The 67,079-nt window shown below is 38.6% G+C and overlaps 4 protein-coding genes across 4 annotated transcripts; 2 read left to right on the top strand and 2 right to left on the bottom strand.

Moving 5' to 3' along the window:
- Positions 1 to 6,633: 6,633 nt before the first annotated feature.
- LOC149819817 (F-box protein MAX2 homolog A-like) lies at positions 6,634 to 9,188 on the top strand. Its single transcript, XM_089982705.1, has one exon. It carries the CDS (start codon positions 6,752 to 6,754, stop codon positions 9,083 to 9,085), a length of 2,334 nt encoding a protein of 777 aa, XP_089838831.1. The 5' UTR covers positions 6,634 to 6,751; the 3' UTR covers positions 9,086 to 9,188.
- Positions 9,189 to 25,399: 16,211 nt separating this feature from the next.
- On the bottom strand, positions 25,400 to 27,205 carry LOC149819816 (peptide-N4-(N-acetyl-beta-glucosaminyl)asparagine amidase A-like). The gene has a single exon (XM_089983501.1). The coding sequence runs from the start codon at positions 27,203 to 27,205 to the stop codon at positions 25,400 to 25,402; it is 1,806 nt and encodes a 601-aa protein (XP_089839627.1).
- An 11,003-nt stretch (positions 27,206 to 38,208) lies between these two features.
- On the bottom strand, positions 38,209 to 39,603 carry LOC149819815 (uncharacterized). The gene is made up of 2 exons (XM_089982066.1): positions 39,372 to 39,603; positions 38,209 to 38,507 (listed from the first exon to the last, which is right to left on the bottom strand). The coding sequence occupies exons 1-2, from the start codon at positions 39,591 to 39,593 to the stop codon at positions 38,421 to 38,423; spliced, it is 309 nt and encodes a 102-aa protein (XP_089838192.1). The 5' UTR covers positions 39,594 to 39,603; the 3' UTR covers positions 38,209 to 38,420.
- Positions 39,604 to 51,067: 11,464 nt separating this feature from the next.
- On the top strand, positions 51,068 to 54,735 carry LOC149819814 (uncharacterized). The gene is made up of 5 exons (XM_089981696.1): positions 51,068 to 51,204; positions 51,484 to 52,681; positions 53,116 to 54,189; positions 54,267 to 54,378; positions 54,464 to 54,735. Exons 2-4 carry the CDS (start codon positions 51,569 to 51,571, stop codon positions 54,303 to 54,305), a joined length of 2,226 nt encoding a protein of 741 aa, XP_089837822.1. The 5' UTR covers positions 51,068 to 51,204; positions 51,484 to 51,568; the 3' UTR covers positions 54,306 to 54,378; positions 54,464 to 54,735.
- The last annotated feature ends 12,344 nt before the right edge of the window (positions 54,736 to 67,079 follow it).

Raw genomic sequence — 67,079 nt, 5'->3', positions numbered from 1 at the left:
AAAGTGTTTTTTTTGTTGAAGTTTAGGAGATCATGATTCTAGTTAGCATAATATGACGTATTTATTGTAGGTACTTGTTTGAGCATTGATGTTATAACATAACTAAATTGAATTGCTTGTGCGAAACAATATTTTTATGAAACATGCCATGTATGATATAAACGAATCATGCATGAGAGTATGTGTGATAGAATCATGTTATGATAGGATTATGCATGTACTATTATGCATGGACTGATACATCCATGCTCTTATGGATGTATCATGATTTAAGTGAATTATATGTGAATGTTATTAATATATATATTCTCTGTGTGAGATACATTGTGCATGAAGTGCTTGCTTTGCATATTGTTTCATGTAGTGAAACATGTATATAAGACTTTCATCATGTGTGTGCATAACTTAAACTACGTAGAAGTTATGCATGTTGAGGTTTAGTTGCTTCATATTATGGAATGTGCATGTTCACGTACGCATGCATGAAATTGCAAGTTTTATTTACACATGTTTTGATGTTTAATTTATGAAATATAATGTTACCTGTTGGCGATATCATGCATGTGATGATATGATTGAAATGCCACGATATAAGATGTAACATATGATAGGCTATATGATGTGATGTATGTTGATTAATGCATGAAGTGAGATATGCGTAGATCTTTTTTAGATCAATTGAATGTTCAAGCCCAAATAGAGGCTCATGACCTTCTATTCGGTCGATTGTATTGATATGTGTTGGTGCTCTGAAGTGGTAGCCTAAAATCTTGTGATTACCAATTGATTATACACATGCTTGTGCCAATGTTGGTGGCTATCAACCCTAAGAGTGATTAAGTGTATCGATACATGTATTCACTAGATAAGGTACCAGTTGAAGAACTGTTTTCAAATTTTTTTTTGTGAGGGTGTGCACGACCAGATCAAGTGATTCAACTAGAGAAATAAGTCTTTGTGAGGAAGTGCATTGAACAAGTAGTCTGCGAAGACGATATACCCTTATGAGGAAATGCATTGTCTAAGACCAAACAGGCCATCCGTCTAGGGTGGTAACTCTTTGTGAGGTTGTACAATTTTTAGACTAGATGATTCTGCGTGGATCTTGAGAATATTTATTATGATTAAATAAAGTATTATGATGAACTGTGATGATCTTTTGAGTTGATTGAGACCGCCAATTATGAATCTATAGATTTGACTTTTCTGTTGTAGCATGATTATATGCTAAATTCATATATAAGATTCAGACCCTTATCGATTTTAGATCTTGATATGAGGTTATGATTGAGATGCTTATGTTAGCGTATAGGTGAATAATACATTACACCTATAAATGACTAAGTTGACTTATTAGATTAGTGATGGATCATACCTACATAGTTTTATTGCAAATGATTGCATTATGATTGTATGATTTGAATATATTACACTTATGTATCAAGATTGATGTGTATCATGAATATCTAGCTGATTTACTTAGAAAGTATGTGCATGTGTTTTACGCTATAATGATCAAATATGATTTGACCTATTATTTATATGAATTATGAATGCATATGAAAATGATGCAATGACCTGAACATCTTTTATATATATATATATATATATGATGACTTGTATATCCTAGATGCATATGAATTATACTAAATAATGTGAGTTAAGGTTGAATAAAATATTAAGTAATGAAATCACTTGATGATTGATGAATAATACATCATATCTTTACCTTTGAATGCTTAATATACTTTCTTCAAGTTTAAGATTGGTTACCCTACCAGGCTTTATTGAAATTGAACTCATTTTATGGGGGACAAGTAATGCAGGTAAAGTATGATGAGTAGCTGAAGTGAAAGACTGATCGAGCTACATCCTCAGGAGTCTACTCTTACATTACGATTTTGGTAAACATGATCTTTTTGTTTTAAGTACTTGATCATATAGAAATTGAACTATCATTTTTATACTCTTGTTTAAAATAGAATTAAAACTCTTCATATTTCAGTCTTATATTGTAAGTGGTTTGAAATGTATATATCTTGTATGTCTTCTTTTGATTTTTATCTCTAGTGTGACCTCACCTAAAGTCTTAACCGTTTGATAAAATTGTTTTTGCATTATAAGATTTGATTTACTTATATTTATAAAAAAAATGGTATCAAAATTTCAATATTAAAAAAATAATTAAAGTTAAAATTTTGGAGGCGTTACATTTTTTTGACAAAAAAAAAACATATTTTTATGAGCTATAAAAAATTGGTACCTTTATAGTCATTATTTATTTGCTATTCAAACTTTGAAAAAGTTGATTTATAAAAAATTGCCCTTGCAAAAATGGTTGGATTATTGAATGTCAATTTTGCTTTATCAATATGATTTATCAAGAGAGGTAAATATATCTAGTAATTTGACAAAATCACTTGTATATCTAAAATTTTGATTCTAGAATTTTTAAGACATTTTTGCCCACCTTCACAACTCTTGTGAATGTCTCCAAAACGTGCAAACCACAGTAAAGAAAAATGACATAGGCAAAAGGATATTTGCACTATGAGTTGCGAATGTAGTAGTATATTTGTGAATGGCGTATTGCATGTGCCATTTTTTTTATAAAGACATTTGCAAATGTTTGAGAACATTCACAAATGTGAGAGTATTTAGTTGGGCTTTAAAACGCAGCTAAAGTCTCATGTGGAGATTCACCAATTATTTTTTTAATTGGTTTTAGTGGTACTTTAAATGCACCAGTAAAGGTCGAATGTCCTGACATTCTCACACAAATATCTTCACACATTTGAGAATGCCCTCCATAATAAAAAAATACAAAACAAATAAACAACATAGAGAAGTGGGTCCTTACTCCAGGTTGAGGACACGAGCCTTATGTGCCCAACCATGATAAAGCAACAGCAGCCTCCATGCACCAGCAGGATTATATATATATATATATATATATATATATATATATATAGAGAGAGAGAGAGAGAGAGAGAGAGAGAGAGAGAGAGAGAGCCAATGGAGTACGACTCAGATCGAGATTGGACTAAATAGCAATTTGGGTGTGTCCTATCCAGATCCATTTCACTTCTTTTTACATAAGAATAGGGTTGTCAATGGGTTGGATCTTGTTCTGAACCAGGATCTGAGTTTGAGGTGTGGGTATCGGGTTTAAACCTGGGTCCGATCAGATCCAACATAAGAAAAACTATACCCAGGTCCTATGATTAGTCCTGGTCGGACCCATATTGGAATCCCACTGAAGCATCATATGATACATGCTGGCCGAGCACACCTCATTGAGAAGCCCAATTAATTTCATATTCCTAGCTTAGCTATCACCTTCATTTTTCATCCAACTTAGTCTAGGACCATTAATTGTCCAACGTGGCATCATAATTCTAATAATTGTTGGTCGTTCTCATTTCAAGTGTGTATTGAACAGGACAAGCTAGCGAAGACTTTGCTTGAGATTGTTGTCCCTCATGTTCCTCCCAACCTCATCACAACGACAACTAATTTGAGCTCATGGGTGACAAATCGAGACAAGCTGTTCTAATAATAGGAAAACATTTCATGTTTTGCATTATGAGTTTTTGTAGGTTTTTCTCCTCTCTTTTTTAATTTTTATGACGAGGAACTTTCACCGAGAACTGGATCACTTAATGGGTTCGCCCTCCTGCAAGGTAAATTCTGGGTAGAGTTACCGGCACCCAAGCCCTTACAGGACCCACCAGTTAAAGGCACCTGTACACTCACTCAGTGGGAGTAGAATCTGGGACAAAGGGGTCAGCACCTTCTCCCCAGTCCCACTGAATATGTTTCCCTCCTTATTTAAACCATGCCAATGTGCACAGGGTGAGAATCCAGAAAAAGAAGCCACCAATCCAGTGCCGCCACATGTATCAACTATGTCAATGTACAAGGTGCGAGCTTAGCAATACAGGCATCTAAAATCAAGCCACCAATTGAATGTCACCACACGTATATAGTCTGGTGGTAAATTAGAGTCCTGATGACCGATTCCAGATACCATTTTACAATTAGAGCAATAAATATGATTTGTAAACAGTGGTGTTTGTGTATATGCATGTCCCAGCACTTCAATGGATGGCTTAGTTTTAAAAGAGCCACTAGAATATGTTAATTGGAAATATGTGAACCACAGTATGAACTAGGTATTTTTGACTCTCTTTTTTTTCTCTTTTTTCGAGAACCCTACTCTGCAGTTGTGTTTGTGCTGTCTATTTGCTGAGAATCAACTGTTGGAATGTATATTCTCAATGGGAAAAATACTATTTTTGAATGCTCAAATACTTGTAAAATCTAAGCGATCAATTTTCAAGTCTTAAGATCCTGCTTATCTCGAACCATCCAATAGCGGCTACCCTTAAGACTTGTAAATTGTGAAATCCTAACCAACTTAAGATGTTGGAGTTAGTTGAAAGTCCTCCAATACATTATGAATATAACCTCTCCTCTCCCTGCTTGGGACGTGTAGAGAGAAAGATGTTCTTCGTGGATCTTTTGCATTATGTGATTCATGAAATAAGTTTTGGTGTAGGTGTTGCTGAAGAATCAATCTGTTTAAATCCTTACATACACGACATCCCTACTATAAAATTTAAGAAAAAACTAGTTTTAAAAATGTAATATCATGATCGTGAAATGATTTTCCATTCACAAATAAGCATAGTCAGGTCTATGTCATGGTTTTAGCTCCATAAACATGTCATGGGAACTGAGTTTTAAGCTCGCGACAACGCCCGTAAGTACAAAAGGCAAAGCCAGCGTGGCTAGGTCTCTGATCCCAGGGGTGTTTTCTCCGTGTAAATATAAAAAGAACATATGCAGTTTCAGTCTTGTTGATACAACCAATAAGATTGCAAGTATTATGAATGAAAGGAAAGCAGCACTCACTCAGTAACTGCCTTTCTCCATCTTTGGCTTGCTGTGTCCGTCACTTTGTTTTGCCTCCATGAAAGATGGGCCATCCATTGTTTTTTTTTTACATTTTCATTTATTTAGATAATAATTTGCATTGCCTTTCTTATTCTCATTTTTTTTCTATTTTTTAGGCAGGGAAAAATTTGGTCCCAGTTGGACACTGAGTTTAAACCCAGTTGACAGTAATAATAACCCCTGTACGACGGACCCCTGCCCCCAAGGTACATCCGCTTGCTTCAGACAAGGCAAAGAGCCCTCCTGCAAGTGGGTTTCGAACTTTGGCCCTCCCCGTGACAGGTGATGACTTTTGGACCCCACAGGTCAGGACGACATAGCCTACTGTCAGCTTGCCGTGAGCTAACAAGCATTTTCAGGTTATTTTCAGCAAATCTGACCCTGCAGATGTGTTAGACATGATCAATTTGCTAAGAAATGATACCTTCATGTTTTTTTATAAAAAATATTATTTTTAAGCTTTGAATATTCATGAAATTCTTATACCATGGATTTTTAAAACTTATAGAAACCTACATGCGTGTCAGAATCAAATGATCTAAGAGTCTTTTTTTTTATAAAATCAGGCATGTAGAACACATTCACAGTCAGATTTAATAAAAAAAATAGAAAAAAAAATCAAAAACCTAATAGGCTATATATATATAGATATATAGATATATATATATATAGAGAGAGAGAGACGTGGGGGAGGGTCAAATAGACCCTGGTTTAATTTAAGTAATTAAGACAGCATGACCTATGCTTAATCTAAATTTAGAGCTCAAATTAATCTATTCATGGACAGTTGGACACTAATGTATTATCAAGTGATTGTACCTAGTGAAATGAGTAGATTCATGCATCCAATAAGATATAGGTGAGACATTAAAGAAGCCACAAAGCAGCCCAAAGGACAAAGAGAGGGGGACTAAAATAAAAGAAGGGGGAGGAGGAAAAGTAACAGAGCATTTCTAGCAAATGGATGATGATCACATGGTACTCGCGTCGCGACATCACTTGGGTGGGGCCCCTTCCTGATCTTCGTCCTCATCCACAACCGATTGCCGCCTCCTTCACCCCACCACGCTAGAAAACAAAAACGCCAAAGAAAGGAAATTTTATTGGCACTGTATCAAACTAGACACCAATTTCTGCAAGTAACAAAAGCACCCTTGCTAAAAATGACCAGCTTCTCCTCCCAAAGCTTAAAAAGTGAAAATCGCCACTAGACACAACAGAACAGACCAAACCCAACTTAATAGCAATTACTAGATTTCCATGCATCAAAGCCCACAGACCAACTTAACTTTAGATAGATAGAGGCCAAGTCAGCAGAGTGGAGTAGATAACAGGACCTTGAGTTAACAGACTAAGATGCTCGATCTCATATCGGCGTTCCCATGGACCCATTGAGCCACCAAGAATTAATAGACTCGGCCAGGTTGGTGCATGTTCTGCTGGCCAACTATTCCGCCTAAAAACAATCTGAAAATTGAAAACAAAGCATAGAGAAACAACCTGAACCCAAACCTATTATAGTACTTTTCTCCAGGTTTTCCAATACCCTTTACCCTGTTGTTAAGATGAGGGTCCAATTGAGTGTGGTCCCTCACAATTCCCCCTCTTCTAGAACAGACTCGTGTATCCAAGTCTCTCGTCTCATGATCTCAAATTCAATCTCCCTGGTGAAATCCCAAACCACCACCACCACCACCACCATGGTGTACCGGTAGCACGCCACCAGGATCCACCACGGCCACCCTCTTCATAACCACCAGTGGTGCTATGCCTCTGGAGATTACCACCACTGATGCGGCCATATCTTCAGGATCCACCACCACTCTCTGTGCAGTCGAATCCTAAACCACCTCCCACCACAATCACCATCTTCACCGCCACCATTTTGCAGAATCCACCACCGCCTCCATTCCTACCATCAGATTCTAAACCTTCACTGACCACCACGACCAGCACCAAGCGTGTAAGCATGCCTTCAGAACCGAGCACCACCTCTTCGTCCTCCGGCATCCACCTCCACGACCTCCCGGACGCGATCCTCTCCATCATCTTCTCCCTCGTGACGGACACCCGCAGCCGCAACTCCATGTCGCTAGTCTGCCGGAAATGGGCGGTGGCGGAGCGGTCCTCCCGCACAACCCTCTCCCTCCGCGCCAACGTCCGCGACCTCTTCTACCACCCTTCCTCCTTCCGCTCCGTCACCCACCTCGACCTCTCCCTCTGCTCCCCCTGGGGCCACCCTCTCCTCCCCCTCTCCCAAGAAGCCGACCTCCTCGCCCGCCTCCTCGCCCAGCACTTCCCCAACCTCGTCTCCCTCACACTCTACGCCCGGGACCCCACCACTCTCCAGATCCTCGCCCGTCACTTCCCTTCCCTCCTCTCCGTCAAGCTCGTTCGCTTCCACCAACGCACCCCTTCCCCTCTCGGCTCCGACCTCGAACCCCTCTTCGTCAATTGCCCCTCCCTCGCCTCCCTGGACCTCTCCCATTTCTACTGCTGGACGGAGGACATCCCCCCGGCCCTCCTCGACCACCCCGCTTCCGCATCGGCGCTTACCCACCTGAACCTCCTAACCCTCTCCACCGATGGCTTCAAATCCCAGGAGCTCCAGGCCATCTCCGCCGCCTGCCCCAACCTCCTCGATCTCCTCGCCTCCTGCCTCTTCGACCCCCGCTACATCGACTTCGTCGGCGACGACGCCCTGCTCGCCGTCGTCACCAATTGCCCCAAGCTCCGCTGCCTCCACCTCGCCGACGCGTCCTCCCTCTCCTCCCCGCGATCCGACCCCGACTCCGACGGGTTCTCGCAGGAGGACGCTCGGATCGGCGTCCGGACGCTCGAGGAGGTGTTCGCTTCCCTGCCTGCTCTTGAGGACCTCACTCTGGACGTCTGCCACAACGTCAGGGGAGCGGGCGGGGCGCTGGAGGTGCTTGCTTCCAAGTGCCGGCGTCTCCGGACGCTGAAGCTTGGGCAGTTTCACGGCATTTGCAGGGGTGATGGGCCTCGCCCAGACGGGCTTGCAGTGTGCAGCAGTTTGGAGTCGCTCTGCATCAAGAACTCCGGTGATCTCACCGATTCTGGATTGCTCTTCATTGCCCATGGCTGCCCTCGCCTCTGGAAGCTCGATATCCAGGGCTGTCGAGGCGTCTCCGAGAGCGGGATCAAGTGGGCGGCTTATTGCCTCCGCAGGACTCTGGTTGATGTAAGGATATCGTGCTGCAAGCAGCTTGACGCAGCTACCTCGCTGCGAGCATTGGCGCCAGTACGGGATAGGCTACAACACCTGCACATTGATTGTGTCTGGGGTGTGACCGAATCTGGGGAGGTCGCGGGGAAGAAGAACGGCCTCGATTTCGATCTGAATTTCTGCTCGGAGGCAAATGAAAGCCATCGGTATAACAATGGAGGATTCGAGTATCACAATGATGGCTCCCTCAGCCACGAGGCCGATAGCCCCTGGAAGAAAAAGCGGAAGTACTGTTCCGATGGCGAGAGCAGCAACAGAGCAGGCAGATGGTGCAAGACATGGCCTCGGCTGCGTTCGTTGTCGCTGTGGATAGCAGTTGGAGAGCTCCTAAACCCGCTCGCTGAGGCAGGCCTGGAATGCTGCCCAGCACTAGAAGAGATAAGGATCAAGGTTGAGGGCGACTGCAGACTCTGCCCGAAGCTCACCAAGCCAGCTTTCGGATTGAATTCGCTGGCCCGGTACCCTCGCCTCTCGAAGATGAACCTAGACTGCGGAGATGTGATTGGCTATGCGCTAAGCGCACCGGTCGGGCAAATGGATCTTAGCCTGTGGGAGAGGTTTTACCTGAATGGGATTGGAGAACCGAAGCTGGATGAGTTGGATTACTGGCCTCCCCAAGATAGAGAAATGAACAGCAGGAGCCTAACCCTTCCGGCCGCCGGCCTGCTGTCGGAATGCTTCACACTGAGGAAGCTCTTCATACACGGAACGGCTAATGAACATTTCATGAAAATGCTGCTGAGGATCCCAAATCTCCGGGATGTGCAGCTCAGGGAGGATTACTACCCTGCACCAGAGAATGATATGAGCACTGAGATGAGAGTGGACTCATGCAGGCGGTTTGAAGATGAGTTGAACCAGCGTCTAATCCCTGACTGAGCAATGCAGATTTGGTAGAAATAACAGAGGTGTCTCCTCTCTAAAAAAAAAAAGAGGTTTGAAGTGCTCATGTTCCCACTTCCCTAGAGCCTGTAGTAGCAAATTTAAGATAGCAATGGGTTTTTTGTCCCTGCAGAGATGGATTGACAAAAGGGTTGAGAATCCAAAATAAAGTCATGGTGAGTCAAACCACTTGTCATCACAGTAGATGTCAAGTGAGAGTATAGTGATACATGTAGTTGAGGCATCCTAACAGATCGAGAGAATTGAACCTTGCTCATGCATGACCTGATCAATTTTATCAGGCACTCGTTATGCATTTTCGTATAGCAACATGAAAAATTCAAAAGTTTTGCCTTACATCTCTATTTGTTCATGGACGGGCCAAAGGAGGCTCACTTTGGTGTCCCTTCTAATCAAGAATTGGGGGGGCCTCACAGTCACTTGGCAATATAATAACACTGCTGAGGGTCCTGGATCTTTGAAACCTGCAGCTCAGAGAAGAACCCTACGCTACACCAGAGAATAGTACGAGCACAGAGATAAGATCGGCCTCCAGACGGATCAAAGATGAGTTAAACCAGCGTCTGGTCCCCGAAAGAGTAACGGAGATCTAGAAGACACAAACAGAGGTGATTTTCTGCGTGATGGTCCGAAACCTGATAGGAAAACGGCAACACGAGGAGACTTCCATTATGAGGCAATTGTAAACGTTTCAAGGTTTTTCTTTTTCCCTCAGAGAAATAAGTCTGGGTAATTCGTCAAGCTTATGTGGGATTATCAGCTGAATTTTTGTAGCTTGATTAGTTGATTGTAATTGCTTACAACTGGATTGCAGGGCATGGAAAATTCTGCTTTTCGTTATTTATTTTAGAAATATTAATGTGATCTGAAATTCCGTTCATAAATTTATAGCCCTCAAGGATTTTATGATAGTTTCATTGCTTTCTGTAGTCTAATCAGAAAAGAAAGAAGAATGGAGGCTTGGAATCTTTATGCCAAACGTATTTTCCTTCCCCTCTCCAAACAAAAGAGCAATTTACAGTAAAAGCTACATAGTATATGTAAACAAATGGTATCAGCAGAGCAGAGTGTGCACTCACCCTCGAGCAAAGGGGAAAGTATCCTTGCAACTGAGCCTGCCAACAATCAGCTTCACACAAGCACGTTAGAATTTCTTGAGATTTTATCTCTTTTTCACAATGTTGTCAGTATCTGTATCGGCCCTGAATCGTTGGGCTGCCGATTCAGTTGTATACCGATACTCAGCTGAATCATTCTGTATCAGCCCAAAAATATTAAAAAAATTATTGCATGCCAATCATTATGTGACACGTGTTAAAACCATTAAAAATATAAAAATAATATTAAAAATATTTTTGGGATTTTTTACATTTATTAAAATTAAGCCCAATCGGCACTGCAGCGTATCGAATTTTTGCCGATACTGATAACATTAATTTTTCAAAGCCATTATCACCACCTGCTGCTTATGTTCCCTTTCCGTTATATGTCACTTCCCATAAACCATAAACAGAATGGTATAAAGGAGAACGAGAGGGCTAAATCAGTGCAGCATATTCCTTAGGATGGGTTTGGGCAAGTACCTGAAATAAGCTTGCCCAAGGGACCTTGGGGAATTTCAAGTTGCATCCTCTTCGTGTGCAACGTACAATTTACCTGAAAGACGGCACAACACGACTGAGAAGTGAGAGTATTTGAAGCTTGCAGTTGAGAGAGAACGTACGGCCCAACATATAGCCTTGGTTAGGACTCAGGCAGGATGTCCCGAATGCCAATTCGGTGCTGGCCAAGTTGGTGTCCGGTTCAGGTTCAAGGTCTTTAAAACAGTAGGGTTTGCAGATCTACAAGTCGGGAGAATTTAGATATTTTTGGTTATGAGAGCTCCAAATGGCACTTACATTGCTGGTATGCATTCCCAAGGCCTCTTTAGCGTGTGTTCGAGTCACCGTCCGCGGGAGGTACCTAGCACGGGCCACACACAACCACACAAACGCAGGATGTTGGTGCGTTCCGCGGATACTTATTTGGCGTCTGCCACTGCTCCGTGCCCCCACCCACCAGTTGAACAGAGCATGAAAAACGAAAAAGTTTTGGCAGGACCACCTACCAATATCAACATTTCCAAAATTAAATTACTGACGTGACCGATCCAATGTAATAATGAATATGAAAACCTGAGAATGCTCTTCCTAGCATCAATCCCTTCATCTAGGCTATCAAATATGCTAATAAATCACATGCTTACAGTTACCACTGACGTGAATGAGCTGCCGAGCCACAGATCCTTGCTGGACATTCCCAGCCAGGGCACATTGAGGGCAACTTTGGAGATCAAACGAGAGGATTTAACCTATCATGCATCTATTGCAAAACCAATGAATGCTATACCACCTTTGAACTATATAAAAATAACCATTTAAATTTTAAATTACTTCCAAGAACTGAGGTTGTTATCCTCCCATGTCTGATCTCTTCGTTCCTTCTCCGCTCAAGGCTGTGACAGTCAGAACTGATTAGTTTTACCAACCACCATCCTCAATTTGTAAATTATCTAGTGTATGCATTTAATATGATTGCTTATCAACTAAAAATTTCGTGATTAAAAAATTCGTCTTAAACCTTTGAGAATAGTATCTATTCCACTAACAAGTTTTCCTAACCATTCTCCATATAACTCGATTTCTACAAAGTGATATATTCTATTGTTCATTATATGTCACGTCCAGATAAAACATGTCGCACTTTTTGAGTTGCCAAATCTCATTGATGTGGTAAGACACCTTAATTGTGGCTTTAATGATGAATTTCATCGTAGCCACTAATCTCCACATAGCCAATAATCTTCGCATGGTTTTGTAGGTTGTGGCCAATATATCTCCACATGGTTTTGCAGGTGTACAACAAGTTGGTATCCAACACCACGCATATGGTTTGTTTAATCATGGAATAGATATTATCACCTCAAAAGATTCTCTAGACACATTATTATTCATTTTTTTCTTAACTGGAATGTCATAAATATTTTCATTATGTTTATGGCAGAAATTAGTGAAGAGAGAGAGAGAGAGAGGATCGATGGGTATGTAATTGGATCGGCATCTGAAGAGGCAGCTCCAACTGTTCCATGACACCATTGACTCTGACAGATACTTGGAGAAGTCTAATATTTCAAAATATCACTTGTTGATAATATTTTCGTTTTTGCTAATTATGTTCAGTGCATATAAGCATTTGCAAAATATGTAAATACCTGCAATTGAAGGATGCTTATCTAGTGCAGCTGATTAAAAACAGGCTAGAAAAAGGGTCAACATTATCATTATATATGGCTTAGTGTTAACCTACTAAAATAGTATAAAGACTGGATGGATTTAGCTTAGTCAAACTACAAAGGTACATCTCTCTCTCTCTCTCTCATGTGTATGTGACCGATGTGTTTTCTCTTCTGTCTCAACTCCTCACGCCCTCTTTATGCTTCTGATTCTGTTACAACTCTCCTCCATTCAGGTAATCTGAACAGGTACGATGTTTCACCATCATAAAAGACATCTATCAGATCAGTCTGATCAAATTAGACTTACGATAATAATATAAGAATTAATTTTTCACCCTTCCTAGAGTAAAATGAAGCATCCTGAGAACAAACTTTAGGAAGAAAAACGTCCGCACCTCCCAATATAAAGGAAAAAAAGAAAAGCTTCCGATTTGAGATTCAGTCAGAAGATGCAGAATGCATTAGTGTTTTAGAAGTATTGACAGGATACAGTAGACAGACTTTATAGAAGTGAATGAACGGAACTCTACAAAATTAATAATAAAAAAACCTTCATAAATTACGGAGCATCTTTAATCGCCTGTGCCAGCTGAGCTTTTTCTAACCACTCGAGACTCAATACAAGGAACGGATTTTCATATACTCTGTATATGGAGGTTTAGACTTTAGTGATGCACCAAAAAATAATAATCACCTCAAAAGGAATGCTAAAGATAAGCAAGGGCCAAAAAATTGTACATTAAACATAAAGCAAAGGTCCATGTAGAGTTTCGATGCATCTAATGTGGAATAGCCATATTAGCATACCAATGTGAAGAATAGATGATACCAGCGCAGATGGAGTAATTTCATAAATTATTTAGTCAATGAACAAGCTATCCACCTAAAGTAGCAGGAAAATTAGGTACATTGTGAAAATTAGGTACATTGTTTGACTTGGAGTGACTGCTTTCAGATGCTAATCCAGTTGAATGGTTGTTTGGAACATCATTTAGCATTGCAATGCCTATAGCATGACATTATAACAACCTTAAATAGAACATATGGTAGAAAAAAGCTGTTTATACTCAAATTCATTTCATAAGGTTCGCTCAGACATACACGGTGCAACAAAGATAATTTCAATAGAAAAAGGGGGTGAAAACTATATGGAAAGGTTAAGAGAAAATGATGCGCTTCAATAATCTAATCATTTCATACATAATGAACTTTTACTTATTTTCAATACATCCAAGATCCATTCAACTAATTCCAACAATTTCACTTAGTAGGCTATTGCCCCAGACTGCTGAAAATATGGTTGCTGGAACTTAGGGAGTGTTTGAAAGTCTCCAATCTCAGATATGAGAATCTGATGGTGGGGCTCGTTGATGTGGTGCACACTCCATACCAAGATCCGAGGCTATTCAAACAAGAGATCTCAGCCCTGTTATAAAAGGGATAATGGGCAGATACAGGGATTTGAAAACAGATGGGGAAAGGTCCGTTCTCAAATCCGAGGATCTCCCTTAGATTTGAGGTCTAAAAACCTAATTAGTTGTCATAATCACACGATTCAAAACAAGTTTCCTACTAAACAAACCATGTAGATCACATCCATAACATTTGATCTACAAAAAATAAAAATTTTTTGAAGAAAAAAGTGATTTCTACTCATTAGTTCCATACCTTCATTAATAGCCAATATTTATGTTAAAAATGTAAATACACACACACACACACACACACACACATATATATATATATATATATGAAACTAGGTTAGTAACTAGGATTAGGATTAGTTAGTTTAGTTAGGTTAGCTTTTTTATTTTTTGTCTTTTTATTTTTGTTTGTATTGGGACTAGGTTAGCCTTTTACTTTTGTCTTTTTATTTTTGTTTTTATTGGGACTAGTCAACACTTGTTGACTAGTCAAAACAAGAGTCGTTGGGGATGCCCAATGGTTTTTTTCAATGCTTCTTGCATAGATCAACATCAATAAAATATTATTTTTTATCCTTGTATTGACCCTCTTTTGGTGGGTTTTGAGTGTGAGCCCATTTCTGTGTTCATTTTGAGTGTCTACTTTGGTGATTTGATGAATATTCTTGAAAGAGCTCATTTCCATTCATGGTATCCGAGCTTGGTAATCAAGCTAAAATTGTTGTCGGTGCATTGGGAAGCATGCTACTCAAAATTTGAAAGTGTTTTAAGTTTTTTTTTTTTTTTGCAAATCTTCATTCAAGTACTAGTGAGATTGTGATTATGCTCCAAGTGAAAGATTGGTGGAGCTTACTTGGTGAAGGAGTGTTTGTGCTCGTGATCGGTGGTGCTTGCTTGGTGGTGGAGTGCTTGTGATCTTCTCCTTGTGTTTCTTCTCTCTTTATTTCACTATTCTCTTATTTTTCTACCTTTTTTTTTTGCCCTTGTAAAAATGGATGACAATGAAAATGTCACCATAAAACCCATCAAGCTCAATAACTCAAATTATGTAACGGCTTCAATCATGAAGCACCTTATATGGGAAAAAAGGTTGTAGGAGCTACTAGATGAGACCGATCCGGAACCCAAGCTAATCATCATAAAAGTAGAAGGCGAAAAGAAGTGAAATGAACAAGATGTGCACAATCACAATGCCAACGAAAGGCTACACAAGGGAACACTCACAACAACAATCTCACAAAAGAGATATAAAATCACAAAGAACACAAAGAGAATAAGAAGCTTTTGTATTTCACAAATATGCTTTGAAAAGCATACTTAAAACAGTTACAAAGTGCTCAACGGTCAGAAATATGACCGTTGGGAGCAGTCCAACGACTAGTTGGATTGCTTCCCAAGAGTCCTTTACAAAAAATAAAAAGCAAAAGAAAAACAAAAAAGGACCTAACTAAATTACTGTACAGTCTCTAGTGATTGATATTTGTCAAAAGACCAAAATGCCCTTGATATATATATATACATATATATATATATATATATATATATATATATATATATTAACACTCCCCCTTAAACTTATGGTGAGATCATTGAAAGTTTGTTAAGAAGAAACAAAAAACGTGATAGAAAAAAAGCTTTAGTACAGAAATCCGCAATCTGAAACTCAGACTGAACATATGGTAAAGTAATCGTCCCCTTCAAGTATTCTTTTAGAACACAGTAACAATCCATCTCGATATGTTTCGTTCGTTCATAAAAGGTATGGTTGTTGGCTATATATATGACACTTTTGTTATCACAACATAACTTTGAAGGTTCTGAAACATCAACACCCATATTTGAGAGTAAGGATCTTATCCACACGACCTCGGTTGTTGTTGTAGTCATTGTCCTATATTCAACTTTCGTGGATGCTAAGATACTTTCTGTTGCTTTTTTCATCTCCAAAAAATGAGGGAATCACCTACAAACACACAAAAACCTGTAGTTGAGTGACGATTATTGAGATCTTCTCTCCCGTTAGAATCAGTATAAGCAATAAGATTTAAATATGATAAAGAAGATAAGAATAGTCCTTTAGGTATAGTTTTCTTGATGTATCAAACTATTCGTAACACAACACTCATGTGAATTGATGTAAGCGCATGCTGAAACTGACTTGCAGTATGCACTGCATGCGCAATGTCCGACCTAGTAATACATAAATATATTAATGATCTGACAAGTTGCCTATAAGGAGTTGGATCATCTAATAAGACTCTATCTTCAGCTCTCATTTTAGCATCTATCACTTCAGGAGTATTAATATATTTTATATCTGTGATTCCTGATCGCGTAACAATATCAGTTGCAAACTTAATTTGAGACAAAATGTATCCCTTGGCGAATATGCTACTTCAATACCTAAAAATATCTCAAAAAATAAGGTCAATCATATCAAAAGATTTCTTAAACATAATTTTAATTTCTTTAATTTTCTTCTGATCATTCCCAGTGATGATCATATCATCAACATATAAAAGCAAGATAACAAGTGAGGTACCTGTAGATCTCACAAAAAGGGCAGTGACAGTATAACAGGACTTAAATCCAAAATTCAGCATAGTTCCACTAAAACAATCATACCATACTTTAGGAGTTTTTTTAAGCCCATATAAAATCTTTCGAAGACGAAGAACCATTCCATTTTCAATAGTCAGACCGAGAGAGGATCCATGTAAACTTCATTTAAATTTTCACTTAAAAAAACATTCTTAACATCTAACTGAGATATAGGTCATTTCCTAATGGATGCTATTGCAATTAGAGTCTTAACTATGGTCATGCGAGCTACTGGAGCAAATGTTTTTTCATAATCTATTTCATATTCCTGGGAATATCCTTTTGCAACTAATCTTGCTTTATATCTTTCTAGGGGCCCACCACTTTTAGTTTTGACTTTAAATACCCATCTTCATCCTATTGTCTAATTTTCCTTAGGAAGATGTTGAACTTCCTAAGTATGGCTTTATGTAATACATCTAATTATATTTTCATAGTTTCTACCAATTCTTTTATGTCTTTGACTTCTTTATAGTTAGATGGTTCATGATATGAATGAATTGCTAGAAGACGTGCCCTATAGTTTGGAGAGACAGATTCATAGGAGACAAACCTATTTGGAGGCCCTATGTATTCGTTCAGATCTTCTAACACTAGATTTTTCAATATTTGTTGGTTGACTATATTTCTCAAAAGCACATGGATGCTTTCCATTATCTCGTCTAGAGTATTGTATATGATTAGGAGTTGGTTCTCTTTCTTCACTTAATCCATTATTTGACTCAACATTATCACTATTATCATTATCAATAATTTTATTATTGGACTTAGGTAACAAATCAAACAAGAAGGCATACTCGAATTCTTCCTTAGGATTTTCAAGATCAAATACATTTTAATTTTCAAGAAATGTTACATTTCTAGAGACATAAAGTTTATCATTTTTGAGATCATAGCATCGATAGCCTTTTTTATTTTCAACATATCCAAGAAAAACATATTTTATAGCTTTAAGAGAGAGTTTGTTATATTTTTCAAGAAGTACAAAACATTTACATCCAAAGACCCTCAATCTATTCAAATTGGGAGAAATTTTAAAGAGTTTTTCAATTAGATATTTGTTTTCCAAAGTTTGAGAAGACATTTTATTTATTACATAGACCGTGGTGAGAGTGGCTTCGGCTAAAAAAAAATTGAATTTTCTTTTGAAATGAGTAGAGTCCTAGTAGTTTCAATAATATGACGATGTTTTCTTTCGAAAATACAATTTTGTTGGGGGGTCCTAGGACAAGATTTTTGGTGTAAAATACAGTGAGTTTTTAGATAGGATTGAAACTCATTAGAAAGAATTTCTCCCCCTGAGTCAGAACGAAAGATTTTAATATTTGTTTTAAATTGATTTTTAACAAGATTATGAAAATTTTTAAAACATGAAAAAACTTTGGATTTGAGTTTAAGGAAGTAGATCTAAGTGTGTCTAATAAAATCATCTATGAATGTAACATAATATGAATAACCATCTTTTGACATAACGGGAGCAGGTCCCCATACATCCGAATGCACTAATTCAAAATTTTCATTAGTCAAAGAAGTTCTAGATCCAAAAGGCATTAATTGCATTTTTCCAAGTATACAATCTTCACATACAAATTCTTTATCCTTACAAAATTTTTTCAAAAATAAAAAAAGAGATAATTTGGATATACTTGCATGTCCTAATTTTTTATGCCAAAGATCAAAATTAATTTCTTTGATATGTTTACAGAAAGAATTTTTAGGTAAATATAAGGAATCCATATAGTAAATATCTCCTCTTCTATGGCTTTGCCCAATCAGCTTCCCTGATTGAAGCTTCTGTACCCAACAAGCCTTAGATGAGAAAAATAATTTACACCCATAATCCAAAATTTGAGATACAGAAAAAAAGTTTAAATCTAATTTTGGAATAACCCTCATATTTGGAACAATTTTTTTTTGAAATATTGTTGAGATTTCATATACTTTTAACTTTTAAAGAAGTACCATCGATAGTTGACACATATGAAAAATATGAATTGGTGCAATCAGATAATAGAGACTCATTATGAATCATATGAAAAGAGGCTCCTGAATCCAAAATTCAAGAAGACTTAACCGAAGGAGAAGAAGAGGAGATGGCAACACCGGATTTAGATAGAGTGGCTTTTAGTATTTGTGAAACGGCCTCCGCTATTTGGGCAATTGTCAAATCATTGAAGTTGCCCCCTTTCTTTGATTCTTGAGGTTCTTCACTTACCGCGGCCACCTTTTTGAGTTTGGGATAATCCGGTCTTATGTGTCCCGGTTCTTTACAAATGATGATAAATAATCTTATCTCTCTTGTATTCTCCCCCATTATGTCCTTCTCTATTGAATTTTCTTTTAAAGTGAGGTGGTTTATAAGTTTTTACAAAACTTTCGGGTCTTGATACAGCAAGAACCTCATCATTAGACTTGTGCATTCCAAGTCTTGTTTCTTCTTGACAAATTTGAGCAAGAGCCTCACTTATAAAAAGGGCCGAAGTCCTATAAAGCAAAGAGGACCTAACTTGCTCAAATTCTGGTCGGAGACCATATAGAAAAGAGAAAAGACTTTCTCTTTCAACTTGTAATCTTCTCGTCTCAATTGCCAAACCTTTCCATTTTGGTTCTAACATAGTTAATTCATCTCAAATAGGGGATAAGAGACCATAAAAGTCTCTTACACTCATATCTCCTTGTTTGGTATTTCGTACCTTGTCTTGAAGATAATATAGTCTAGCCATATCTTTTTAAATGAATGTGTTCTTTAAGAAGATCCATGCATCACATGCTTTTTTGAACTTGATGATGTTGGTGACGATCTTGAACTCCATGATATTCATGAACCATGAGAGTATTTGAGTGTTGTTAGACTCCCAATCCTCCAACTTGTTTTGGTATTCTTGCAAAGCCTTCTCCTTTTCTTCTTCGGAGAGAGCTTTAATTTGATCTTCTTCTTTTCTTGTTAACTTTAGTTGGAGTTCATTAGTGGTTCCACTAACAAACCCCCAAAGTTTTTTACCTTTGATATGGTTTTCCATTGCGGTAGCCCACATCAAATAGTTGCTTTCGTTGAGCTTGTAGGAGATGACGGAGGCAGATTCTCTTTCACCCATGATGAAGAAGACTTGAGTTTGAAGAACAAATATTGAAGACCACCACCACAAAGAGAGCAATCTCAAGATAACTTGCTAACGGAAGCATAAGAGAACACACAACTCCACCATAGGGCCATTGCATAGGGAAATGAATCACCAGAACAAAGATGTCTTGCAACCCAGTTCCTACGTTACTTAAGTTGCTTCCTCGAGCAAAGATTCATTGTCAATAGTGTATGAATATCACCTTTTCCACATTTCACCACCTTACTTAGTTTAGTTCCTTAAAATTTTGATAATCCATTTGCAGGTAATGAATGCATTGTTATGAAGTATTAATCTGCCTTCTTCTTCCTAATTAATCTATCACATCTTAGCAAAACAGAATGAATGAATCATTTAAACTCATTAGATCTGCAACTCTTGCTTCTTAGAAGGAACTCTTTTTTTTCATTTATGTACATTTTTGCAACCATTCTCTAGCATTTCTCATGAATGAAATTCTAAGTTGTTTTTCACTTTTCATAAACCCTACCTTGAACATTATTTTTCAGCCAATATCCACGAATAGTGGTGATATCCATGGCAGAGTACAAACGATGTACAATTATCTCCATTGTTTTTCATGACCCACAGCAGAACACAATTGCCCATATCATAACAAAACCATTAGAGTTTCCTCACAAACTTGAAGGTTTGCTCAGTTCCAGGCAGTACTTCTCACCTCAATCCATACATACTGGAAGCTTCTTCCTACACGAGGAAACTCACTTTCCCGGAAGCTCACTTCGGAAGTGGGAAACTCCTCGCTTCCTCGAAAAGAGGGGAAGCTTTGGAAAACCTGCTTCCAAAATATGAGAAACTCGATTCTGTTTTGTGGGAAACCCGCTTCCTATTCACTTCTCAAATTGATTCCCTTTCGCTTAAAGTTTCCCTCTCGCTTCTTGTCAATTTCCCCTCACTTTTTATATTTTTTATATTAGAAATTATAATTTTTGTATAACAAGCTTGCACGTTGGTTTTATAATGTATTATATTTGTATTCATGCCATTTCTTATTTGCTTCTGCCCACATTTCATATTGCTTTCTTTGTTTCTTTTTTATTTTTCAAGGACTTGCGTAATTGCTTCATAACTATATCCTGTTTTATACTGCTTTTTAGCACTCGCTTCCGCTTCACGCATCACTTCTCTTATCCACTTCGTTTCCTAGTAATTATGCTTCAATCTATCTCATAAGCTTGATCCTTGATCAGCATCTTGAATGATACTGGTGTCAAGCTTATTATGCATTTTTTCCTATTATATCTATGACCAAGAACATTGTTGCTTAACGATGACAGATGAAAAGGCTCGGAGGATATCAAAATCCATAGTAGTCACAAATAAATGTCCATGAGCACCATTCTATGAGTTTTTTTGGGCTTTATTGTTGGTCACTGAATCGAGGAGTAACAAAGATCTGACACCAATTGAAGCAGCAAAAGATGTAGGAAGGAAAAGAGCAATCATCTTCTTCTTGAAGCATCCTCAAATCCAAAAGATCTCTTTGAATTGACAAGGAAAAGAGGTTTTAATGAATCCACAAGGAATAGAGATTCCTTGAGTCCATAATAAGAATGTGAAAAATAAATTTATTCAATAATCAGACACCATTTCATAAAATAACGTTATTGTTTTTTAAGTGAAAAGTCCTGCACAAAATGAGAAACTTACCTAAACTAGTTTCACTTTAATAAAAAACTACTTGAAACTAAAAGAAATTTTTTATCCTGATTATAGTAAAGCAATTAACTAATAAAATTCATTTTTGGGTCAAGAAACTGCTCAATAAATAAATAAATAAAACTAACTGAAAAAGCTACTGAGATCCTAACTATATAACTAACTCCTAAAAATCCTTAATTTACCTAAGTAGAAAAGACCTAATTTATTTAAATTTTTAAAAGCAAGTTTCCACCAAATAATAATAACTAAAAACTAATCGAATTTCTAAACTAATACTAGAACTCAATGTTGTATGTATTGTACTGTATTGTATGATACATATCGTTACTATGAGGAATATCGATATGATATGCACTCGTATCGTAATATGAGTATATATCATATTTGTATCATACAATACAGGCTTATATTGTACCATATCGTACAATACGAGATGTATCGTATGATATACGGTCGATGCACTTAAAAAAGGGTTGAATTATAATTTTTTAGTTTTGGGTTTTAAAGACCTCTTGAGGGCTGACTCCCTCATTTGTGTAGAAGTCATTAGAGAAGTATTCACACACCCTAGGACTCGTGAGAGCGATTTGGGGGCCAACCCGTGTACAAGGGAGATGGATTTTGCAGTATGCTAAAGTAAAAGTGTATTTTCACCATTTTTCTACTCAAGAAAATGAGTTAAGGTAAAAAATCTTTATTATGAGTAAAATTACAAAGCTACCCTCTAAAAAAAACTTGCCTCGGGGGGCGCTGCCCCCTGCAAGCCCCCGCTAACTTACCGCAAAAATTAGATATTTATATCAAGGTAGAATTAGAAATCAGGCTTCATGCTCCTCCAACAAAGATGGCATCAGATGATCAAGCATGGCGATAGAGCAGTCAAGTAATCAGTACAAACTCATTGAAAATCGAGTGCAACTATTGTCATAATATTTTTGTTCATGTAATATGAAAGTACAAGTCTTGTAGCATATTCTTAATTGCAAGATATTTAATATTTTGCATTGTTCTTGTGAGATAGTTGATGTTTGATGATGTCTTATGCATCTCATAGAGGCATAAATGCTTCATATGTGATTTTATGGTTGTGTTTTGTGCAATTAATCATTGTTTTATGTGTTATGATTTTTAAAACTTTTTGCTAGTGTTTTCTTATTTTCATGATTTTTTAAAAAAAATTAAAATTTTTTTATTAAACAATTATGATTTTTTATGATACGTATCGTATTTTGGGCCCGACCGATACGGGTAACGACACAATACTTACAACCTTGCTAGAACTATACACTTTCCCTGATGAGTATAGGATCCTTCAATCGGGTTTTTTGGCTTATTGCACATCATCTTTGCTCTAAGCCTTTTATGGATCACAAGGGTTTTCTGCTTCTAACAGTACTCTGAAATGTACCATTCCAACTTCTTTGGATTTCTTATATCCATTCTAGTTATCACCATGTATATAAATTTCAAAATCTCTAGCAAAGAATGAACAAACAAACAGCATAGAGTCAATTGTTCTTTCAATAAGAAGCTGGTAAATTTCTTATATATATACTGACCAAGGATCATAGCAGTGCACAACTTATCAAAGGTATAGGTCAAGCATTAGTGAAATGTCAATATTTGGGACAACATAGCAAAGAAAAAAATAAAAGATGTGGAAATGCATAAACATAGGGGGCCATTCATGCTGATATAAAATGCTCGCAACTGTGCTCGAAATCTAGTAGGTGTATAAGGTCCAGACGATGATGAATGCACAAAATATCACAGTTTCGCTGTTTCAGTGCTAACCTTGGGTCTTCCCTAACAAAACTTACACCATTGTTGCCTAAATACTTGAGCTGCATGTTCACCGCATAAGTGACAAAATAACTCACTACTTGTCCTAAATCTCATCACGAACATCACCAAACACAACGTGTGCGCAATTCAAAACCCTAAAAACGCACATCGGCGTGATCTCAGTGGAAATTCTGCGCATCAAGTCTAAACTGCTGAAACCGACACCAGAATCCGCAACAACAAAGACGAGCAAACATGTCCTAGTAGAGATACTGATCCACAACTAATGTAAATCCGAAACGGGATTTTCAGGAACAATCTACTCAACTAATAGTTATCTATTAATGTCTAAAATTATCTAAGAAAACGGAAAATAACTGGAAAATGCGGGAAATAACTGATATCAATCCTGTAGGATTCAGAAACGATCTTCCTGATTAGCTACATCAACAACGCTCTCGCTAAACCGATCGCAAAAGATTCAACGAAAATCCTAATAGATCAACACGATCAACAACTCGCAAGGAAAACCGAAACATAGCAACACCGAACGGATCAAATGCAATGAAGATCGGGCGTTTCCCGAAGAAAAAAAATTCAAATTTCTGCTCGTAAATCAGAAAATCCTCACCCGATTCCGATCCAATTAATCGACGAGGCAACAAACCCAGGTACATCGAAAAATCCCGTCAAAGAAACAGAAAATAAAGCCATACCTCCATATCTGAGCATGAGAAACACCGCTTGGGCTATTGAAAAGACCGATCAACCTCACGATGGAGATGAGATAACAGAGAGAGAGAGCGCGATGAGAGAGGCAGATGATACGAGCAAGGAAGGAAGATTCTTTCACTGTATTCCGTAACGACGACGAAGACGAAGACGACGAGGGAGAGAAGAGTAGTAGGAGGAGGAGGAAGAGCAGAGATGGACAGAAAGAGAGGGAATGAGAAACCGAGGAAATTTCTCTCGGAGAGCAGAAGAGAGCGCGGAGGTTTGGGAGTTTTTATATTGCAAACGGAGACATCTTTTCAAAAAGGTTTTTTTGCAAATTGATCCCTTCTTTGGCTGCTCGTGATGAGCAACAAATGTTCTCCATTAAGATTATCAAATGAAAACATTAGGGTGCTAGGCAATGCGAGTATTAAAATGAGCAACTGAATGCTAGAGATATCATTTTGCTAGATACCCTTTGATTTGGCAAAAAATAGATGGCTCTTTAACATGGAACTTGGCCAAATCACATATTTGGAAAAGAGAAGGTACTCATAAGATAAGAAAACATGGTTGTAGAACTAATGGTGCCTATGAAAAATAAAATCTTTGAGATGGAGAAATTGTTGGCCTCACTAGCATGCATCTATGGATTCACAGATGAGTAAATAACTACATATCTTCTAATGCCAGTTCTCCTGAAGCTACATGATGCTATGATCATATTCAAATGAACTCAGTTATGTCGCTAAATAGAGAAGATTGGGAAGAATTAATTAAACATGACTTGACCTCTGACAGAACTTCAGTATACTTGGCATTTGAACCATGAACTAAAGCAGAAAAGTAAATAAACAAATGCATTCTAAGGAACCCAAAATCTGATTTCTACATTTCTTAAAACTCAAACTCATTCTCAATCTTGATAAAGTGGTAAGCATATTAGCACATATAGCTGCACATATCTGCATTATCTGACTTTAGCTGCATTCAGGATCAATGGAATCAAGCTTAATTGAATACAGCAATCACAAAAAGAATGGCCTCAGAAATTAAAAATAGTAGTGCGAGATAGAAAGAGGAAATTAACCAACCTAAGGACAAATGAAGTTTAGTATAGAGAAAACGAGAGAAATTGAGTTTCATATCACAAATAGGATATAGAAATTGTACTATGAAGTGAACTCAGAAGAGTTGAGGTGAACTCTGCAAAAATCCAATTAACCACAAAATCTAGAGGAAAGCATAAGAAAAGTGCAACCTGTAGTTTGTATGGCTCCTCTTCATTTAGCAATATCTCCACCAAGAAATGAATATTTGCCCAAGACATCATCACTAACATTTATTAGAATCCATTGTTCCTGGCTGTCCCTCATTAATACAAATGTATGCATGCGCGCACGGGCGCACACACACATTGTAATTAACTTCACAGACACTACTCTACCATATCGATACAGTAGGTAACAAAAAGAAGCATATACAAGCAGCTATCTGTAGGGGGAACTGGAAAGCCATGAACATAAAGTGATAAAGTTCCATGAGAGATAATAACTTGCATTGGCGATTGATGTAATTATTAAATACAGTGCACTTTAAGAGCTTGCCAAACATTTCAAACAGGTTTCTACCACTGCCAATAGTGCAAGTCCCAAACTAGAAAAGCAAGCTTTCCAGAGAAATATGATCAACCATTTTGAGGATAATTAGAAGATGCCAAAGAGGCTCTCCTAGATGGGAAGTACGACTCTCCATTGAAGACGTTTCCTGAGCCTAATGGAGACCTCTTGCTGCAAAGGTAACTTGAATAATCATAGAGGATGGTGTAGTTGCTGCTACTCACATTTCTAAAATAGCATCCTTCAGTGCTGTCATACCTGTACACCTCCTCAGTGCTTCCCAATCCGCTGGTTACCAAATTCCCCTTGACAACCATATAACCCCGCGCAACCTGCGAGTTTCTAAGTGAAGTGAATGAGAAACCAAATCGTTCACCTCTAAAGGAATTCTCATCGAGTCCGAGCGACACATCCGTGACATCCGTATAACTTCCATTGCCCTGATCCGCAACATCAGTGTAGAGGTAAAGTGGGAATGTGTGAATCAATTGAATCGAGTATAGATTAGAAGATGGGAGTGTGAAGTAAACACCATAGTTGGAATTGATCCTCTGATTCACAGTCTGTGATTTGCCATTGTTCCCAAATTTCATCCAATTTCTATATCCAAATCTTTGGATGGTATGAGTGCTGATCTTCCCATAAGATGACTTCACCCATCCGGTCGCCGATATATACCGGTTAGCACTCGTGTCGAAAACCCCATCAAGACCCTTAAACTTTGATAACAGATTAAGGTATGAAGGTGGGGAATCATACTTCAGCAACTTACCCTCTGTTTTCTTCTTCCCCCCATCTAACCAAAGATGCAAATTTGCATCAATGTACCACACATCCAGTGCATTAGTGACACTGAACTTGATGGTATGATTCTTCTTGTCCAGAATCTCTCCTAAGAATGGTGTGATCTCTATGTCATAAGACGGGAGATCGAAGGAACCGATCCCAGTAATCGGCCTCCAAAGAAGTGGGTTAATCCCACCAGTATAAATCACAGTAAAAGGCCACACTACACCCACTACCCTCTCATCCAAGCTCACCACAACCTCCCTAAATGCCCCATTGCCAGCAGTATCAGTCAAGTTGTTCGCTTCGATATATTCGTTCGGCGGATTCGAATACCAGAACTCATCATCAGAATGAAAAGAAACATAGACCTCCAGCACTGCTCTGTAAGCATTGCGGGGTACAGTGAACTGTTTCTGCTGCACATCAGTTGAATTCTCAATCAAGAACCAATACCCATCATTCAAAGGAGGGGGTCTTGATATGGGGAGGATCAAATCAGCAGGGGAATCCAAACTGGAAGCCAAACCCAGTTTTTTCCCACCATCTTGTTTGGGATAAAAGTGGAAAGTCAGATTGACATGGTAAACTCCAGTATAAACACTAGTAACAATGTTCCCAAGATAGACAGAGAGAGTCTGGTTCTGTTTGAGTAGAGAAGAGAACCTTGTGATGTCCTTCTCAACCTTCCAGAAGATTCCACTGGCTCTAGGCTCAGCAGTGCAGCTTCTAAGGATCTCAACCCCACTGAGCCAGATACCAAAGATCCTATCATACTGAGTCCCTTTGCATGTTGCAGACCATTCTAGAACAACCATGGACCAGTCAAGAGATGGGCAATTTTGGGGAGGGGTGTATTGGACTGTCACAGGGGGCTTGCCATAGGTGTAGCCAAAATCATGCTGTAGGATGAGGGAGGAACAGGGGGTCACTTTGGGGACTTGGATGGGTCTTGAGACCACAAAGTATACAGTTGGGGAGTGAGGTTGGTCTGGGAGACTTGTGAAAAGCCTGGTTTTTAGTGGGTATGCATTGGATAGTGAGAGTTGGAGGAGGATGGTGGTGAAGAGGAGGGAGAGGAATGCCATGGCTGCTTCACTACTGGTAGTAGTGTAGGTTGGAGGTCTTAGAACGTAGGGTCAGGGTCAGGAGTGTTCTTTTGTAATGGTTGAAGGTTTGGTTGCTGATCCCGATACAGGTGTCTGATCCGGTTCGTCTGTGCAGGTTGGGTTTTGGGATTTGGGAAACTTTGAAGAGTCATTTTTTTGACTTATTATCCTTAGAGTAGTTTACGAAAAACAACTGAACTTATTAGAAATTTATGAAAACGGACTAACATTTTTCATAATTACATTTGACTTCATTGTTATTATAATTCAGAGAAAGGGATGTCAATGAATCGAACATTATCATCCGATATCCGAACGAATTTGATTCCATTTAGTTTCATCGGTAAGCTGAAATGGGTTTATAACTGGTAAGGGTCAGACTAACCCCAGCTTGCCTTTTAAAAAAAATGTTGTTTTGTATTTGAGGCAGGTATTGAGATGCATTCACATAAAGTAGGTGGTTGGATGTAATAATCTAAATGTTGAACCCATTCTTATGAATAAATGATAAGTGATGTGGGCTTTTATAAATTACGCTTCATATAATTGTGGGCTAACGTCACGACAATAAAATACAGACAGGATACTAGTGAGAATCGCCCTGCTGATTAGAGTGTCATTGGGTTGAGTTTGACCCAGACTCAATCCGTACCAAACCCTATAGGGTCAGGGTTTGGTGATAAATAAGGTCGGATGAGAATCCGGGTGAGACCCGAAGGGTCCGATTAATATATAGAGTCTGGCATGGTTTGTGAAATTTCATACCAGACCCGGTCCGATATAAGTTCCGACTAAGAGCTGTAAATTTTCAATGTAAAAAAGATAAAAAATAATAATATTTTACGGGGTATGATTCGGGTCTGTTTCATGTAATTCTTATAGGATCAGGGTATGGTTTTTCTTATAGTGGGTTTGATTGGATCCAACTCCGTACTCGATACCATCATCTCAAATTAGGTTTGGGTTTGGTTTCACCTGGATCCGAAACAAACCCGACCCGTTGACACCCCTACGGCTGATTGACGGGATAAAGAAGGGCTTTGAAATGTTCATTTCTTAGATCTTGTTTCCTATCAAACCATTTCACAATAGTAGTTACGGTCCTATTTTTGAAACCAATATTAATAGGAATATGAATGTGTTCTACTCATGTTGAAATCCAGATGAGTGTATGCTATTAAATGAAATTTGCATTGTTAATTTGCGTTTTGGAAAATATGGTTGAACTCAAGTAGGGAGAGTGAAGTCTAGTTTAATCTTTTTTTTTTTTTTTGAGAAGATGAAGTCTAATTTAATCATATTCCGTATTTTTGTTGGTCAATTGAATTTTTTCAACAAAATAATTGCAGCAAAGCAAAGAACCGAATTTGGTACGAGCTTTTCACCATCTCTATTCAAATCTAAATCCAAATCCATTTAGCCAACATCGGGTTAAATCAGATTTGGTGTTTGCTACATCCAACCGGAATCCGAACCATTTGCATCCCTACTCTCAACAATGTTAATTATCTTAAATAATAGCTTAAGATTATTGCATAAAGATTCAGAGCACCTGACATGTGCTCAGCGGGGTACTGTATCAAGCTGAAGGCCCAGGGTCGAATCCCGCTGGTGCATGAGGGGCTGCCGTTGCTTTATCATGGTTGGGGCAGGTAAGGCTGGGTGGTCGCGTCCTCAACCTGGAGTTTTACCTCATAGTGACCCGATTCTCAGTGAGCGTTTTCCTTCATTGTCATAAAAAAGATATTGATGCCAAGAGGGTTTGGAGATTACCATGATGGTCCTGCACCCGGATCCACACAATTTCCTGACAGAATAGTAAATGGGTTGGATCCCGTCAGGTTTCATTGGAATGAACCCATATTTAATGGGCCCAGCACAGGATGGCTACACTGGAGCTTGACAAACCAATGCTGGGGCTAGGTCTTATCAGGGGTGGACCTAGAACGATCTGTCCCATATATACAAGGTCTGGATCCCATTGAAACACAGTTCAGTTTATTAGGGCTAGGTCAGGCAAGGGTCTTATCGGGTTTTCCTAATCCTGCAGGTTCATGCCGGTCAGATACTTAGATACTAGGGCTTGGAAACAAGCCAAGCCTCCCGTGGCTCGGCTCATTAATGGGATTCAGATATCCATTGGATTTGGTAAGTAGCAAAAAACTCATAACCATACCCGGTTATAATCAGATATGATGGAGTTGGGTTTGGTTGGATATTGTATAAAATCCAATCCATTGACATCCCTGATTGAGAGAATGACAACCATGAGGTTGTTGAGTTTGCAAAAAAGAAAAACTAAGTCAAGTAGAATTTTGTATGCCATAATCGTGGCCAAAAAATAATTAAAAAATATTACGTGTCAACCAGAACATGACACGTGTTAAAGCATTAAAATAACATTAAATTATATTAAAAATAATTTTAAGTATCATTTTACATCTATTAAAAATTGCGGATTCAGGAGTGAAACATATCGAATTTCTGCCGATACGATATGTACCATCCGATACAGGTCTATACACACCGATACTGACAACATTGGTTGCACTGGTAGTTTGAAACCAAGTGCACCCTCATGTATTGGATAGTGAGACCTTCATATGCTGAGTTCATTCGGATTGGATTCATTCCAAGTTCTGATCCAGTCCAGTTTCTAGTCAGTCTGGATTAATGTTACCAGTATTGTTGAGAATTGGACGATTCATATCGTATCAGCCCAAAATCTATACAAAACAGGGCTGATTCAGCTTATTTTTCAAAAATGCTTAAAATTGTTAAAAATAGTTTTTTAATATTTTTACTGACACATGTCGTCCCCTGGTTAAAAACTGGCCATTCGGATCTGTTCGGGTCAGAATAGAAATCGGCCAATTCAGGGAATCGGTTTGAAAATCTATTCAGGGACGATACCGATACTAACAACATAGGTCTGGATATTTCCATAAGGGTCCAGGCCGTCTCAATAAACTTGAGGGTCACACTATTTCAGGAAGTCCGCATTAATAAATGGGCAAACTAATTCGTTTATAGATCTACATTACAAAAGATTGGTTACTTGGATCGACCAGTGTTGTTCTTTGGAGCCCGCTTGGTATCCGATGAGAGTAGCAAATCAGGTCAATTACCAAACCGATACACTCATTGGGATCCATACTGTTTCTCTTAAACTTTGAAACTTCTGCAAATAAATGAATGAGAAAATTAGTAGCTCATAAGCAGTTTTATCTCTAAAACATTTCAAAAAGATAGCTACCGATATTTTTTGCTTAATTTAAACCTGTAGATGTGTTTACGATTGTTTATGCCAATGTTGTCAGAATCGTATCGGACCCTGAATCGACTTTCAAGTCGATTAAGGGAACCGGTCCATTCCAATTCTGAACCAAATCAAACTATATTAAAATATTGAAAACTATTTTAATCATTTTAAAAATTTATTTAAAAACAAGCTGAATCAGCTCAGTTTTGTATCGCCTATTCGCAATGATACTGAGAAGATTGGCTTATACTAAAAACATTATTGTACGTGGTAAAATCAATTCAACTAGAAATTTTGATTGTTTTCGGTATTTTTAGTGCGATATGAACCATTGATTTTTTTTTACACGAAAAAATAAATCTAAACATGAAAAGTAGCTCATCGAAAATAATGTTTTCTACTAAATAAACAGTCTTATGTTGCTAATAATTGGTTGGTAAGCTTTGTATATAGGGTTTAGGATGGCAATGGACCGGGGCGGTGGCGGGGGACAAGGTATCCACCCGGTCCCATCTCAAAATCCTGCCCTCCATCCCCACACGGGTTTTGATTTTTAACCTCCATCCCGGCCTCTATCTCCTTTTCATGTCCTCCATCCTCGGTCTAAACGGAGCGTTCCCCCTCGGTCCATTGCCATACCTAAAGAAGGATTGGGGTCAGGGCAGGCCGGGGTGGGGCGGGCAAGGCAGGGAAAGCGTAAATCCATCCCCACCTCCATCCCCATTTCATGTCCTCCATCCCCAGTCCAAATGGGGCAGGGCTCCATTTTGGCCTGGTCCACTGCCATCCTTAATAGGATCTGCACCTAACCAGCTTCTCTTGGTACTTGATTGAGCAATGAAGTTTTTGCTAATATAACACCAAGAGCAGGCAGGCAGCTGGTGTTCATACCTAACCCAAAGCCTTTCAGTTGGGTTTGTGTGAGTTGGGCTCCTTGTTTAGCATAGACAACACCATCCATGCCTTCTCAGACAATGTTCAGAGGAATATTACTAAATAAGAGTTGATCATGTAAACTTTGTGTTTGCATGATTTCTTTTCTACCTCATGGAAGCTGCCTTGAACCTTATGCATGTGATGACTGTGTCAAATCCCATAGGCTGTCACCCCTTGCGTACGCCTAAGTGTGGTGACTCCCTGAAGGCAAGGGGTAATCCCTTGAAGTTTTATGCTGCCAAGACAGTGACTGTAAGCACGACCGGCATAGATAGAGCGGTCAGGTCTCTGATCCTAGGGGCGGTTTCGCTGTATAAATATTCAAATGATTCACAAAAAGGCAAGCCATATCAGAACTTCATGCAAACTGATAAGTCCTTGTTTCAAAGAAGACAGTCGAGGTGTCTGGTGGATACTAGGACAAAACAGAATGCATATGCTGAGAGTACAGGAGATTCAGAAATAGGAGCAGAATGAGTTCAGTTTCACTCATCCCCATAAGTCATCCCCCATCTTCATACCCCTCTTAAATCTTAAGATGTTGTTTTGATCAGATTTGACCTTATAGATGGATTCATCATGGTCGATTTAATAAGAAGCGACCCTTGGATGAATTTTTTGTTTTGACAAAATTTTTTTTTTTAAATTATAAAATTTTATATTTTATCAACCATTGATTTTTTAATCACCAAAAAATCCCGCAGACAAGTCAGATTTTGGTAATTTGAATGTTGATCTTCACTAAATGAAAGTGATAGATCAAAACAACTAGCATCAATGAAATCCAAAAAAAGGGTACGAAGATAGGGATGACATAGGGAATGAGTGGAACTGATTTGGAGCAGAATGGCTGACCCATGGACCAGAATGCACATGCTAACAGTATCGTCCATTCACAATAAAAGCAAATATGACTGTTTTTTTGGGAGATCGGATCCAGTGGAGAAATGTGGCTGCTTCCCTATTAAGATAGGCGGCACTAGGGCCACTAGAATATCACTGCAAGAAAATAGGTTGTTAGCGACGAACTTTAGCGACAGAATACTTCCGTCGCTAGTTAGCGACGAATTAACGAGCGAAAAACATCCGTCGCTATAATCAATGAAATTTACGAAAATAACGATGGAAGATATCCCGTCGCAAAATTTGTTGCTACTTAGCGACGGATTTTGTGACGTAGTATTTTGTCGTAACGAACGCAACTTTTGGCGACATCGTTTGCGACAGAAGATTTTTCGTCGCTAATTAGCTACAGAATTGGCGACGAAATATATTCCGTCGCTATGTTGGTAAATTTGATTTACGACAGTTTAGCGACGGAATTAATCTGTCACTAAGCTGTCACGAATTGTCGCATAAACCTAATCCCAAACCTCTTTTTCTTTTCTTCTTTTGCTGCTCTCGCTCCCGTCGTTCGCCCGCTCCCGCCGTTCGTCCGCTCCCGCCATTCGTCGTTCGCCGGCCCCACCTTCCACCGTCCGCAGGCCCCGCCGTTCGCCGCCGCCCGGAGACAGGTAAACGAGGGGGTCGGCTCCCCCGCATTTTCTGGCAGGGGGTCGACCCCCTGTTGTTCCGGTAGGGGGTCGACTCACTGTCGGAACAGGCAGGGGGGTAACCCCCTATGTTCCAGAAGGGGGTCGACCCCTGCCGGAACAACCTCGGTTTTTTTTGTGGTGACTTCATTTTAAAACAGTCGGGTTTGGGAGTAATATGAACACTTCACCTGTTATTGCTTCTTCGAGTTACGACTCACAGACTTCTTCCGCCGACATAAGCTCCAAGCAGCAGCCTATTCTTTGCGATGAAGATGTACACCAGATCGTTAAGGACACATTGCGTGACTACTTTCATGAAACCGTCGTCGACGTTCTTCGAGCTGAGTTCAACAGTTTTTTGCTGAACAAGGGAACTTCAATTGCAGGTCTCTCTCAGGTATGAAAGTTTCATGCAATATATTGCATGTCGTTAGATTTCATGTAACTTTGATTGCCTTAACATATTCAGTTTTTTTTACTGCCTTAGAACACATGAGCATGCTATAATCACATATTCAGTTTTTTGACTGTCGTAAAACACATATGAGCATGCTAGAATCACATATACAACTTTTTAACTGCCTTAGAGCACATATGAGCATGGTAGAATCACATATAGAGTTTTTCTGACTGCCTTAGAACACATATGAGCATGCTATAATCACATATTCAGTTTTTTGATTACCTTAAAACACATATAAGCATGATCGAATCACATATATAACTTTTTTCCTGCCTTAGAGCACATATGAGCATAGTAGAATCACATATAGAGTTTTTTGCCTGCCTTAGAGCACATATGAGCATGCTATAATCACATATAAAGTTTTTTGCCTGCCTTAGAGCACATATGAGCATGATAGAATCACATATAAAGTTTTTTTGACTGCCTTAGAACACATATGAGCATGCTATAATCACGTATTCAGTTTTTTAACTGCCTCAGAACACATATGAGCATGCTATAATCACACATTCAGTTTTTTGACTGCCTTAAAACTCATATGAGCATGATAGAATCATATATAGAGTTTTTTTACTGCTTTAGAACACATATCATTCATGATAAAATCACATATAAAGTTTTTTGCTTTGCCTACCTTAGAGCACATATGAGCATGATAGAATCACATATAGAGTTTTTCTGACTGCCTTAGAACACATATGAGCATGCTATAATCACATATTCATTTTTTTAACTGCCTTAGAATACATATGAGCATGATCGAATCACATATATAGCTTTTTTCCTGCCTTAGAGCACATATGAGCATGGTAGAATCACATATATAGTTTTTCTAGCTGCATTAGAGCACATATGAGCATGATAGAATCACATATAGAGTTTTTTTACTGCCTTAGAACAGATATGAGCACATGATAGAATCACATATAGTATATAATTTATTTCAATATATTTTGTTTATCAATATTGACTGTTCTTTTCTTGTGTAGGTTGCTAGCGATAATCAACGTAGCGGAACTGAAGGGACAGATCAAGGCAATAAACAAGAAGACGCACAAAATCTTGGCAATAATTAGATTAATGTGTTGAAGAAGTTTTATTTTTTTTGTTTTGAAATTGTAATTGTTGAATTGTAAATAATTAAACTTTTTAATTTTAAAGTGGAATGATTAATTGTTGTAGATTCCTTTTATATGAAATTTTATGTGTACTTTGTTTTTTATTTACAGGAAATATAAATTGTATAGGAGATATAAATTGTAGCGTTCTCGATATTTAATTTTCAAATAAATTTTTTTATTTTTTTTCTTGTTTGCGACGGATTTTTACGTCGCTATATATATAATTTAGTGACGACTTAGCGACAAATGTAAATTTGTTGCCAAACCGATGTCGCCGTTTAGTACCGGCAGATTTGCGACGGAATCTGGTGTTCGTTATTCTGTCGCAATTAGCGACGGAATGGGCGACAGATTTATTCTGTCACCAGTTAGCGTCGAAAAATTCGCGACGTAAACTGTCTATCGCCTCTTCGTCGCTAATCCGTTGCTAAGTCGGTTAGCGACGGAATGAGGTCGTCACTAATCCACTGCTTTGTTGTGGTGTATGAAAACTAGAAATGTGAAAACTACTGCATGAACTAGGCATTTCTGACTTTTTTTTTTCAAATCCCACCATGTAGATGCATTCAGCATTCAGCATGGTGAATTTGCTAGGAATTGACTGTTGGATTGTGTGGAACAAAATGCAATTTTTATATGCTTCAATATTTATAAAAATTTTGAGCTCATTGATTTCAAGTCTTAAAACAACCCTCTTATGCATCCTAATCAGATGATTCAAGAGCTGTTTTTTATTAAACCAAGCATGTAGATCACATTTGTATGATCGAATTTAAGTCAAGAATAAAAAACCCATGAAAATGTTTGTTCACATTGTTCTTATATATATGCATATGTTCCTCCTAGGGTGCAGACAATGCTAGATTTTGAAGTTCTAATTGGGCATGTCTTTGTTGGAGATCGACCCTTAGATCACAATTTCAGACAAAAAATACAAATTTTGAGTTTTAGAAATATAAATCATTGTTGTCCATTGATTTTTTTTTTTTTTACTTTTACTCGAGAAAACCCTTCCAGGTGTAGAGACCTAGATGTGCTAGCTCAACCTGCCATACATACATTCTCTATCAATGTCCGCGTAAAACTTTACCCCTTGACCTCAGGGAGTCATCAAGTTTCAGCTTACGCAGGAGGGTGACGCCCATGGGATTTGAACCTAGACTGCACGTCAAACAGTCTAGGCCCCCATATCACTACGCCAAACCCCGTTGGGTCTGTTGTCCATTGATTTTTGAATTCCTTTAAAAGCATGCTTAAATGTCATAATCGTGATTTGAAAGTTAGTTCTTACTTAACAAAACACGTAGATCACATTTGTAATGTTAAAAAAAAAGATAAAAAAACTAAAAAAAGTTAATGCTAGCATAGCCCACACCTTTCTACTATTAGGAGATGCTGGAAGTGGTTCGTATCTATGGAATCATGCCAACCTCATAGGTAGCTGGAAAGGAGTACAAATGGATTTGATTTTTTTAGACTTGTGGTCTGAATCCAATACTTTATTTTGGGATATGAATTCTTAAAATAAGAGCTAAATGGAAATTGAGATTGGATTCAGTTTTACCATAAAGATTATTTTCAGATACAAATTGGATATTATGTTTACTACACACGTGGCTAGTGAAAAAATGTAATAGTTTTATTTATTTTTTAATAGATTATTTCCAAGAGCAGTAACCAATGTCCGCACTTGTGCAGGGGTGACAACCAATTTTCCTATAACGGTTGGGTTACATCAAGGATCTGCTTTAAGCCCTTTCCTATTTGCTATAGTGATGGATGAGCTTATTAGATCAATTCAAGAAAATGTGCCGTGGTGTATGTTGTTTGTTGATGATATTGTTTTGATTGATGAGTCTAGAGATGGGGTTAATGCTAAGTTAGAATTATGGAGACAGACATTGGAAGCAAGAGGTTTTAAGTTGAGTAAGAGTAAGACAGAATATATGGAATGTCCGTTTAGTAAGCAACGAAGTAGTGATGGTAGTGTAGTGAAGCTTGGTGAGCAAGAAATATCGGTGGATGATTGTTTCAAATATTTGGGATCTATCATTCAAAAGTATGTAGAAATTGATGGAGATGTAAATCATAGGATAAAGGTTGGGTGGATGAAATGGAAAAGTGCAACTGGAGTGTTGTGCGATCGTAGAATGCCATTGCGATTGAAGGGAAAGTTTTATAGGATGACTATTAGGCATGCTTTACTATATGGTATGGAATGTTGGGCTGCCAAGAGACATCATATTCAAAAAATGAGTGTAGCTGAGATGCGTATGCTTAGATGGATGTGTGGAAATACAATAAAAGATAAGATTCAAAATGAGGAGATACGTAAGAAGGTAGGCATTGTACCCATTGAAAATAAGATGAGAGAGTCGTTTATGGTGGTTTGGACATATTCGGCAAAGGCCTAATGATGCTCCAATTAGAAGGATGGAGAAATAGAAAAATATATTAGTTAAAAGAGGTCGGTGTAGGCCTAGGAAGACTTTGATGGAGATGATAGGAAATGATATGAATGCTTTGAACCTCACCGAGGACATGGCATTGGATAGAAATGATTGGAGGAGAAGGATTCATGTGGAAGACCCAAAATGATTTTCTTTTTTGGTTCATATCGCCGACCCTAATTATTTTGGGATGAAGGCGTAGTTGTTGTTTATTTATTTTTTGTTTTTTTTGCACATCTGAAGTGTGATCTACACATTAAGTGTAGAAACTCTTGGATCATGTTTTTCTGAGGTACATGTCAGATTTTATGAGGGTTTAAAAATCAATGGCCTACAATACGTCGAATTTTCAAACATTGAAAAATATATTTTTACATCGAAAAACTATGATTCAATGGTCGATTCCTATTATTTTAACCATGTTGAACGCATCCATGGGGTTAAATTAGGTGAAAACAAACTCGCTCTATGAGTTTTAATTAAGGGGTTTCTCACTCACAAGGGTAGCAAATGCTATTCATGGATATAAAATAAGGTTTTAATCTATGTTTAAAATGGATTACTATTATTGTTGTTATTGCAGTTACTTTCGTTGTCATTGCATCACCCGTCCCTAATTTTCAAGTTTCAACACATCTATCACAAGCTATGTCACAAATACACGGTGCAATCCGATACTTGACACAAATTTACAATTTCTTGGAAAAAATAGGGCAGGATGATGGAGTTTCTTTTATTTTTAATCAATTTATTATTTTCATATTATAATGTAAAGAACTATATTTTTATTGAAATATTATTAACAATTATTAAAACTATTAAAAAATTAATAAAATAATGCCTGCATGGGTCCAGCCCTGTCATAGCATGTCCTTTTTTGTGCCTTACACTACAACAAAGCAGTAGATTAGCGACGACCACATTCCGTCGCTAATCCGTCGCTAACCATGTTAGCGACGGATTAGCGACAACGCGGCGACAGTATGCTTACGTCGCGAATATTTCGACGCTAACTGGCGACAGAATAATTCCGTCGCCAAGTCCGTCGCTAATTGCGACGGAATAACGAGCGCTATATTCCGTCGCCAATCCGCCGGTACTAAACGGCGACCACGGCGTGGCAACGGATTTAATTCCGTCGCTAAGCCGTCGCTAGATTAATATGAATAGCGACGGAATCATCCGTCGCTAATCCGTCGCAAAAACGAAAAAAAATCAAAAAAAATTTATTTAAAAATTAATTACCGAGAACTGTACAATTTATATTTCCTGTAAATAAAAAACAAACCACACAAAAAAATTCATATAACAAGTATCTATAATAATTAATCGTTCCACCTTAAAACTAAGAAGTTTAATTATTTACAATTCAACAATTACAATTAGGAAAAATAAAAAAAATAGAACTTCTTCAACACAGTCCTCTAATCATCGCCAAGATTTTGTGCGTCTTCTTGTTCATTGTCTTTATCTGTCCCTTCAGCTCCACTACCCTGATTATCGCTAGCAGCCTACACAAGAAAAGAACAGTAAGTATTGATAAACAAAATATAATGAAATAAATTACACACTATATGTGATTCTATCATGTGCTCATGTGTGATCTAAGGCAATAAAAAAACTCTATATGTGATTCTATCATGCTCATATGTGTGCTAAGGCAGTCAAAAAATTGAATATGTGATTATAGCATGTTCATATGTGTTCTAAGGCATATAAAAAAACTCTATATGTGATTCTACCATGCTCAGATGTGCTTTAAGGCAGGCAAAAAACTATATATGTGATTCGATCATGCTCGTATGTGTGCTAAGGCAGTAAAAAAATTGAATATGTGAATATAGCATGCTCATATGTGCTCTAAGGCAGGCAAAGCCAAAAATTTTATATGTGATTCTATCATAAATGATATATAACATGTTCATATGTGTTCTACGGCAGTTAAAAAACTCTATATGTTATTATAGCATGTTCATATGTGTGCTAAGGCAGTCAAAAAACAGAATATGTGATTATAATATGCTCATATGTGTTCTTAGGCAGTAAAAAAACTGAATATGTGATTATAGCATGCTTATGTGTTCTAATGCAATCAAAAAAACTTTATATGTGATTCTATCATGCTCATATGTGCTCTAAGACAGACAAAAAGTTAAATATATATATATATATATATATATATATATATATATATATATATATATATATATATGATTCTATCATGCTCATATGTGTGCTAAGGCAGTAAAAAAATTGAATATGTGATTATAGCATGTTCATATGTGTTCTAAGGCATCTAGAAAAACTCTATATGTGATTCTACCATGCTCAGATGTGCTTTAAGACAGTCAAAAAAACTATATATGTGATTATACCTGAGAGGGACCTGGAATCGAAGATCCCCTATCCTGAACAGCGGCCTTGATCTCATTTCGGAGAAAGGGGGCGACGGTGTATTGGAAGTAGTTATTCAGTGATTCATTAATGATCTCGCGTACATCATCACCGGAAAGAATAGTCGGCTGCTTGGAGCTTATGTCGGCGCAAGAAGTTGGTGAGCCGTAACTGGAAGAACCAATAACTGGTGAAGTGTTCATATTACTCCCAAACCCGAACACGCGACCTTTTTTGGGTTCACCTGCTGCAGTCACCCATGCTGTAGGATCAAATGATGGATGTTGAGTAGCGTCTTCGCCATATCGCTCTACCATTTGTTGTTCATATGCCTCCTACAAAATAATGTTTAAAGTATTCATTAATAATTAATGATAACATTATGATGACTTGCATATATATTGCAATGATTATTAATAGAATTAATACATACCGTTGTCGTTCTCGCCTTCTCTGATACGAAGACTCCCGTGGTCTTCCGTTTATGTGTTTCTACAAACACATTCTTATATGGTACACTGCCTCCTTTTTCTGCTTCCTGCGAAGTTAAATGACAAAAGATTTAGTACACAAATTTGCAACAATACTTATAAAATTAATATTATATATTGATGAGTTACCATTTTCTTTAGGTGGCTCCCAAATGTCTTAGATCCACCTGTGTGTAGATGGGCTTCGGGCATCTTCGATCGATTTTGTGAAGCCTTCGCAGAGCGATTTTTAAATGCATCTCCCGCCCACATATCGCACATTTCATCCCAGTAATCTCTCCTGATAGTAATAGGACCATGGCCCTTCCACAGTAATGGATCATCTACTACGCCAGATGCTTTTTTTGCTGCAGTCTTCATAGTGTGCAGCATGTCTGCAAATCGATTGGCAGCCACCTTCTGCCACACCTTCCTTGCATCATTTTCTTCCACCGTAGTTGCAAAGCGATTCGAAGCCTACAAATATTTTCAGAAAGTTAGTAGACATTGCTTAAATAAATTAAATATGAAACACATTAACTATGAGGAACAACTGTATACCATGAATGAGGACCACAATCTGTCTAATACCTCCTTTGGGTACTCTTTCCATTGAGCAACTGGTCCTGGTAGATGTTGAAGAAGTGAATTCCTAATCTCCCGTACTACTTCTTGTGGCTCAAACCTCGTGCTGCACATGAATTGTTACACAGTAAATATCAATATAAAATATTTAAAAGATATGCAATAATTGAAAACAAAATACTTACGGTCGATTATCGATATACACTATTCGAATGAGTCTTCTTGTGCCAGCCTGAGAAGACCCTGTTTCCTGTGTTAGCTGTTGACTTGTGCGATCAACTGGTGTAGGTGGGTCGTGTACAGGCGCAACATCATCTGTAAAAAAATACACACCAAGTTCTCAGAATGTGCATTTGAACTAATCAAGCATCTAATTAGTTATATGATATACCTATCACAGGAGCCCGTGAAGATGAAGGTTGAGCCTGGCTACTACTGGAATCTAGGAGTGATAGGAAAGTAGCGGAGCGACTTGTATGAAACTTCCTTTGATCTCGTGCTACCATTGCCTCTTGTCTTTGGCTTGAACCGAGGATGCCCACATGACGGGCATGATATGTCGTTTTCCTGCTCCTTGAAATACAACATGCAGTGATTTGGACAAGCATCAATCTTTTTGTAACCCATACCTAGAGCGTTGACCATAACTTTCGCACGATAGAAATTTTGTGGCAATTTCTCATCTTTAGGCAACATACTCTTCACAATCATGCACAAACGGTCAAAACATGATTGACTCAAATTATACTCGGACTTCAAATTCATTAGTTGAAGAACTGCAAACAAGATAGTGTGACTCTCACAACCGTTCCAAAGTGGCTCATCAGCATCTTTAAGTAAATCATAAAATCTACTAGCTGCATCGTTTGGTGATTCTTCATCTACGACAGTTCTTACATCACTAGAACTCATAGCAGAACCCAGTTCTGTTCCTGCAGCATCAAATATCAAATTCGTATATGGATTATCGTGCACCACATTCACCCGTGCATCAAAATCGTTTCTAAATTCTTCTCCATGAAACACCCAGTTCTGATAATCACTCACAAAACCCTTCTTGTATAGGTGATGTCTAACGCCATGAGGTTCTACAAATCGATTATTCTTACAAATCTTGCAGGGACACCTAATCCGACCTGTGGGATCTACCGTACTGACACTCGCCGTTGCAAATTCAATAAAACTATCGACACCATCCATATATTCATGCGATAACTCATTGTCCACTATCCTACGGTACATCCATTCACGGTTTGCAGTCATTCTGTCGTATGATGTTACGAATAGTATCCTAACGAATTAAGAAAAAAACAATCAGAATGCGACGATGAAGAAAATATCAAATTTATCATGTAATATACTATGTCAAACAATAACAAGAATTTTGATGCATGCATTGATAACTTAATATTTTCATGTGCAAACTATTAATGACATGATACAATCATTTGAAGCATGCTTTTATTATAAAATTTCACATGGAAGTTAAAATCAAATTGAAAGTAACTACATGCAAGCATGGATACAATTACATCAAACATTGCAATACATCATAATCATTCATATCAAATAAATGGCAAACATGTACCTGCAGCAAACACACTTCAATATCTCACTAACTACTACCATGCTTAGCATGGACTCCGTACTCCAAAAATAAGAACACTTCCATATTTCTACATTAAAATCATGCTCAGCATGATCTCCGAACTCCAACAAAGCAGTCTTAGATATCAACAACTAAGTGAGTGTGTGAACAATAAAGTGTTGCATTCAATAAATTAAATAACATGTGATACGTTTGCATCACTTACTCACCACGGGTATTTACCCGATTTGCATTGTTTTTGTCATTTACTTACCACAAGTGGCCGAGCACGAGTTGGTTCCGTTGAAAAATCTGCACAAAAACAAAACAAATTAAGTAACAAACTAACTAATCATGAAACAAGATGAAACACTAACTAAAAAAATTAAAACAAATTAAAACAACTCTAACTAATTGAAAGAAGAGAAAAGAAAAATAGTATATATGTTAAGCCAAATCTAACTAGAAGATGCTAATTTAACAAATCAGCTATAACATGTTGAACCAGTCGACTAACATAAAGTCATAGACAATTTCTAATCTGAACTACTTAGCAAAGGAATAGTAAATCAATCAATTAGTTTACTAGAAAAGATGTGAACTCCGTTTAACCACCACTATCATAAAGAATTCAAATAGCCCTAATCTAACTAACTGATTGTTAGAACATTAAATACCAATCTATCTAAGAAAAATATAATTATAAAAGACTAATAGATTGAAATACTCTAACTAACCAGATTTCAAGAAAACAAATTGAAGTAAAACTAACTACCAGTAGACATTAACAAACTAACAAATTGATAAAAATTTATGAACTACTCTAACTAGAACAAACTAACAAATTGATAAAAATTTATGAAATACTCTAACTAACCACAGTTGATTAAATCTCAACCTAGCCAGTTGATTTCGATTTGAATTTTTTTTTTATAATTAAATTTTTTTTTGAATTTTAAATCTCAACCTAGCCAGTTAAACCACCTGCCTTTCCGGCAGGGAAGGGGGTTAAACCCCCTGCCGGAAAGGCAGTTCCGGCATGGGGGGTTGACCCCCTGCCGTGCCTTTACGGCAGGGGGGGTCGACCCCCTGCGTTTTCGGCAGGGGGTCGACCACCCCTGCCGGAAACGCAGGGGGTCGACCCCCCTGCCTGAAAGCACGGGGAGCGGCGGCTGGCGAGGTCGCCGGTGGCCGGCGCAGTCGACAGCAGAGAGGGGGAGACCTGGAGCGAAGCTCGGGGGCCACTGGGTCGCCGGAACTCAGAGCGGAGGCGAAGAGGTGGCTGCAGGGAGGATCGTCAGTCGTCGGCGGCTGAGGACGCCGGTTGCGAGTCGCCGGCGAAGGGGAGACAACACCTCCCGGCAGCAGCCACAGAGGAACAGCAGGGAGGAGGAAGAGGTCGGCGGCGGGTCGCCGGTGCTCGGAGTCCCTGGCGCAGCCGCTAGCCAAGCAGGGAGGTCGGCAGCGAGGATCGTCGGCGAGGCGGCGGCGGCGGCCGGACGGTGGCGAGAGCCGACGGGCGGCGGGAGGGAGAGGGCGGCGGGCGGGAGCAATACAGCGAAACAGGAAAAAGAGAAAGAGGGATGGGATTAGGGATTTACGCGATATTTAGCGACGGAAATATTCCGTCGCTAAATCAAAATACAAAAACCGCGACGAAATATATACTGTCGCTAATCCGTCGCTAATTAGCGACGGATTAGCGACGACAGAGTTCCCTCTCTAAATCCATCGCTAAAATGGTGTTCTTGTAATAAAAAGTAGCGACAAAAAATTTAGTCGCTAATCCGTCGCTAAGTAGCGACAGATTAGCGATAAAATTTGTTTCTTCGCTAATCCGTCGCGAATTAGCGACAGATTCTATCTCTAGCTAATCTGTCGCTAATTAGCGACGGAAAAAATCCGTCGCTAATTTCCGTCGCTAATTAACAATTTTCTTGTAGTGTTAAGAGCATCCAAACACAACACTACACTTTTTCAAGAACTTCCGCTACAAGAAAACATCATTAAGGCCCATAAATATGGCGATTATAAATGATTGTCGTCAATAATAAAATAATCCCGACGATATGCAATGACATAGTAAAAGTATCTATAGCCAATGAAAAATTATTGCCAGTTTTAAATAATATAGGCGACGATATTTATCATCGATTTTAAGTAGTGTAGCCGACGATAATTATCGTCGGCTTTAAATGATATAGGCGACGGTATTTATCGTCGGTTTAAACTAGTATAGTCGATGATAATTATCATCACCTTTAATTAGTATTACCGATGATATTTATCATCAGTTTTAAGTAGTATAGCTAACGATAATTATCATCGGCTTTAAATAATATAGGCAACGATATTTATCATCGGTTTTAATTACTATTATCGACAATATTCTAGAGCAGACCATTTTATACCGACTATTTTAAATTGTCGAATTTATTTCTATAAAAATGATGATATATAAATGTTGTTGAAAATAATAATATAAGTGATTATAAAAAGCCGACACCTGTGGCGACGATATTTATCATCGTTTACATTATTGGCCAGCATAAATTATATGTTAACCAAGATATTTATCGGCAATGACTTATTTTCTTGTAGTGTTCAAAGAAAATTTTAAAAAAAAATCAAAAAGTGAAAATCAAAACTTAAATTTCTACATTTGCATCCAAACAGGCCTTAAAAGAAGCATTTGTGTCATGCAAAATAGTCTCGCTTTCATGTCCTGTTTATACGTTCGTTTCATGAGATTACAAAACAAGCACCTATAGCAAAATATTGGCCCTCATCCAATAATTTGAGAAAAGTATAAAATGTCAGCAAATGTATAACAAATATCTGCGGAAAATAAAAAATAGCATATAACTTTGTAAAAAAAAAGTTAAGAAAAAAAAATGAGGACCAAGGTCCCACGTAAATCAGAAAAATCTAAGAAATTTTCTCGATCACGTTTCTTATTTATTTAAATTAAACATCTGGTTAAACGAACCGATCAAAGGGTGTTCAAGCTTGGCTCATTCATGTGGGCAAGTCAAGCTCGAACTCATATATAATGAACCGAGTTAAACGTGCCAAGCTCTAGCTGGCTCGTAAACAAAAAAAAAACATTTTCTAACATTATATATAATACATATTGGACTCTTTACCTTTTGAGCCAAGCCCAAAGTGGCTCATTTACAAAATAAATACATTGTTTCAAAGCTGAAAGCTGTATGATTGAAGCTCTGAACTTTCAATCATTTATGTTTTATGATATAAAATATAAGTATTATTAGTTAACGAGCCTATATTAGAGTGTTATTGGTTTTTTTTTTTGTGTGTTCAGCTTGCCAAACCTATTTTATGAGTTCGAAGGAGCTCTTTATGAGCTCAACCATGCAAGAGTGGCTCATCTCGTTGCCAGACCTACATGGTTTAGGGTTGGTTGGTTCTCATGCAAGACGAGTCGGCCTCATCCGATTGGCTGTCATATTATATGAAATTTTATGCTGTGACAAAATAAATTCACATTGCCATCAATGTCCGGCCGAGTCAGCGCGACCAAGTCTTCGTGCCGGGTATGGTTTCTTAGGGTTATAAATTAAAAAAAAAAAACAAAAAAATGTGATGAATCAGTACCTCTCTTAGCTAGGGCTGGTAAACAAGCTGAACGAGATGAGCTTGAAGTGTTCAAGCTTGGCGCATATTTGTGCTCAGTCAAGCTGAGTTCGAGTTAAATGGGCTAAGTTTGAGCTGGCTTGTTTTAAAGCTGAAAGAAATATGATTACAAAAAATCACATGTAAAATATATATATTTAAAATATATTTCTTAATGCCTAACGAGATTATACGAGCCAAGCGGAGTGCCTATTTTTCATATTCAGCTTGCCGAGCCTATTTTACGAGTTTTAATGAGCTCTTTACAAGACAAACATGAGCCAAGCCACAAGTGGCTCAACTTGTTTCCCACGGGGTTAGTAGAGTAGGTGGGGTAAGTGGCATTTATTAAATCCCTATCTCCCCTCCCATCGCCAGCTCCCAAACAGAGCCTTAACGCATTCCAGACCAGGAGATGGACCACACTTTGGTGAATAAATGTGGAACAAGACCAGGTTGGTGTGCAATTTAATTGGATCCAGATCCGGGTAAAACTGAATTTAGTACAACCGGGTTTAATATATTTCACTGTGCTGACTAGGTGATGGACTTAACTTGGATTTGGGTTAGCTCACAACCAAATCTAATTTACATGTAAAAGGGGTCAGACTCAACAAATTGAGATCAGGCAGAACGTATATAGCTTTGGATCTATAGTTGAATGAAAAATAAATACAGAACGTATGTACCTTATTTGGATCTAGTGTTGGATGAAAAAAAAAAACATCATTTATTGAACCCACATCCAGTAGCCATTTATTCTAATTAGATCAACTTTACATGTTTAAATAAAGTTGGATCAAGTCAGTTCTAGAGGCTGATAGGTTTGGAGGTAAAACTATAAAGCCGAATCCAACCAGATTACGTAATTGAGCCCAAACCCGTAGCGTTTTTGGTAGAAGTAGCAAGATATCTATAGGTAGGTCAATTATTATCACAATAATACAAGATTTTACTAAGTATTTTTTTAAAATAATGTCAGGAGGCTTTGCTCATAAAGCTATATTAGGGATGTTAACTGGCCAGACTCAGGTCGGATCCAGAAAATATCAAGTCCGGCCTAATTTGATTCAGCTTCAGATTTGGAATCGGGTGGGGTCAGCTAAAACTGAATCTGGATCTGACCAACTTAAAATCCGATATTTACATGTATTTGGATATAAATTTTAGTCGGATTTGGATCTTACTGAGACTTGGACCTGGATTTGGATACAAAACTCAATACCATGCCTGAATCTGATTATTAACTGGATTTGACTTTAGCTACCAGATCGGATATGACAGATAATATCTGACCTGTTGATGGGCTGCAAAACGATGACAACGTATTGGTAAGAATGTTGGGTAATAAAGTAACATCATATCTCGTTTAAGTTGGGCTAACTTTTATATTTACACGGAGAAATCGTCCCAAGATTAGACTGCGGTGACTCTGTCTGCCTACCATACTTACGATCACTATCTTGGCAGTGTAAAACTCTGTGGGCTAACTTGCTCTTAGGATTCTTTTTGCATTAAAAAAAGGTGCAAATTTATAGAAGCTGTTTAATCTTTAAAAAGATAAAAAAGTAAGGTTTCAACTAAGGATGGCAGTGGATCGGGGGAAAGCGGGCCCCGCCCCGCCTCACCCCGTTTGGACCGGGGATGAAGGGTATGAAACCGGGATGGAGGCGGGGACGAAGGTTAAAATCCATCCCCGTTCGGGGGTGGAGGCGGGGATGGACGTGCACTTTTCCCCGCAATATCCCCACCCCTCCCCGCCTCATCCCCGTTTGAACCGGGGATGGAGGACATGAAATAGGGATGAAGGTGGGGGTGGAGGATAAAATCCATCCCCGCCAGGGAGGCGGGGCGGGGGTGGAGACCTTGTCCCCCCGCCCCGCCCCACTGCCATCCCTAGTTTCAACAGCTCCTGCTCAGTAAAGGACTTGCAAATTTTGGCTGTTCCAGATCTAGAACCGATCCATTTGCATCCCTAGATAAAAACACACACACATAAAACGAGATTCCATATGGCCCTTCTTGAGCATGGGACAACAAAAAGCTATCCTTGGGGCCATGACATTTTGTTGGGGTGTCCCTGGTGACACAAGAAGACATGCTCAGACAGGTAGACATGAACACTGACACGTACAATGAATATTCTAATATTTTTAGTTTTATTTCAATAGAAATTCATTTTTAATAATAATATATCACAAAATTAATTTTTTATTTATTAAAAAAAACTTTTTACCCTATGATACTATTTTCCAAAAAAAAAAAAATTAAACTTGCGAGTCAAACCTGCGTTATGCATTCAGTCTTTGTGACATGGTTTGAAGAATAAACATGCCACTCTAAACTTTTCTCTTACAAGGCTGTGGCTCCTATACTTAGATCAGTAATATCACTGGGTGGTTAGCAGGTATGTTTGGTTGCGTTTAAATGATACTAGATGCCCCCCAAACTGGCTAATGAAGTTCTTCAAAATCAATTTTGGAGCTCTCTCCCTGTTCAGCCACCCCATCCGTCCGACTATGGTTAATTCAGCTCGCCGAAATCCATTCCAGCGAGCTCCACCCCCTCAGCAGCTAAATGGCTAATGGAGCTTTCCGAAATCGATTCCGGCGAGCTCCCCCCGAAATCGATTCCGAAAAATACTTTATCTGATTTTTCTGGCTAGCTTTCCTTTTTCCGGTGAGGCTTGGTTGATTTTGCTTTCACACCTCCTTTTCTTTGTTCTTCTTCGTATAGGAGAGAGGATGAGCACCAAATCTTAAATTTGGTTGAGCACCGGTGATTCTAAATCACATGAGATGCAACCAAACACACCTTAAACATTAATAAAACAAGGCCGTCTGCAATGCCCATTACCTATGCCACCCCAAGAACCACAATGCTTAGGCTAGCACAGAATATTCATAGGATTAGGGTTGTCAACGGGTCGGACCTTACCAAAACAGGTGGGTCCAAACCTGGTTTCGACAAAGAAGTGTTGGCATTAGTTAGAGTCAGGGCCTAACTTGAGATTTCATAAGAAAGTCATACCTGGATCTGATAAGAATTACATAAACTAGACCCGGTTGATACTCAATAAAATAATATTTTCAAAAAAAATTTTACATTGAAAAAAATTGCAGATTTTAATGGAAACTTGGGTCAGACCTGGGTTTGGTAAAAAAATTCAAAATCCATACCTGGCCCATATAATGACTAGACCTCACAAGTCCGGCCAAGATAGTTAATCGGACCCCTTTCTTTGTTTCCAAACCCTGACCCTACTAGGTTTGGTATGGGTTGGGCTCAGGCCTTGATGTGATTCATATTTCAAATGGGTTGCTCTTGGTTTCAAGAAAGCAAGATTGAACCAATAACATTTGTCTTTCTTTTTCTCTTTTTTTTTTCTATAAGCAAGCTGGGGCTAGTCAGAGCCTCACCCAATGTTATTTTTTCATAAATATAAAAAATACTATAATATTATTTTAATAGTTTTAACATGTGTCACGTTATGATTGACACATAATAACTTTTTAATTATTTTTTGGCTGAGAAATTCACTTGAGTATGGGCATCGGCCGAAACAACTGAATATGTGGCCAAACGATTCAGGGCCCGTACCGATAGTGACCACATTGCCTCCACCCATCCACCCATTATACAACCGTGCCATGGGGATTTGAACTTCTAACGTCCCCACATAAGGTGACGTGCACTAACTGCTCTTACCAAACAAGATGGAGCTCCCATTGTTCTTTTTTCTTTTTCTTGAAGTCACCCAGGGAACTTAGTTAGAATAAGATGCGTTTTTTAACATTTGATGGTACTAGTATAAAAACTATAAAAATATTTGGTCATTTCAAACCACCTGCTGGCTATAAAATGACTGAAATTATATTGACCGAATAAATTTCGAGTGTTGTATGGCCAGAAAAAACGGTCAGATGGTGGTTGTTTTTTCGATCACTTAAAGAGAATGTATTTACAAATCTGGAGTTTAATGCAATTTTGCTAAAATTAGGTTTTAAGAAAACTTAGGTTTGGTGGCATTCAAATAGACTATCAAACCTAGTTTGAGTGGATTAACCCATTTATGCTTAAAACCTAGTTCATGATCTCAATTCATTTAATGTACTTTTTCTTGGCTTTATGCAAGTATTATAAAGCCCTCCAACCCATCCATGTGGGTTGGAGGGCTTAATGTTAGGTGTAAGAAGGGAGGGGAGAGAAAATTTAAAAGAAGAAACATGGGTTATTTTAGAGAAAGTTTGGTTTTGATGATGTGGAATAGTTTCACATTGATCGTGTTTGAGTTTGTTGTGGGATTTATAATCCACATGTAAACTCTTATATTTGTTCTTGAGAACAAGAGGTTGGGATGACTACCATGCACGCACGCGCGCGCCCGTCGTGCCGGGCCGGATTTGGATAATTGGCCTTTTAGGGATATATTCAATCAAGACCAAAGTATCTTTTTGCTCAAAGTTTCTGTGAATATTTGAATTCTTTAACGGGTTATGAGAAATGATAACGGGTCACGACTCTTCGTAGTTCATGCCCGTTATGGCTCTTCGGATTCGTTTAACGGATCTCGACTCTTCAATTTTCGTTAACGGGTCATGTCTCCCCCATTCTAGATTTAAAACAAGAATATTTTTTATGGCTATAGTAGGATGGGACCAACAGAAGGTCTAGGTTTAAATCCCATCACCCCTCGTGCAAGTTGAAGTGTGATGACTAGTATTTTTAATGGACATAGTGGGATGGGGCCTAGGCTGCTAATCAGATGGCCATAGTAGGATGGGGCCTGGGCCGTTAGGCAGAAGGTCTACGTTTAAATCACATTGATGTCACCCCTTGCGCAAGTTGAAGCGTGATGATTCTTTGAGTTTTAGGGAGTAAGCCCATAGAGCTTTACGTTATCAGCACATTGATATAGGTAGAGCCAGCACGGTTAGGGTCTTTGATTCTGGTGTGGTTTTTTTTTGTGTAAATAAAAAAAAAAGTTTAAAACGACAAAATTCTCCTCAAGAGAATTTATATTGGCAAGTGACACGTGGGAAGACAAGGTGAATCGAGGGTCGCACGGCTTTATAATGCACTAAGTGGAATCCAATTCGATTGGATATCAGATAAAAATCCCATTCATTGACATCCCTACAATTAGCCCATCAAATCTGCCTTCATAGATCCATATCCAATTGTTTCGAAGCTCGGTCCGTCTGGTGACCAATCCTTTTCACTCAGCAACCAACCTACCGGGACCCAGGTGGGTCAGCCCCGGACCAAGACCGAGCCTCCCGAACCGAGTCATTCCAGAAAAGTCGAACCGGACCTGCTAATATGAGAAAAGTTCGGGGATAAATCACTAATTTCATTCCCTCTCACTGCCAAGTGACGACTTCGGTAAGGACGAATCATAAAACGACGTCATCTTCTCTCTATCTCTCTGAGCCAAGCACTCTCTCTCTCTCTCTCTCACACACACACACACTCTCCCTCTCTCTCTCTACCCTCTCGCAGACGAAGACGATCTCTTTGTTACTCTCAGCTCAGGTATTAATTTTTTCCTTCTATTGGTTTTGTTCATTTTTTACTAGGTTGGTGCAATTTGCAATTATTAATTGATTGTTGGTTGTCTCTTCGATCTGATCCATTTGCTCAGTTAGGAGTTTGTCTCTTCTTTGCACCATTTGCATCTCTCTCTGGTACAATTTGATGCACTGGTTCAGTGGGAATTGGGATCTGTGGTGAACTTTTGGTTTTAGCTCGAGTTCTTGATTTGTTTTTCTCATTTTTTTTATTTGCTTTGTTGGGTTTGTGGGTTTTGTGCAGAAAGGTGGGGTTTAGGTGTGTTTCTTGAGATGGAGGAGGGATTCTAGGGTTTTTTTGGGGGTTTTCTCTCTCGTTGGTGTGCTAGATGGAGGAGAAACAGTTGAATTTCAATGCGCCCCTTCTTTCTGTGAGGAGACATGCCGCTCTTGCTGCCGCCTCTTCAGTACGTACATTTGGCAGAAAGGATGATGGGAGTGGGGGTAAGAGGTCGGTGTCGGGGGCGGGGAGTACGGAAGGTTTGTCGCCGCCGGCTTATAAGACCGACTTGAAGTCGGGGCCGGTGAGGAATCCCGGCACGGTTCCGTTTGTTTGGGAGCAGATCCCCGGCCGGGCGAAGGATGCGCCGGTAGTTAGCCCTAATTCTGATGCTAGACCGCCGGAATGGCCCGCATCTGCGCCGAGGCTACCGCCTGGCAGGGTGGTTGATGCTAGAAAGGAGCATGTGAAGACTGTGGAGGATGAGGATCGTGAAACTGGGGAGGTGGGGAGGTCGCAGAACGATAGTATTGTGCAACCTGTGGTGTCTGTCATACAGGTAGGTGATGCCCGGGGAGTTTTGTGCCCGAATCCGGTTGAGAAGGCTCATGGTCCTTCTTGTTCGAAGGAGAAAGAGAAGGAAAAGGAGAATTTGGATGGGGATGAGTGTGATGCATTCTCAGATGCATTGGAGACATTTTCCCTGGCCGAATTGAGTTTGTTTAATGGTAGTGTTAGTGGTGTGAGTGCTTTGGATGGACAAGAATCGAAGAGAATTGATAATTCTGCAGACCTGGAGGGCCGGAGTTTCATGATGGACCGGTTCTTGCCAGCTGCAAAAGCGATGGCTTCGGAGGTGCCTCAGCATGCTCCTAGAAAGCAACCTTTGGCCAACGAGCCGGCCAAGCTGGTGAACAGAGTGCAAAGAGATCGAGGGCCATTGCCATGCCAGCCTAAGCCTTACGTTATCCAGCAATGTGCTGTGGAGGATGAGGAAGAAGATGAAGAAGAAGATGATGATGATGACGATGTGGGGAATTCGTTGGGTACAGCTTGTGGGGTGTTCCCTTGGAGTTTGAAGAACTCGCTTTGCTTTACAAATCCAATGTTCCATGCTCCAAGGGTCAGAAATAAGAAGCAAACACCATTTCCTTTAGTTGCTCGGAAGGGTAATGTACCGGCTAAGAGTAATGACAGTGGATCTTTCAGTGGGAGCGATGAGGTATGTTACCGCTGCAGCTTTTTTGTGTAGGCTTTGTATCATGAAAGAGAGGCAATGCTCATTATGTTTTCTTATAATTAAATTACAAAGTTTTAGTGTTCAGTTGTTGTGGTTGTTAAAGACCCTGGTATCACAGATCATGCTTTGGGCAACTCTAGCCAAGTAAGCCATGGTAGAACCTGGATTCTCTTTCATTCAGTGATCCAAAAAATTTAGACCTACTCAGTCATGCAATTGCATGTTTTTTCCCTAACTATCCCAACTCATCTGCTAATCACTGTTCTGGTTGACTAGTCAGTGGTCAATTTCGGGTTACCAAATTATTTATCCTCATTCACCCACCTGTTATTCCAAATTTCGTTTGGAGTCCTTGATATAAATTTAACAAATTGATCCATTAAGCCTTATTAGTGACCCTGCTTTTCATTCTGCAGATGACATGGGAAGCTATCTATAGACATAAATTAGTTCGCAATGCTCAGTCTCTTGGACTTCATGATGGTGGAAGCAAGCTAAGTGAGTCAGCCAGTTCCCCTTCAGTATATGAAGACACTGCAAACAATCAGCTAACCTGCTGGAGTGATTCTCAGACACATGATGGATCATCATCCTTTAGGCGTTCAATGGGTGGAATATCACCCTTCAGAAATGAAGCGTCCGGTTCTCCTTTTTGTGAAGGCTCAGGTTTTCTGGGAATTCCTAAGTCAGGCATGAGTTGTGGTTCTGACGGCTCAGACATGCATGTAAAGGGACTTGAAACCAAAAAGGACACACTTCAGTGCAGAAGTAAGGGAACGTCAATGAGCCCAACAGTTGAGAAGACTGTATATGTTGATTCTGTTTTTGTAGGGGATGCATCCGATCCAAAGTCTGGACCGGTGGAAATCAAAGAGCTAATTCAACCAATAGACAAAGTGCAAACTGCTTCACCAGAAGATCAGCAAAAACAAGGGAAACTAACCCTGGTGTCTTGTGTTGTAAGCAAGAAAAGTGAACTAGATATGTCTGATAAGAGAAAATTAGGGAATTTCATGGCCTCAAAACCCGTCAAAGCTCATTCTGGTTTACTTACTGACATTGGACTGCTGTCTTGTGCGGATACATCAAAACAGAATGGTGGGGATGATGTTGCTTCTGTAGGTGACTTGAGACAAGGCAATGTCACTATTAACAAAGAGTCTAGAATTTCAACATCATCACTAGGAGAGCGGATTAATGGTGATGTAGTCAGTTCAGAGAGGGGCTTCCGAAAGGAGCAAATTAGTGGGAACCATATAGAAGCAGATAATGAGGGAAACTCTTCTGTGTTACTTCCACCACCACCATTGCCTAAATCTCCTTCAGAATCATGGCTCTTTCGTGCATTACCTGCTGTCTCAACACAAAATTCCTCGTCATTCCTTCAATACTGTTCAAAGAAAAGTGCCACAAAGGCACCTATTGAGCCAAAATGGGAAACTATCATCAAATCCACTAATGTTGATCATGGACATCTGCGGTACTCAGAGGTACTGGCAATAACCTAGTAATCCATGAGGTGTTCGCGGAATTTATCTGATGCTGATTTCCATGTCGCTGTTTGCAGGAACTAAGTCAGGCTGCACCCCGTCAAACGGAAAATTAAGATGTGGAGGTTCTAATGAAAAGCTTGCTGGCAGTCCCTCACTGTCAACCTCACAATCTTGGTACCTCCAGAGGTATAAAAACACGTTTGCAGTGACTATCATAACGTATTTTGTCACAAAAAATAATCATTATAATCTTGCATTTTTCTCATGACAGGCAGTAGAATCTCTGGTTATGGTTCTGAACACCAGCAGCTAATCTTGAGCACAAGTGAAAGTAATTACAGCTACATATGATTATGCTTGGTGACCAGTTCTGTGGAATCTTCACCAGTTTGCAGTTTGTTATTATGCAACATTGGTTTATTCTTTGAACCTTGGTCAAGTTGCCTCTTGTCTTGCCAATATCTTCTATTAAAATAAAGCTAGAAGCTTTGTCTGTGTATATACTGTAATGTTAATAAAAATTGAATTTTTTCTGTGCTTCAATATTCTTTTCAACTAGGCGACTTCTGCTCCTTCTATCTGTAGTTCAACAAGATGGTTTTTTAGTGCCAGCTTTGATCACATTGACTATTGCAGACGGCTCTTACTTTGGGAAATTCAGGGTCCTATCTTGAGGTAAACACCTCATGGGTTGTGGTTTACTGTTGAGGTAGCTTGTCCACTGATGTTTTGATAGTATAGTGTTGAAGTAGCTTGTCCGCTGATGTATTGATAGTATAGTCTGCTGAATCGAAGACCTTAATAAGATGATTTTAAAGCTAGTGAGTCTATAAAGAGTAAAGCCTTGAAAGAAACTCCTGCTCTGAGATACGAGCATCAGAAACTCCTATACAAATACAAGCACCATTATTATATCAGGAGTCCAAGTTGTATTTGTGCATTTCATGAAAAGGCTTGCTTTGTTATGCCCTCTAGTCAACCCATCGCAACCTGCTTGACTTGATTTGGATCTGAATAGTTATCATTATTGGATACCTCTTGGTGCTACACAAGCTAGAAGAATTAAAGCATGAAGGTAGTTTTGATTCTCTCTTTGTACTGTTGCATATTACAATGACCGGTACTACTTGGCTATTGATATTTGAAAGAATTGTAGCTTTGTGAATAGCAGTTTTTTCTTTTTTCTAATATTTGTCCTGATTGGAATACTCTACTAATTCCATGAACAGATGTGGTTACTTTGTTTCCTAAACAAACTATCACCACATATCCTTTGCTGTGGTGATAGTTTGTTTTTTTCACTGGACTACTGCATATAAAATCGAAGTGGAATGCTTGTTTGTTTGAACTAGGTATCAAGTATCTGAAAGAGTCCTCCAAAGTAGAGCATCAAATTTCAATTTGTAACCTTATTTGTAGAAACTTGAAACTATGTATACAAAATGAGTGCTGCGTTCTTTTCATTATTCACTCCTTGAGATCCTAATGTCCTTGGTAAGCTTTTCAAGCTTCAGTTCTGAAAACTTCTGTCATGTTTTGGACAAATCATGAAACCACGATTTATAGCAGAAATAAACATGGTACGGTTTAATCAAGTTTCTGATCAAATACAAACGAATTAGACTGCTGTGGAACTGTTGGGGGTTTGTGAGCTAGATCACTTGAAAATAGTGGTTCATAAACTTAGGCTACCTAGATGTGCCAGCTTAAGTCTTAGTGGTGATTTTGTCTCCAGTGGTTTCCACAAATTTTGAGATACTTTTCATGTTACAAATGAAACATGATTTTCCTACATATCTGGCCAAACATCACACGATTTAGTGGCTTTGGCTATGGACTCTTGAGAGAAGCAGCTAGCAATTTTGAGATTTACTGATTTCTCGAAATATCTGGAAATTGTAAGTTTTTTCACACAACAATGTCATTGTATGATGATAGGCAGCTATTGACAAAGATAAGTTGTCCAGCGTTAAGCCAACTTTTTTGCTGCCTTAGGGATGTAAATGGTTCCGATTCCGATCGGATGTGGCCAATACCATATTCGATAATCACCCACACTAACAAGTCACCATATTGAGAAGCCATGCGTTTCTTGGTTGTTATCCTTGGATACAAAGGCTATGGAGTTCCTAAAATTTAGGCAGCTTTGGATGGTTCCAGGAATTTGCCAGATTGCTACACTTAGGCGATCAAGCAAGCTGGGTTTCCAGTTGGATTCATACCCGAGATTGGTTGGTTATGATGGTACAACTTTACCATCCAGCTATATAATTAGACTGCGAGCGAGACTATTTAAGTTCAGAAATGTTTGAAGATTCTTATCAAATTTTAAGGTTTCATAGGCTAGCATTGCCACTTCATTTACTAGAATGTGAGAACTGGAAATATGAGAACCAGTGTGAACAACAATTTTCATGGGTTTTGGTTCTTTTCTCTTAAATTTAACTGTATGGATGTCATCTACATGCTTCATTTTATAAGGACCACCTCTTGAATCATCCGATTATGATGCATAAACAAGATCTTTTAAAGCTTTAAAATCAAAGACTCATAATCTTCATAAATATTCAAGCATCCAAAAAACATATTTTTTCATTGAAAATACACGATCTAACAGTTGATCCTAGCGAATTCACCATGCTGAACACATGTACATAGTTGGATTTGCAAAAAAATTGTTAAAAATGCCCAGTTCACATGAAGATTCTCATATTTCTAGTTCTCATATTCTACTGTCTTAAATGAATAGCATGTCTTTTACCTGCTAAAAGAATTGCCAAATTATGGGACTAATAACTGAAGTGAGCTTAGACATAATAAATTCTTTGTATCATTGCTTATTAGCTAAGGTTTCTAGCCAAAGAGAAAAGGGACTAGGTGCCGTGTTAATAATAGCTAAACACTTAGTTACTGGAAGGTTCTAAAAACTTAGAAACCTTGCATCTCAGTAAGCTTGATTCAGAAGTAATGATGCAAACGGTTTGGATTTTGGATAAGAAAATGCATTGGGAAGTTGAATTGGATCGGAACTAGGACAACCAAAATTTGCAAAATCTCCTTCCTAATTCGACCCTGATTGAAACCATGTTCAAAATCTTACCATCACATGCTTTTGGAACTTCATGTGAAGAGTGCTTCCCCCAAAATAACATGGAACTTTCACAGATATTAACGTGCATGTTTCAGAATATTTAAAATTAATAATTTTGTAATTGTAAAATCTGTATACGTAAGAATTCTTGGGCAAAAGGTTCAAAGGTGTATTTCAGTAAAAACACAAGTTTTCTCTCCCCACACCCACCCCATAAAAGAGAAGGTAAAAACACAAGCTTTGTCTACTTTCTTCCTTTTTATGTTACTTTCCACTCACTTTCATTATGCTTGCTTTACCAATATAGAGCCTTATTCAGTTTGCATACATGCTTGAAAAAATTTGAATCTTAAATCCTTGTGGTTGTTTCATATAAACTTTTTCAGATAAATAACCATTAAAGAAAACATTATTCACATCCGATTGCCTTATCCACCATTTGTTACTAAGAGCAACCACCAACACAATTCTGATGGTCGTAGGCTTAACCACTGGACTGAACTTCTCAAAATAATCAAGTGTGTTTTTTATTATAACATTTTGCAACCAATCTGACTTTGTATCACTTGAGAGCCATCAACTCTAAGAATAATTTTATAAATTCATTTGCACCCAACTACATGAGAAACTGGTGAGCAAGGACAAGAGTCTTGGTTTGGTTCTTCATAAGTGCATCATATTCCGAATGCATAGCCTGCCACCATTTAGGTTCGGGGTAGCCTTATTGAAAGGTTTATGTTCTGCATATCCTCAAGAAGGGTAGTAAAAGCCATAAGAATAGGGTATTTGGTAGAAAGATAAAGCTTAGGTTTTAAGGTTCCGATACTTGAATGGTTAGTCTGTGCCATTAAAGCCAAAGCAGTATCCACAATATATATATATATATATATATATGCTCAACAGGACTGTTCTGTTAGTGAGTGTATAGACACATGATACGATGACCAATGCCACACTCAGATAAAAACTTAGCAACATCTTGATATTCTCCACCTAATCATAATGCAAAAAACTTTATGCTTCTACCAATGATATTTTCAGCAAAAGCCTTAAAAACCTTAAAGATTTATATCCATATATATTTAGAATAAGCATCAGCAAATGAAACATAATAACAAAAGTCATTAACACTCAAAACAAGGGCCAGTCCCTATACATTAGAATAGATGACATCTAAAAAAGCATGCACAAGATGAGATGAACTACTAAAAGGTAAATTGTGACTCCTCCCCTTCTAACAAGCCTCACAAACACTATCAACAAAAGTTTTATCATATGAAAGTCCAAATTTATCTAAAAAAACTAAACAGTTTTTAATGTAGGATGCCCACATCTATGCCACTGGTCTAAAGAAATCTTTATCCCAAACATGCAATCTTAGAAATTTGTCCCATACAAACTTTGTAGAGGCCATCCTCACTTGTTCCTTGCAACAAAGTTCAACCTGTGTGATGATCCTTCACCAAGTGTAAAATTAAAGGAACACACCATTTCCTTAGAAAAACACCGAACAAAACAATATATTTTGAGTGATCTTTGAAACGTGTGGAATATGATTCATAGCCAAATTATGAGAAAATTTTGAAGAACCAATATATTTGATATCTAGGCCAGATCCATCACCTATTTTAACCAAATCATGACGTTCATATTCTAAATGAATAGACAGGCTATTGAGATCAGTTGCTCCTGAATCTGGGTACCAACTATAATCAGAATAAGAACTTGAAGGATTGTCAGGGGCGACAAGATAAACTTGAGGCACTTGTGGATATGGAGCAACCGAGTATGGTGATGGATACAGTGCAACATGATAGGATTGTGTCAGGTTGGCATGACCTTTTAGGAGATTTGTATACTGATAACAATTTTACATTGTGTGGCCACTTTATCACAGATTTGACACACAAGTTTGGGTTCAACTCTCTCTTGTTGTTGATTTTGAAATCTCTCACCTTGATTATTAGAACGATGTCCTCAGTTTCTGAACATAGGCTAGAAACCTTGAGCACCTCTCCCATCGACCTAAGGGCGGTTTTGAAAACTAGTTTGTTGCTTGTTAACCATGTTAACAACAACAGATATTGTGATGAAGCTGAAAATCAATGATTTTTTTTTTGAAATGGTATTGAAAATGATATTGATTTAAAACAATACATGAAAACTTTGGTTTACGAAAAAAAAAATCAAGAGAAAACATTCTCAACATTGAACTGAACTCCAGATTCAAAACCAACAATCTTTTTGTAACACCCCGATCTGGGACCTCAGGAGTCCGAGTTCGGATGGTATTACTTCCTAGAGGGAAGAGTGCAAAGCTTACACAGTGAAAACGTGGCTAAAAAAAAACTTTTCATTTTATTGCATAATAAAATTTTTTCTTACATTGGTCATCATTCATAACAGAAGAAAAGCAATTACATCATTTTCAATGACAAGGAAAGTAAAAATATACCACTGCTCTGCTGAAGACTGAAAAAGAATTGCTCACAAACGACTGATCTAATGCCTAGAACCTACAGTTGTAATTAAACAAAAATAGAGGTGAGTCTACAACCCAGTAAGAATTAATCATAAGTAAATAAACAACAATTTACAACTGTAGTGGGCTCTAAGCCCCTAGTCTTATTTTAATTCTCGATACACCACACATGTTTGTATATTTTAATTTCCCCCATTATCATTCTCAAATACTCTCTTTCACACAACTATCACTAGGCTGGCTATACCGGTAATAGCCATCTATGGGCGTAGCAACCCTGTAGAACACCCCAATTCTACATGTTTGCCAGACAATGAACCATACACTCTCAGTGGTCCCCAGACCACTAGGCACTGCAGTGAACCACCACGGGAACCCCACCGGTAGCTAGCCGGGAGGTCAAGCTCTCAATCTTGGCATGGTTCATGCTACATCCTAAACATGATGGTTATCAACCATCCATGATCCTCTAGAGTCCCAAACCAGTGTGAGTGAAATCCTAAGTCATAACTAAGTTCACACATTGAACAATATTCTCACATTCAAAGTTCACTTGTTCTCTCACGAGTGGTGTCATGACTAATCACAACAATCTCATTCTTAATCTCATGGTGACATTAGGACTCACACCTCTCTCACTTAGCATGCAATGATGTAGTGTCTCTACATCGTTAAATCACCGGCGGCCCACTCTCCATGGTGGTTGCACTTTGGCCGCGAACCAGGTAGCCTTGCCACAGGTCGCCACTTCCGGGATTTAAGGGGTCATGCATGCTGATCTCAAAGTATCTATTCACACGTGAATAGATTAAATGGGACTCTAAACTAAACATGGTCTCATCACAATGCATGATATTTAGCAATCATATAAACATGCAATCACAATTCGAATTTCTTTTCATCATGCATGACATATCAAAACTAACTTGCATATCATATCAACATGTATATAACTCAACTCTAAATGTCAAGCATGGATTTTATGCATGTCATGGTCTCTCAAAACTATCATGCTAATCAATAACAACATAATAACAACCAACGAAAAAAATGTTTATTTACATCTAAGATTACTTATAATATCCCTTACCTCAAGTGCTGACTCTGTGCTCTCTCCGAAAGCGAGCCTCACGAAGCTCTAACAGTAGGATCTGGTCATTAAGGTAATATACTTTAATCAGTTCACAAACTTCTTACTAAAATTACCAAAATGCCCTTCCCGAATCTTATTTAAGAAACCATGGTTTCTACATTTCTAGTTTGACTGAATTTCATAAATTATTAGATTCCCCTTTTTAATACGAATCCAACGCACCAAACCTCACTCGATTCCGAGTTCGGAATGCAAAGATATATCCATTTTACTGAAATGGATCCCACGGATTCAAATGGATCTCTTGGTACATTTCGGATTTCGGGCCACTTCGAGACTACTTTCTGATCCAATTCCGATCTGGATCCAAACCCTGTCTGTTTGGATTCAGATCCTTTTATAACTGGATCCAAAACTGCTTGACTGGATCCAGAAAGTCTGATCGGGTCTGAACTGGATCCGTTCTTTTTTGACTGGATCCAGAGTAGCCTGACTGGATCCAGGACAGATTGGTTGGATCCGGGCCTGCTGGCCTGGATCCTGGACAGTCTGATTGGATCCAGATCTGCCTGACTGGGTCCAGATCCGAGACTGATCTAGTCAGATCTGGACTCGGTTAATCTGGATCTGATACAGGTCCAGATTGAACTGGATCTGAACTGAAAACCCAGATCCAGACCTGAACCAGCATAACCAACTCAGTTGCCTTGAACCGGTTCAACCCGAACCAGTTTGGCGTGAACCGGTTCAGCTTGAACCTGGTTCGGCTTGAACCGGTTCGGCCTCAACCGGTTCGGCTTGAATCGGTTCGGCCTGAACCGGTTCGACCTGAACCAGCTCGACCTGAACCGACTCGACTTGAATCGGTTCAGCTTGAACCGGTTCGTTCCGAACCGGTTTGGCTTGAACCGATTCGACTTGAACCAGTTCGATCCGAACCGGTTCACCCAATTCTCACGACCCGGTTCGGTCTGGGTGCGACCCGGACCGACCCGGTTCGGTCTGGGTCGCACCCAGGCCGAACCAGACTTTTTTTTTTTTAAACACTCGGTCTGGGTGCGACCCAGACCGGAGGGCTCGGTCTGGGTCGCACCCAGACCGACCCGGTTCGGTTCGGTCACCCCAGACCGAGTCGGTCCTCCCCGATAACACCCTCACAGGGGGCAGAAAAAGGGCATCGCCCCCTTTCCGTCCCCCCCCAGCTTACAGAGAGGGGCCGGCCGCCGGAGCCGGCCCTTCTCTGTCTATATCTCCGACAGGAGGGGTCGGCCACCGACATCGGCCGGCCCCCTCCTCCTCTCTCTCTCTCTTTCTCTCTCAGAAATTTTTTTTTTCTGCAGCTTGCCGGCAGCAATGGCTGCCGGCCCCCTTTGCTTCGATGGAAAAGAAGAATGAAGAAGAAGATGAGGAGGGTGGAGCTTACCTCACTATCGTCGTCGCCGTCGCTGCTGCCGTCAGGTAAGTCTTCCTCTCTCTCTTGCTCCCCCTTCACTCTCTGCCTCTCTCCCTCTACCGCTCGTTTGGTGCAGTGGAGGGAGGCTGCGTGAGGGTTTTTATAACCCTCACACAGGGTGAGGATAACCCTCACCCCCGCAGATCTTGGGGGTGAGGCTTATCCTCCCCCCTCCTGTTACGCGGTTTCCCCAAAGGGGAAACCGCAGTTTCCATAATTTTTTTTTTTAACTTAATGTTTATCCCCTCCGGCGACTCTGCCGGAGGGGGTTTTACACTTTTCCTTTTCATTTTAAAAAAAGTTCATCCATATATAGTCCATTTACAAAATCTGTTGAACTACAAATATACATTTACAAAATGTCAAAATTCAAAATACGTGAAAATCTCAAAACACACAATGATCCCAAGACTAGAAGGGTCCATGATCAAGCCCCAAAGATACTCGATCCACGCATTCATTGCCATCAAAACATGCCTACCTCTGAGTACCTAAAAAAAAGTAAATAAGGAATGAGACCAACCACTGTCTTAGTAAGAAACTTGACCTTTCGCCTTGCTATAGCAAATAAGACCTACAAAAGGTCCAAAGTATAACCACAAGTTGTACAACCATCCCTCAGCGGAACAAGACTCAACATATCCTCTAACTTTAGAAGAAATATAAACAATAGGTCACACAGACCAATACATGCTCAAAATTAGATGCATGTGCATATCTTAGTTACTTTCCCCATTTAAGTTCATTTTTTGCTTTCTAAATGATGCAATGTAATTAACTTTGTTTCGATATTAATAACTTTTTTCATGAGAGCGCTACCGCATCGGGTTGCTATAGGAGAACTGATCTACATAGGGTTGTATTTTCAAACACTTGTAATTTAATATTTTTTTAACCCCAAGAGTATACGGCAGCACCAAAGTTCAGAAGCTTTCTTCAAGGCATTTTTTTTCGAAAAAGTCATAGTTCACTATGTTTAGTGTACGTAGCATGGACCTCCAACACAAAGAGTCATATTTCCTAAGCCACCGTAGTTGGAGACTGGTCAATGCTCAGTGAGCAAGATGGAGCCCACAATAACATGTCATTGTCGCTGAGAAGGAATCTGTCATCAACTCAATATCCTACAAGGTTGGTGCAAACTCGCTCACAAGAGTAGAAATTTTCAGCTTAAAACAAATTCAAGCTATCATAACATGGATATGAACTTGGGTCACTCAAGCTAGTGCATATGCATATTTTATCAAAGATTTATCTTTAACAAGTTTTCAAATATATTTTATTCTCAAAACAAATGTATATCATTTTAGCTAGCTTTTACCCAAAAGCCAATACATCAACACCACTAGAAGTATTGTAAAACCAAGAAAGATGCTCAAACATCCATTCTCAACACCCTTGACTTTAGATAAAATATTCTTGAAAACAACCATCAAGTTAAAACAAAATTTTAATTCATATATTGAGTACTGAACCAGATTTTTAAACATACAATGCAATAGGATGGGCTACATACATTTATGTTTTTCCACCACATACAAAAATAAGATGGTAAACACTTTGAAAACAAGAAGCTACATACATTTCAGTTTATAAAATAATTAAATAAAACCAGTTTGTGAACATTTTATCCAATAGCAAGTGATATTGATTTGCATATACACAAGTCACTTGACTTATTCCGAGGGCGATTCACTTGAATTCTAGGCTTAATAGCCCTAACTCAAGCTTAAAACAACAAAATATTGCATTCTGGTGCACATGAATCGACTCTCCTAAGCATAGGAGTCGACTTACAGGCCAAACAAAACTTAAATCATACATAGGAGTCGACTTTCCTAGTTCATGAGTTGACTCTGGGGTAAAACAACTCATAACTCACTCGCAAAAGTCACTCTTCTGAAATGGGGATTGATTATCTTGAAAAGGAGTCGACTCTGCAGAAATGAGTCAACTCTTTTATAAAAAAAACAAATATCAACCTTGCCCAGAGAGGAGTGACTCTTAGGAAGCAAGAGTCGACCCTCGAGTCTGCCCAACCTTCTGCAAATAGTAGGGGTTGACTCCTACCCTTTGTAGAATCGGGTAACTCCACCAAAACATAATTTTGAGCTACAAAAATTCTATCAGTAGGTGGTTTACCCCATCCATCTCCAATCTAAAATACTATGAGTTCAAACGAACAAATACGACATATATGATTCATAAAATTTCTAAGCTTAAAACAAATTTAAGCTATCATAATGTGGATATGAACTTAGGCCACTCAAGCTAGCACATATGCATATTTCATCAAAGATTCATCTTTAACAAGTTTTCAAACATATTTTATTATCAAAACAAATACATATCATTTCTAGATAGCTTTTACTGAAAAGCCAAAGCATCAACATCACTAGAAGCATTGTAAAACCAAGAAATATGCTCAAATATTCATTTTTACATGAAATCTGATGCATATACAGTTTCTGAAAATTTTATCTTTAAAACATGAGTTTTTCTTAAAATCAACAATCTTGATTTTAGATAAAACACTCTTGAAATTAAGCAACTATCAAGTTAAAACACAATTTTAATTCATATATTAAGTACTAAATAAAATTTTCAAACATATAATGCAATAAGACGAGATAAATAAATTTCTATTTATCCACCACGTATAAAAATCATATGAAAAACACTTTGGAAACAAGGAGCTACACAAATTTTAGTTCCTAGAACAGTTACATAAAACCAGTTTGTGAACACTTTATGCAATAGCAAGTGATATAGATTTGCATATATACTTTTCCCAATAGCTACAAAAATATATTTATTTGTTCTTAAAACATAACTTGAGGAAAGACTTGATAAAAATACATAGTTAAATTAAAAATTCATGAAAAACATGAGTGCAGATTAAAAAGTATAGCAACACTGGTCCAACCAACCAATGCACAGTTGCTTTAGGCTGGTTCAACAAAAACCCAACCCAAACAATCCAAACAAAGCATATATTTTACCATATTTATCAAAAAATCCACTCAAGAGTCAACTTTCCCAAGTACATGAGTCGACTATGAGTTACATGAGCATAAACAATGCCCAGGAGTTTACTCTCTTGACTCAGGAGTCGACCATCAAGCTTAACTGCACTTAAATATTATTTAGGAGTTGACTCTATGGTTTCAAGAGTCGACTCTTTCACCAAAGGAGTCAACTCATAGACAAAAAGAGTTGACTCTCAAGGTGCATGAGTTGACTCTCTGACAAGAAGATTCAACTCTTTCATAAAGGAGTCGATTCTCCCATTGCATGAGTTGACTCTTTTTCTCTCGACAACATCAGACAAAAGAGAAATCAAGGAGGAGTCGACCCTGGGTCTGCAATAGTCAACCCTCGAGTCAACTAGAACCTAAAAAACATAGGAGTCGATCCCTAAATTATAAGAGTCGACCCCTGAGATATTCTAGTTCAGTTTTATGCTTTTGAAACACTGAATAAATCTTGGGGTTTGAAGCATCCAACTCGAATGAAACTCAACCCCAAAACATCTAAGGGTGTTTCAAATCAGAAAAACACAATGACAACCAAAAACATCACTAAAACAATGATTATACCAATCATATCAAACATTCAAAGCACGTTTTTCACAAAATCACAACAAAAACTACTTGAAGTCCTAGCATGTTCACTGCCTACGAAACAAAGAAGCAAGCACCTACCTTGCAATGCTATTTCCAATAGGAATATGACCACAAAAAGTGCAACACGAACATTTCCAATGTTCTATATGCAGCTCCCATGCAAACTCAAACTCGTGTTGTCCCAATCGCAACACTCGAGCTTAGGGAGTCACCTACACTGAGACAAATCTCTCACGTGACTGAGATACGTTTACACCTCATTTCAGCTGCAGCAAGGCCCCAACAAGGGTGCAGCGCAACCAAAGGCTGAACAAGTGGATCGTCTACCAAGAAAGGGAGAAGGTGAAAGTATAGGGAGAAGTAGAGATTAAGTGAGAGAGAGAAAAAGAAAAACAACTTATAGGGTCTCACACATCATGAGCATGGACTTGAGAAAAATGAATCTAAAAGGGTCTAGATCTAGTTGGTTCCAACCAGATCCCAATTCGATAGGAGCGTGGGCTCCTAGTTATTCCACTAATTGGGTTAACTAGGTCTCAACCTAATTGGTTAAACTACAAGGATGGACAACCCTGCCACATGGCAAAGGACCAGTTGACCCTGACAGGTCTGATCTGCTAGGGTTGGTTGAACTGAGTGGCAGCTACCGTTACACTCCAACAAAAATGACCAACCTGCCATTCAAAAGCAATTCCTTGCCAAGAGAGCCCTATGCACACATTGATTGACTTTTTCTCCAAAGCAAAACTATAAATATGTCATTGAAACAATTCAAATAATACCAAATATTTTTTCCACAAAGTTGACTCCCCTGGTCAACTCTGGGTTAGACCATTATGTCCTCCAAGACAAAAATGCCCTCAAAACAATTTAGAATTGACCAAAATACCCTCAAAATTTTTTAACTCTGTTTTTGATGAAACAAAGACCGTTATTCTAAAAAAATCTATAAGAACGTATCTAGACACGTTAATTGCACAAAAAAATCCATCCATATTGCCATTTTTCCAAAGTTTACAAAATAAAAAAATGTGAGATATTATAGATATATTGTCATGTACATGCACTTCTGAAATATCAGCCTCTTGAATAGGAGGCCGTGCAACTCATTGAGAGAGATCAGGTCAACCTGAGTCTCTATA

Source organism: Nuphar pumila, chromosome 12 (assembly GCF_984573655.1).
Source record: "Nuphar pumila chromosome 12, dmNupPumi1.hap1.1, whole genome shotgun sequence".
Taxonomy (NCBI): Eukaryota; Viridiplantae; Streptophyta; class Magnoliopsida; order Nymphaeales; family Nymphaeaceae; genus Nuphar; species Nuphar pumila.
The sequence above is the reverse complement of the archived record's forward strand: the minus strand, read 5'-3'. Positions and strand labels throughout refer to the sequence as shown.

Excerpts from the sequence above, each read along its gene's own strand:
- LOC149819817 (XM_089982705.1), top strand. The coding sequence starts at position 6,752 with ATGCGGCCATATCTTCAGGATCCACCACCACTCTCTGTGCAGTCGAAT.
- LOC149819816 (XM_089983501.1), bottom strand. The coding sequence starts at position 27,205 with ATGGCATTCCTCTCCCTCCTCTTCACCACCATCCTCCTCCAACTCTCA.
- LOC149819815 (XM_089982066.1), bottom strand. The coding sequence starts at position 39,593 with ATGAACACTTCACCAGTTATTGGTTCTTCCAGTTACGGCTCACCAACT. Across the intron at positions 38,508-39,371 it reads CGATTCCAGGTCCCTCTCAG|GCTGCTAGCGATAATCAGGG; the intron begins GTATAATCACAT and ends TTTCTTGTGTAG.
- LOC149819814 (XM_089981696.1), top strand. The coding sequence starts at position 51,569 with ATGGAGGAGAAACAGTTGAATTTCAATGCGCCCCTTCTTTCTGTGAGG. Across the intron at positions 52,682-53,115 it reads CTTTCAGTGGGAGCGATGAG|ATGACATGGGAAGCTATCTA; the intron begins GTATGTTACCGC and ends TTCATTCTGCAG. Across the intron at positions 54,190-54,266 it reads GACATCTGCGGTACTCAGAG|GAACTAAGTCAGGCTGCACC; the intron begins GTACTGGCAATA and ends CGCTGTTTGCAG.